Here is a 72,089-nt window from a genome sequence, read left to right as displayed (position 1 = left end):
AAATTATTGGGGTTTAATTGGGTTCTGGGTGTTTTGTCTTATTGCTTTTTTTTAGCACTTAGGTATGCCCCACGTACTTCTCTATAACCCCCTCTTAATCTTTTATAATTATCTTGATGTGGTTTTTCATAATTTCAGTTTTTAGATTTAATCTTAATGCAATAACTTTGAATTGCTGTCATTCAAGTGTATAAAAAGATAGTTCTTAAAATAGACATGGCACAAAAGAATAAATGTACAATTAGGTGCAATTGATTGCTGCTCTTAAGTCCATGATTTGTGATAATGAATCATAATTATAAAAAAAGTTTAAATCCTGAGGTGTGGCTTCTTTCAGTAGTTTTATTTTGCTTTCTCTTTAGACAAGTCTAACTCCCCTGAAAAATCATCCAATCAAAACAAAGAATCATCCAGCAAAGGCGGGGCTTCAAATTCATCAGACAATAAAGGTTTAACTCCAAGACCTCCCTCAAAACCATCATCAGCCAATCAAACGACCAGAAAAAGTTCAGCCACACAGAAGCCACTCCCACCTGTGCCACCTATTGGATCAGGAGAATCAGACAAAGGGAAGTCACCCAAGTCGTCATCTTCTCGACAACCTTCACTGAAATCTCTTGGCACAACTGCAGATTTGGTGGCAAATAGCGGTAAAAGAATGACTGAAAGTAAAGGAAATTCAAAAAACAATGAAAGTAAAGGAAATCCTAAAAGTAAAGCATGTATTATAACTTAATGATTAGTAATTAGGATATGATGAATATTAATGTACTTGTTTTTGAATATTCATGATTTTTTGACCTGCTGAATATTTATTGAGGCAATATGCAATTACAAGTTTTTTGTATAATTATAATATTGATGTAGTAATTTTTTAATATTCAGCATTTTGACATTTACACATTTTATTTCTTGCAACAAAAAATGTTCTATTGTATTGATTTTTACATGATGAAAAATCACAAACCAACACAGTTTATCAAAACATGTTTTGCTTATATTAAATAAGCATTTTAGAAGAAGTATCAGAGAATTTGTAAAACACAGTATAAAGCTGTAATCAGGTTCACACATCACCCAGCTCTTGTGTTTTTAATGACACCAGATCAGATATTGTTTCATTATTGTTTTATGTAATTAATAATATATAGAAGATAGTTTAAAACCATCAAAGCCATATACTTTTCCATTTTTTGGACAAAACAAGGTTGTACATTGTATTATCAAATATGTAAACTTTTTTCAGATAACATTTTTCTCGTAAGAATTGATGAAAGAAAATGTTTATATATGCATTTAAAGATTTTTTTTCTTGTCTTGATCATTTTAAGTTGGGGTAGGCATACATGTACTGTTCTTTGTCCTGTTTGTACATCTGTTGGTTTCTCTGCAGAGAATAATCAGTATTCTTAACTATTGCACGTCTTCATTCTATTACTGAGTCTTAACCTTTACCCATCTTGATGTAACTACATCTACCTATGTGACCAGTGAAAACCAAAATCAGCCAGCACAATTCTTTGCCGTCTGATCATGGTCTGCAAAGCACTGTTTGATACTCAGTCACAGACTCCTCCTATTTTGTTAATATGCAGACAACCTTTCTTAGAAAGGTCAGATAAGAGGTCATATTGGAATGAAATACACATTTGCAAACTCCTCCTACTTTGGTAATACCCCTAATAAATATGCATACAACCTTTTAATACAAAGGTCATATTGGAAAATTCTAAAGAATATAATTTTTTTTGGTATAACTGTTAAATGGAGATTTTTTAATGTTGTACTCCATTGTACCTTGGAAGAACTTTTTTAAGTGAACAGACAGAATTTTAAAAAAAAATGTGTATAATCAAAAATCTTTGTGGTGTGGTCTAGGAAAACCATATTTTGTAATTTACAAGAATGTACATTACATGTATTTTTTAGTGCAAGGCATTAAATACATGTTGTAAAATCATTCCATTTCTGGAGTAACTGAATGATATTTATCATTATGATTTACTGAATGGCATTATTTCTTCTGTTTGATATTACATTCAACTGAAAGAGGGGTATACAGATTTTATTTATTTTTCTATTTCATTTATTTATTATTCTGTTATTATTATATTAATGATATCAAAGTTTATTTTTTTGATGTGAGGCATTAAATCTATTGATAATTTTGTTTTTATCTACCAAAAGTGATAAACCATAACCAATTATTGTTGGGAGCTTATTTTTAGCTCGACTTTTCTATGAAAAGGGGAGCTATCCTACTCGCCCCGGCGTCGGCGTCGGCGTTGGCGTCACACCTTGGTTAAGTTTTTCGTACCACCCCACTTTATTTCAGAAGTATTACAAGTATGGCTTTGAAACTTACCATACTTGTTCACCATCATAACCTCCATCTACAGACAAGAGTACATAACTCTGTCAAGGTTTTTGACAGAATTATGGCCCTTTTTTTACTTAGAAAGTGTATTGAGCTTGGTTAAGTTTTTTGTACCACCTCACTTTATTTCAAAACCATTGGAGGTATTGCTTTGAAACTGACCATACTTGTTTACCATCACGACCTTCATCAACAGACAAGAGGACATAACTCTGTCAAGGTTTTTGACAGAATTATGCCCCTTTTTGACTTAGAAAATACATTGAATATGGGTAAAATCCACTTATTGCCTTAACCCTTTGAGATATTGCTTTGAAACTTTTAATGCTATTTCACATCATTACCCCCATCTGTACGCAAGAGAAGGTAACTCTGTCAAGGATTTGTTTTAAAAATTAAGGCCTTTTATCGACTTAGAATCTTGGTTAAGTTTTTAGTACCAGTCCACTTTTTGACTGAACTGTTTGAGATATAAATTTGAAAGTTGGAATACTTGTTTACAATCATGATTCCCAAACATGTCCAGGAGAAGGTAATTCTGTCAAAGATTTTATTTGAATTATGGCCCTTAACTGTCAATGTTTTGTATTATAGGCAAGCACTAAAAAACTTAAAAAATCTAAAAAAATTCATTCCTATCCACTTGTTCACTTTACCATAAATTATGTCATATAAACATTGCTGTAATATTCAAGGGTATCAAACAACTAGTTCACTTTAAAAATACAGAGATTCTTGTATTGCCTTTTACTGCAAAAACTTTTTTTATTGGCAAGCAATAAAAAAGTCGAGCGCGCTGTCTTACGGACAGCTCTTGTTTGTATTTTGATATTATTTGGAACACAAATAACAAATTCAAAGCAAGGCATATCCATGACACAAAATCATATAGTCAAAGGCTGAGAGATGCGCTGTCCGTTGACGCTGTGTGACGCCATTTTCAAACAGACGCTTGTAACATGACGTCATTTATGGTTTATGACATCATGAGTGATGACGTCATAGTTGTGTAGATAGTACAGTACAATTCAATTTGAAACGATCTGTTTTCACAGCATTTAAAGTTTCAATTTAAACGGACTAGTAGCTTTGACGCTATTGAATTTATTGATGCACCCTTGTACATTAAATTTGCTCTTTTGAGCACAGCTATCCATGTTTTCATATTTTTGATAAAAGCTCAATTTTCTTTACATTTTTTATATTTGTTTATTTTTACATATTTTTTCATTGTTTCTTACAATCTGTAAGGGTATCAAAATTTCTTCTATATTGGTATATTAAAAGATTTTTTTTCTTTTAGCAATAAAAATTCAAAATATTTATATTTTCAACTCACTTATTATAAATGTATTTAATGATTATTACCATTGTTTTTATTTATATATACATGTAGTTACATGACACATGTAATTTATATATACATGTAGAAATAAGGTCAATGTTTATATTAATATAATATTATACATGTAGACATATGATCAATGTTTACTATACATATTACATTGTGTGCTTGTGTCAAGCTTAGTAAGGGTATATTGAATATATTATATATACAAAAAAAAATATTAACCAATGGACAAACTTTGCTATGTAATTTTTGTGATGCAGTAAATTTTTGTGATCAAGTAATTTTTGTGATGCAGTAATTTTTGTGATGCATAATAACCCATTACTTCATGAACATTTTGTGAAATGTGGCTGTTTTCATTGAAAAGTCTCCCGTTACAACTTCAAATTGCTATAAAACTATAAAAACTGCTTCAATACTAATCAAACTTGGCACAAATGTTGAGGTAAAGGGTTAATTTTTGTGATGCAGTAATTTTTGTCATTAAGTTATTTTGTGATCAAGTAATTTTTGTGATCAAGTATTTATTGTGATCAAGTATTTTTGTGATGCAGTAATTTTTGTGATCAAGTATTTTTGTGATGCAGTAATTTTTGTGATGCAGTAATTTTTGTGATGCAGTAATTTTTGTGATGCAGTAATTTTTATAATTAAGAAATTTGTGATCAAGCAATTTTTGTGATCTTGTAATTTGTGATCTAGTAATTTGTGATCGAGTAATTCTTGTGATCAAGTGATTTTTGTGATCAAGTAATTTTTGTGATCAGGTAATTTATGATTGAGTAATTAATCTTTCTATGAAACATTTGCTGTAGTAGGTTTGAATTATGCTATTCACCATACATTCTGTAATAAACACCCCTCCCCTTAAACACGGAAAAAGAAAAATCAGGTGACAAAGACTATAGCAGTTTATTATAATTCCAAGGAAACTAACACATATTTTATGGCATCATTACTTAGTAAATATTAACCAGCAAAAAAGAATACAACACAAACTGTAAACACATTCTTTGTATTTTGATGATTATGATTTAAAAAAAAATCTTAATTTAAGTGCTCACCTTTTGGAAAATATAATGCCCCCAGGCTTGTTTGTAAGAGAATATACAGTAGTTTTGAGTCTTGTGGTACAGCTGTTTGTTTGTTTGTTTGGGTTTTACGTCACACCAACACAGTATAGGTCATTTTGCGACGTTCCAGGTTTACTGGTGGAGGAAGACCTCAGGTGCCCTTCCGTGCATTATTTCAGGCACAAACAGGCACCTGAGTAGAACCACCGATGTTCCGTAAGCTAGCTGGATAGCTTCCTCACATGAAAGAATCCAAAGTCCCTGTTGGGATTCAAACCCACAGCGGTGAGGGGCAAGTGGTTTGAAGTCAACGACCTTAACCACTAGGCCACAGCTGTAACGGTCATCATATGATATAACACTAGCATTTATGTTTGCATATAACTTAGAACTTAATAAAACCCAGACAAAAATTTTATTTCATAATTTTGAAAACTATATATCTAGAAAGACTAGTCAAATGCAAGAAGAAAAGTACATGACGCCCTTTTTCCCTCATGTTGTTTGTCCTTTTTTTTCTTTTTTTTAATCTCAGCTCGCAATATAATCAAGAAATTAAAAGTTGCTCAACCATATTGATATTAATTATATTCAATATATACATGTTTTACCTAATTAAGATATTTACATGTCTGTCTGTTTGTTAACTATTTTTACGCTTTATTTATATTAAAATAAAACAATTTTTCGATATACACATTTCTGATACTCATTTGTGTCAAGATAATTACACAGAAATATAAAGCCATGCAGGTCATCTAATCAGACTTGACCAGGCTTTATACCATCATATGTTGTTACCTTTATGTCTCCAAAATGGTTGGATTTTGACTATATAACCATTGTTTCATGTCAGTTTTTTCATGTGTTTGAATCACTTTGTTATGGAGAACCTCATTTGCAACAACTGGCATATCAACTGTAAACATGTAAATTGTAAACTTTTTTATGCATTTCAATTTAAAATAAAACAAACAAAAAACTGCCTGTTAGCTTGTCTGTTTTAAAGAAAAAGACAAGCTGTAGTTATTATTGTTGTTTTGTGGTTGTTGCTGTGAAAAATCTTTCATGTAGCCCATTTTCATTAAAAAGGTATCATCATGAAACTTGGTATGCTTGCTTGCCATGAAATTGTACAGTTTTAAGGCAACAGGGCATTATTCTTATAGCTTTAGTTTTATTCTAATTGCTATAGTTTTAGAGATATACTCCTTTTTGAATAATAATTCATTTTTTTTTGTTTGGAAAATAATTTTGGATATTTTTTTTTTGAAAATGATCAAAATATTGTACTCATTCTAGGCATATACTTGCCAACAAGGACGTGGCATAAAATTATAAACAAGAGACATAACTGAGTGAACAGTATTTCTAGTTACAGTTCACCAAAGTTTGTCTGCTAATGAAATCACTCTTTTTTGTTTAAATTTTGCCGAAATATTAACCATGCAGTGCTGTAACACAACTGTATGTATTAGCTTTATATGTTGAATGAGCCGATTTAATGGACTCTGCCTATTTACATAATTCGCTCGATTTGAATGGGCCGGGCTAACTGTAAATTGGTTATATATAGTTTTAAAAAACTAATTTTCTCGCTTCACTTAGTTCGCTCGAAAATTAATTTCTTAAAACTCTGTATATAACCTTTAACCTATACTTATACCCTTTTTCACATGGAAAATAATTGAACATTTGTATAAAAATTTGATATCAATATCTTGATATTATAACACCATAGCTCTTGTTTATATATCTATAAGCAGTAAATTAAGTGTAAGCACTATGTAAGACAAAACCTGCACAGTTTTTCTATGTATTTGTATAATAATAATTATATTCTGTAAATTAATTGTGCAAATATATGCTTTTTGTGTAATTGTCTTTTTTAATTAGTTTACAGATCTGACATAAATTTTGTAAGGAACATTAGTATATATGTTACACAAAAACTGTACAGGTTTTCAGATATTGTAAATTAAGTATAATACAAGAAACATTGTGACCTGCACAATTTGTCCATGTTTTATGAATTGTTAGTTATCTGTGATAGATTGGTCCTGTACAACCTTATGCACTCTTTTCAGGCTATAGGTATATCAAAATATGTTACAATCTTTATTTTCTATTAGATTTTACTTATTAAATGAATACATCTGAAGAGATATTTTGTCTTTTTATTCCGTCATCATGCAGTCAATAAAGTATAGTTGCATAAAATAAAATATTATTTTGAGATAAAGAATACTTCCAAAGATTAATATGGCCCATTTAAACCTTGATTTTCATTGGATAATTATGATGTTGGTATATTCTATATACATGTAGTTACCCTGCTACTGTAAATTTATGAATAAGTTTTAATTTTTATTAACAAAATCGACAGGGTGCTGTATCATAAATTCTTGACAGATTATATGGTCATGTATAAACAGATTTGTTATGCATATGTATAACCATTTCCCAGCATCACAGGTCATATAACCTTACATCCGTTTATACGAGCTCGAATTGGACCATTACAAGTACCTTTCAAAAATCATTTTAACTATTAATTCTTCTGTGACATCAATTTATGTACAGTTTAACCAGTGTTTCAGGACCACCTCCGATTCAAGACATTTTACAAAAAAAAAACATTTAAGCCACTTGTTTTTATAATTACATTGTAAATAGACATTTCTGAACGATTGAAAATCTTGTAATCTGATCAAATAAAAGGGATGAATTTTTAAGACTATAGTGGTCCTATCTTTGGCCATCCCCTGATTATCAGCATCATTATTGGTCCCTACCAAATCTTTAAGATTTTGGCAAATATAGGATGGAAGGAAAAAAGTTAACGAGGTTAAAATGATCATTGCTCAAAAAAATTTGTATGACCAAAAAAAATTTGGCGTATATTGTTACGCACCAGCTTGTCTGTCTGTGAGCAGGTTTCGTGTTCGGGCTGTGTCTTTTTAACCTGTGGAAGGTAATTTGCAACTATCTGGCAGAAATGTTAACAGTAATGAGACAATGTGCAGAGCGCAGGTTTGACCTTCCTTTTCTCAGGTCAAGATCACAGTCATTTTGTGAAACTACAATGCTAAAAGCCAAGATATTTACCATGTAGCATTAATTTGTGAACCTCTGCAAAACTGATATCAATCATCATCCCTTGTGATAAAATATTGGCCTGCCCAAGATTCACGTAATTTACTTAGACTTATGTAGGAAAACATATTTAAGTCTTATTGTGTGAAACTACAATAATCAGAGCTTTGAAATGTAGCATCAATTTGTAGATTTCTACAAAAGTTATATCAATCATGACCCTCAGGTCAAAATTGGCCCTACCCTGGGAGACTCTTGCCTCATGCAGACTGAGGTATAGGAAAACACATCTTTTTGTGGATAAATCCTAAGCCCTGCCTCCATATAGCAACTCTCAATAGAGAAATTATAACCACTAGACAACAATATCAATCACTTAATGTAATGTAGAAGTAAAATGTTAATACTCAGGAACCAAATAAATACAATGAGATAGAACTGAGACATTATTCAATAAGCAAAATTGTGAAACATTATTGTAAATGAATATAATCTCTCGGCTTTCAGTGTTAATTTGGTATGTATTTTGTATTGTTTAAGTACAGCAAAACCTCAACAAAGTGACCCTCTGTAGACCAATATCCTCTACAATAACAAAACTAACCAGTATAAGACTTTACAATAAGTTTAACCTCTCTATCTCATCTACTGAGTTACCAAAATGTTGGTCTTCCAAAAGGTGTTGCTATGCAGAGGTGGTATTTTATATTTATGAGTTGGGTATAAATTTTTTAGAAGAGAAAGTTAAACAAATATCAATGGACTTAATATATTAAATTGATTTATTAATTATATAAGTTTATTATTTAAAAAAAACAAACTTATTTTTAAGTAATTCTTTGTAAAATTTCTTGAAATGTTTTCATATACTACAGTCATTGATTCATCTTAATTAACATTAATTTATCTGTAAATATTTTCATACACAAGCATAAAAATATCATTCTACATTTTGTATTATGTTTGAGTGTATATAAAAAACATAAAAATTTACAATTATGTGTGTTGTTATATTTACAGATGTTAATGAAGACAAACCATTATTGAAGGTGAATGATTTAATTGTAGACAAACAAGAGTTACCGGAAGATAAAGATAAGAAAGAAACAAATAAACCAGGTGTGTGTAGTAAAGTTTATTTTCTTGTGTTACCATGACTGATAAATGCTTTTGCTATGAAAATATGGTATAGGATAAAGAATGAGTGTAGGTTCAATACTGAATTTATTGAACAAGTTTAATAAAATTATGCAAGCCTATTATTGTATTCATGAAGTTCAATAAATATAGTAATGAAGCTACACAAATAATATATTCTACTTATTACATACCCAAAAATAAAAACTGTTTACACTAGAAAAAATCATATTTTCATTGAAGCGCCTACAGAATGTGTTACATGTAATAGAAAGAGCATTGAAACACAAGACTATCTGATTTGTACGAGAGGGCGTAGCCCCCGAGTATTATTCAGATTGGCGAGTGTTTTGGTGTTCTTTCTCTTTGTATCATAGTCATGACACAATATGGAACCCAATAAAAATATGAAACCCCGGGAAAAAGTAACCAATGAACGAGCATCTAAATATGATATTTTTGTCGCTTTCCCTTTCTCTTCCTTCACAATAAGTAAACCCCAGCAAAAATGAACCAATCAATGGACATGCTCTGGAGTGCGGGTAACTAATACCTGCACTCCAGTTAATGCACTGTGCATGTATATGTATATGATTTAACTCTTGACACACTTTCAACAGAAAGATCCCCAAATTATGATACAATAACATTTAGCATACTTTTATGCTATGTTTAACACAAATAATGTCACATCAAAATGTATGCACACAGTCCAATACCATTTCTTACGGAGTTGCACAGGTAGAGGATAAGAATGTATATCACATTGTATTGCCATGAGAAGAAGAGTATGCCATTACTTCTTTTCTTGCAGTATTCTCAAATTTTGTTATTCTTGATTTTATGTAGATTTTAACACAATATTTTGGTCATACTTTGGCAGTAGATCGTCCTCAGTCGATCAACCCTGAACTGCCTTTTAGATTTCTAACAGTTATTGCTAAGTGGACATGTAATCAAACATTGCATGAGATTATGCTAGAAAAGGGTATTTTCTTTGAGAGTTAAAGTAAAATCATGAAATTGAAATGATATTGTTTCTTTTCTGCCTTTTAGATTTGAAAACTGAAGAAAAAGACGCAAATGTAGATACAAATAATGTTGACATTACAAAAACAGAAAACCTAATAAAGAATGACGCAAAGTTAGAAAAAGCAAATAATGAAGATATTCCAAAAAAAACGGATGATAATAAAGAGGACGTACAAGAAGAAAATAAGGAAGGCAAGGACAATATAATACCTGAAGAGAAAAGAGAAGATGTTATCCTAACTCAGGAGGATGTCATGAAAATTTCTGGTACCAAAACAAAGCAAAGGAAGAAGTCTAAAGACATAAATGAAGACAGTGCAAAAGACAAAATCAAGAAGATGATCTTGCATTCAGATTCAAAAGCTATGATGAAAGCCATGCGGAAACCTGTTCGCTCGGTTTCTCAGAAAGGATTTGGTATTCAGGTTTCTGACATGAAATCTCTGCAACGGAAACAAAGCTCTAACAATTTTAGTAGCGTTATGAGAGGGAGCAATGTGAAAAGATTGCACTCTGAAGGAAGTCAAAAAGATGAGAGCAGTTCCGCTAACAGCAGAACATCTTCTCAAGGAAGTTCTGTCCAACTTGACTCAATGCTACAGATAAGCACTGTAAATAAAACAAATACTGATGGAAATGAAGCAGAAAACGTTTTAAGTAAATCACAACCTGGTAAAGTTAGTTCAAAATCTAATGATTCCAGTAAAGAAGATGTGTTCCCATTGGACAGAGTTAGACCCAAGAAAATCAAAGTTCAACCAAAACGCTCAATCAGCGAGGGTCACAACCCTCGGCAAAATATGACAGCAACAGGGATAGGTATGGGGACCGTACAGAGTTCGAGTATGCCGCTACCTGAAAGGCAAGGCAGTCAAGCTTGTGTCCTTCAGTAAAGTACATGTTGAACTTGACATATCTACTCAATATTTAATGAGAATCACTTTTTTTCAGCATAAATTTTGTATGATATGGACATGTATTTTAGCAATGATATAACGTAGACCAATGCATGGACCTATGGAACAAATACATTTTTTCCTGGATGAGGATAATCTAAAACTTTTGGTTTATTTCCACACAATGTTTATGCAATATGAATAGAAATTATAATTTTGATATGTATACCTTGTGATATCACCAAATTGTTTACCTTATTCAGATTAAGCACAAATAGTTTAAAATCATTTTATATAACCACATTTTCAATAATATATATATTAATCACATGTTTCTGTTAAAGCTCAGCTTATAGATCACTACATAATATTTAAGATCTGGAACTGGTGAGAGGAGACTGTGACCTTTTGTGCGTTTGGGCCCTCGGCTGACAGTTGCAAAACAAACATATTTTACATTTTTATGAACATGTAGTACTATAGAACATACATGTACACTTTGTATTACTATTTGTATTAAGAAGTGCTAATATATCTCACTCGGTGTTATTAATAACATATAATTCTATTAATATCATTTTATTCTATTATTAGCATATAATTATATTTATAGCACACAGTGCTATTTAAACCATTTATTACATGCTTTTCGGTGGTTTATAGAAATATATCAGTGAAATAAAACTGGTAATTTCACTGTTTGAAACAGTGAAATTATCACTTTGATAATTTCACTGTTTTGAATTTAAGCCCCTTACTTTGTTTCAGTGAAATACCAGCGTGCACAGTACTGGGTACCAACTTAATGATGTGACGTCGTAAATGACGTCGCGTTGTATTATTATTTGGCGCGCTTTTCATTCAGTATTAGGTTTAATGTCTTTTTAAAACGTTTCAATGCATATAATAAAAAGAAAATTTGTTTAGTAGTTTAGTGTAATACCGAAATATATTTCACCTTGTGAACACCAAAAGTTCATATTTCACTCGTGGCTGCGCCACTCGTGAAATATACCTTTTGGTGCTCACTCGGTGAAATATATTCCGATCTTACACTGAACTAAACAAATATCCTCTATATATTTCTTTTACATGTGATGCTATTTATAATGCATCAATTGTTATTTGTTTATTTTTGTTTCTATACAGACAAAAAAGCTCATAATCTAGTGTACTATAGTTGGGTATAAATTGTTGATATATTTATTTACTTAATATTTGTTTTTACTTAACATTATTGGTATATTATTCTGTTATTATATAAACAGGACAGGGTATAATAATATCTGTGATATCTATTTTATTTATTAAGATTATTTTGTTCAAATTTTATTTATTTAGAAATGCATTGAAAACATTGTTATTGATGTTTCTACTTTCTGTGTAAGTCTATGATTCCAATAACACCAACCACACACGTACATTCAATTATTGATTATTCATATCGATTTCGAACTAGTATGTTCTTCGTCAGTGAATAAACAGGAAGTGACGTCACATGACATCAATGTCAAAGATGGCGGGAAATATACATTGTGACGTAACCTTAAATTAAAATTAAATTCTGTAAGTCTATGTAAGAACTGAGTATGTAAAGCTTGGATCACTTTGAAAACACACACTGGATATTCTCAAGAATGAAAACCATGAATTTGAAAAGAGCACTGTTTATTTGTTTTTCATCTAAATACAAGTAAATATTTCATAAGGTTAAAATTTGTTAAATTTTCCCAATTTTCTGTTGGCTGCCATGATAAACTTTCTTTATTTTAAAGGCTTTGGCAGTTGAAAAGAGCACACAAAAAACTTTGTGGATAAGAACAATTTGCAAACAAAACTGTATTGAGATACTTGTTTTATGCTTTAAATCATCTAAAAAAAAAATTTATGCATTAAATGTTCTGATATATGCAATGAATTGAAAAAGTCATATATCTATCAACTAGAGGTTCAATATTTCAAAATAAAAAAATCATTTCCTTTTTGTTTAGAAATTCATGAATTAATAAATACATAATACATGTACATGTATAATTTTTATACACATAAAGTGGTAAAGCTAATGGTATTAAGTTTGCAACTTTTCATAAATATATGCACTCATTATTTTTATGTTTGTTAAAAATTTATTTTCATTTTTAAAAATATATTCTATACATAGTGGTTAAGTTTATTTTTGTAACAATATATTTTTTATAGCACCTTTTTATCTTTGACTTTTGTTCTATATGTCTGACACATGTATTATTTAATTGCATTTAAGTCTGAAATTAAAAAAATACACTACTTTATATCTATGTACATTGTAGATGCCCATATACATGTAATATGTTTATTGTTTGTAAATGTTTTTCAAATAAAAATTAATTTTGTATTTGTATTAGATACTGTTGGAATTGATTTTGATACATTTATTTATTTCTTGAATATTTATACACTTAAATTACATTTCAAATAAACACATTATTAGAATAAAATTTAGAACTTAATAGAACATGAGTTACATTTCTTTCATTTCAGTACTAAATATTTGTCTTGACCCCTGACCTGGCTGAATTTTTATAATGGACTTGTCCTGCTAAGAATTTGGAAAAGTCCATTGTGAAATGTAGGGATTTTGATATTAAAGTGATAAATAAAGCAGAAAACAATATAAACTGGATCAGTACTAGTACCACTTCTTGGGACAGCAATCCAGTACCAGTAGTTGCAAAAGTTTCTGTTATTCAGTTTATTCACCAGTTATTGCAAAATGAGTGCAATACTAGTTAAAGTAGTGCATGTCTAAAGCTGGTACAACTGAACAGACTGGCTTATCTCTATATTCGTGGCATAGTCTGGATATTATCTTTGCCTGTGCTCTATGGATGCAACATTGCCTAAATAGTTCAACACTAAAAGACAAGTAGCATGTTACTGACAGACAAAACATGTACTTTACTAACTATATACACTGTATGTACATCACATAACAGATACTGAATCAAATCCTTGTCAAACATTAAGCCTGGTACAAGTCAATTAGCGACTTTTGGATTCATTCAAGTATATAAGTTATCAAGCTACTTTACAGAAGGTTGGTGGTTCTACTCTGGCTTGTGCCTGGAATTATGCACGAAAGGACACCCGAGGTCTTCCTCCACTAATATACTGCTGTAAAATCGCTACGAATGTATATGACCTTATATCACCACAAATCTCTTAAAATGCATTTCTTTTTCTAGTAGAAAAGTCAGAACTACTGGAGATAGGATTCTACATTTTTTTAAAGATATTCATCAAATATTGAAGAAATGGACAAAAATACAAAACAAATCTTTACAGTAAAACGTTTATTTTCAACAAATCTGAGAGTCCATAATGTTATCTATCAACACTGTTCATAGTTTCATGAATTAATCGCACAACTTGTTTACTGCGGAGAAATGCTCGTTCTATACACAAATCTAGTTGCTGGGGTGATAATGCACTTCCACCTAAAATGATAAATTATATAACATTGTTTTATGTCACAAAATGCAGCCCATCTCATGTGAGCCACAAATGCAGCCAATTTCCTGAAACATGTCACAAAATTCACAGTCCATCTCATGGAATTTAACCATGTCATGAAATTTAAATCATCATATGAATCTTTAAAACTGCATTAATAGCAATGCAATATCAAATTAACATCCTATCAAAGCATATAAATTCAGTAACAAAGCATTGTCATATACCAACAAAAAAACAAATAACAACCTCCAGTTATGTCAAAACTTCTGTCCTATGAAGACATTTAATCATTACACTGCTCAATTTGTATAATGACTTAGCCTTACTTTGTCAAATGTTCTCCATATCAATACATGTATATAGTAATTTGAACAGCCAACACCAAAGAATCTAGACAAAACTACACAGCATGAGAGCCTAGCTTTATACCAAATGAGTAACTCCAGGGATATAATGCAAACCAGAAAATGATTAAAACAAGTTGCAAAAATTTGTTTCACATTTCAGTTAAAAATTGATATATTTAAACTATAAAATGACAAATCAATGTATTCATAATACTTTCATTATCATGGATTTTAAGTCACAAATTCCATGACATGTTGATAACTTTCCTGTTGATGAAAAGATGAAATATTCACATTATTAATTCCTGACATAACAATAACAAGAATCTGCTTATACAATACAGTAACTGACCTGGTTTTCTTATTATACAAAGTTGATCATCATTTGTAGTTACCACAGTTACCTCCCCTGTTGACAGAGCCTCTTCCTCTATAGTTGGGTCTACCAGTAATATGTTCCTGTAACATAAAACAATTCTGTCTCTTGTTAAAGATGTACTATGAAGTCTATGCTCATTTTAGGATAAAATACTATTATTGCAGAAATTTATTGAAATTTATAAAATTCTTACTGAATATATCTAATTTCATTAACAGAATGCACAAACTATGTTCCCTATTACTTGTCAAGTTCATTTAATTATTTCTTTAAAATAACTGAGAGTTTTTATAAATTACACTGTATTCAAACTGTGGTTACCTATATTGTGTACAGTTTAAAACAATAACATATCTTCCCTGTGTGTACTCAAAAGATGTTTATTTTACATTTAAAAAGAGACTGTTTAGCAATTATCAGTATTTTCAAATATCAAATTTAAGCATAAATTTATCTAAATTTCAATACCAAAATATGAAAATTTGTGATGCCAACATTACAGATCCTAGTCAGGCTGCACTTACAGGCTTGCCTGGCACTATTCTAATGACAAAGGTCACAAATTTGATATCCAGTGATTTTTGCCAGTCTAAAGTTAAGCCCCATTCATAAAGTTAGTAATCATTTTATGATCAAATAGTATGCTTAAAAACATTAATACATATGTATATTGGTATTAAACTGTTTACTTGAAAAACTGTTTTTGTTTTCTGTTATTGTAAGTCTTCCTTAACCATGGACATAAATTCAATTAAATATATTCTCTTAACAAATCAACAACTCTTTGCTTAGGGGTCGGCCTCCAACAAAAATATACAATTTTAGGGAGCATAATAAGACAGAAATCTTACTCATCAAATATAGTGAATGTAGATGAGACTGGTAGACATTGTATAGAGAGGGGAGATTTCTTGTTATCATCTGTCTCTAACTTATCTGTATCCTCGTCCATCGTCACTGTTGGTAAACATGCTGAAAAAATACATAAAACCCCACTATTTGACTCTGTTTCTTCAGAAATAGTATATATAGTCAGTTCAATAAAACTCTGCTTTTTCATAATCAGCTCTATAAAAACAAACGCTTTTCTAAGCTTTCTGCATTTTGTCTTCTTCAGGAAAAAATGAGTTTTTTATTTTCAGAGATTGAAAATACATGTATCAAATGTTAAGACTTGGTAGGTGGTATATAGGCACTACTAGTATATATTTCATATTTCCACAGATTACTCCCATTTAGGCAAGTTTTTGTGAAAAACAAGCAGGATATATAAGTCTAGTTATTCCTTCTGTGAAAGTAAACAAATTGTTACTTGCCATAAACCAATATTACAAATTTTTTTGATTCTGGGAATGTGTGCAAGATGTTTTAAAGGAAGCTGTTAACGCTATTGATATCAACACCAATTCAATGCCAGTTGTTTAATAATAATAGGTGAAACGTTGGACCCTGAATTGGGCAACCAGGGTTCGATTCCCAGACAGTGCAGGTCACTTTTGTTGTGATTGATCATGAAATCCAATTCTACAGTCAATCACACTGTACCTCTGCTCTGGCATGTGCAGAAGTTATCAGTTCCTTGCAGAAGTGAAGGCAACTAGCACTGTCAAACTGACTGACAGCATGCCCAGGAACAATGTGGTGGCCGAACTATGCTCTAGTAAATTCAGTGTGGCTTACTACCCTGATCAGGAGAGAAAACTACCAGCATCTCCACATGCCTGCTGTTTTACTTACTTGTTTTAAAAGCTGCCAGTAAAGCTAGTACACAGGCATCTGTGACATAACCATCATAATTCAGACACACTAAATCACAGTACAACACCCATACATACTGAAATAATAAAACATAGATCTCACATGTTTTTATATAATATTTTATCATAATACATGTATGTTTTAATCTCATTTTGGTTTTTATAATGGTAGAAGTATTGTGCGCAGTTCTGTAAATGAAGTGATAATAAGTTGCCAAGGTATTTTAGGGTACATGACCAGTCCCCGCCATTTTTGAAAACTTATTACATGTATATTCATCAGATTATATTCACTTACTTAAAATACAAATTATGGCTTTATTGAATAATGTTATACATGTATTTAACTGTACAAGGAAAAGAAAAGTGTAAAGTTACAGTAGATAAGAAAATTTCTTTAGCATATTGAATTTAATTTCTTTCTTTTCGTAAAATCTTTTTTTAAAGAAACAATAGATATACGAAGAAAGGATTTTTATATACTTTTCATAAAAATCTTTTATAAGAACTTTGGATATAAGAAGAAAGTATTCATTTGTACTTGACATCTTAGATATATAAAGAAAGTAATTTATTCTTACCTTTCCTGGAACAATACAAAGATCTTCAGTGTTAATACAACATGAACTGGAACAGAAAAAAATTATACAAATAATAACCCTCAAGTCATTTGTAACCAATGTCCTAACTTACAAAGGACACTGAAATGTTTTATTTTTTTATTTTTAAGGAGCTCCACTGAAATCCAAAAGCATAAAAATTCTTAACTAGATCAACTGGTGCACTTGGAATGAAAAAATATGCAAAAAAAAACCAAGTGGTATACTTCCAATTAAAGTGAAAATTTAATTTTTGTGAGATTCTAAGCTGATTTGAGTTTAAAGATCTTCAAATTTTGAGTCATTTTGCAAAATAAAATTTATCATTCTGGAAAAGCAAAATGAACCTTGCACACAAAAGTAGCCTACATTAAAATGTGCAAACTTCTCAACAAAATATTTACAGTCCTGCTTGTGGGTCATTGGAGTCCCATTAAGTATATAACTTAAGGTGTTATTTTTTTTCATGTAATCAGTCCCTAATATGAGTATAAGATAAATATTGGTGCATAATTCAACTAAAATGACTTCCTGGAATTCTCCAGTACTTACCATTTCTCAACAAATTTCCAACTTTTCCATATAAATCACTTCTTTTAATCAAATTCTTTAGAAATGTCAAACATGTATTAAATAATAAATTTAACTTTTAAGTCTGTGCACGTTAGATGTTTAACAACTGCAGAAAATTGCGTTGAATGCCTTCCATATAAATACTAATTCACTATAATTATACCAGTTGCCAACAGAGCAAAAGAAGCAGATATATGGAAAATGAGTATTTTTTTGAAACTGTAACAAGATAACAAAAAAAAAAAGTTTTTGAGAAATACAAAATGATAGCATTTCTGAGGCATGATGGGCCTTTAAGATATTATAACTTACTGCTTAACAACTTCATTCATAAAGCTACTAAGATCTTGGGCTTGGTCACCTGGTGGTCCTGGTCGAAACATAGCCGAGCACAGGGGCCCTAACTCTACATTAGGTACTGAAATAAATGATAAATAATAATAACTTGTCACAATAGATTAAATGTTAATGCACATTTCTTTCTTATTAAAGGCACATTCAATCTCAGCAACATAAAGAAACCTTAACAAGAATGCCATGATGGGCCTAGATATCATACCAGAATTTTTTTGCAAGAAATGGTCATAATTCTAGGAAATTGGGTCTTGTTTGGGCATGTCATTTTGACATCAACATCATAATCTATAAAACTTTTAGAGGTCCACTAGGAAATTCAACATGTCAAATGCATAACCTAAGGACTATTCCTGTGAAGTTTGGTCAAAATCTATCATATTAAGTTAGTTGTTGAAAAATTGTTGGCAACAACAGACTAAGGGCAACAAGCATCATGTTATCACAAAAGCTCACCATTGAACACATTGTCTTTCATATAAATTATCCAAAATTTGATTACAAATGGATCTAATTCTTCTTTAAGCTCAGAAACATGTATTTCTTGAATAAAAGAGAACAATCTTTGAACATTACATTATAAATATATGTTTTACAATAACAAGAGTATGTCAGTTTACCTATAAAACCCTTTTTTGGCTGTTCTGTTTTTGGTGCTGCAATTTCCTATAACAAAAAAATACAAACATAGTGTAAAATAGTTTAATTAATTATATGTTTATATAGCACTGTAACTGAGTGAATAAATATGCATTTGGTTTTAAAGCTGGATAAGTCCATTTAAAAGATATAGCAGTTTAGTGATAAAAACTCATGTCATTCATAGCAAAGAATACTTTCACTCCAAATTGTAAGTCTGGTAAATGTTAAACTTGATCTGTAAACATGTACTTTAAATGAGTAGTCTACTTGATGTCTAGAATATATTTTCTTGCATATCAGACTGGCGTTTCCGTTAGTTTTACCCATGCCGGAAATTTCATCTGGCATGGGGGGTTCCAGATGAGTCGCGTGCTATACAATGGCACGATAAAGATGACGTCATTTTACCGTTATGAATGATTTGGTAATTCATACGCTGTTGAATGAAAGTAGTTACTGTTGTAATGATATACATTTTCATTGAAAGATAAAGAATTTAAAATATAATGGAATATGGTAGAATATGCAAGAAAATATATCTGACATATGTTTGCGGTTCGGATCGGAATATCCGTCCCTCGGTCACCCGCCCATGGGCGGTAACTCGGCAAGCCTCGTTACCGCCCAATGGGCGGGTCACCTCGGGACGGATATTTCGATCCGAACCGCAAAATATGACAGATATTATTAGATTAAACAACTAAATATGCGGATTTACTCACAGAATGAAAACTGGTTCACCTAGTATATCTTTCAGACAAAAACAAAGTTGTCTGTCTGATCAAATACCAGCTTTGTATAATAGTGGGTTTGCAAAGCATGTTGATGGCATTTACTACTATAAAATGCAATGTTTGACTACATGGATGGATTACTTAGTACTTACAGCTTTTATTCCACACATAACTGTTGTATTGCCTAGTTTTACCAGAGCAGACCCCTCTGCTGTACCTACACATCCTGAAATAGTTGAAAAATAATTTTAACGGAGGTTAATATGTCACATACAATGACTGTAGTCGCAACAAATGAATGAATTATTGAAAACAATATATATTATATTCTTGCTTAGCCTTAAAATAAAATTATGCATATAATTAGAATATAACGTGAATCAAACGATCAAAAAAATTCAATCAATACTGTTAAACATTAACAAAAATGGATAAAGTAAATCTGTTACACAGAAAATTCACCATTCCAAATAATTGATATTTAATTAGTCACTCTTTAAATATGCAAACAGACAAACAAGTCATGGAGTAATGATTAAAATAATAAGTATGAAATGTTTTCTATTCTGGGTACATGTATACTATAAACAACACAAAAACATGAAGAGTATAACAACCTATATTTAAGATTGTTGGTCTGAATTCCTCTAGATTTCTGTCATCTGGTCGTACATCTTTTTCCTGTAATGAAAATTGTGAATAAATAAACACATTTCTGTACTTAACCTTTAGCCTGCAGACAGCATGCAAGATTAGCCTGCAATCTGTTTGCTATTCAGACAGTTCTTACTTTGAAATTTTAACTCAAAACATTTACAATGAATGGTTTTGTCGAGATGGAAAGATGGACAAGTCCATTTAAGATATTTGGGTGTGGTAAGGAGCCACCAGAACATAGGCGTCTGGTTAGTCAGCATGATATACTGGTGACAGGGCTGTTACTATCATCACTCAAAGTGTTAACCATGCTTTGACTTCAAATAAATCTTTTGCTTGTTGATAATACAATGTACTTTAAAATACAATTTACATCTCTGCACCAGTAGTTATTCTATACTTTGTGATATTTTTATTTCTAAACTATACTTTGTGATATTTTTATTTCTAAACCATAAACTTTAGTAAGTCCATAAATTTTTGGCCACACTAACAGATCAAGGGCATCTAGCACTAAGACATAAAATATTAGGATAATAGTACCTATAATGTAACAAATTTAAACAAATTTCCATTACAAATATGTTAATACAGTTTGACTATGAAAGGTAGCTAAACACTATTATATTATATAAGAATCAAATTTATAAAAAAAAATACTTACAATAAACTTCCTGTAATATTCTAATGGTCTTGCTGTTCTGAAAGTAAAAACAGAACAATTGTTATTATTATGGTCTAAAAATCATGGATTTTTAAAAGTGCACTCTGCATCGATTCTCCCCCCCCCCCCCCCCCCCCAACGGTCTGGCATCAAGTCATCTTAGCCATTAATAAACTTGGCAAGGTTCAATTCAGCCAATATAACCTTATTAAAATAAATAAAATGCATTATTTTCTTTTTAATTATTCAATTTTGAAATAATATTTATTATACATTTAAATGAAAGCAGATTTACCAGATTTATTGATGTGTATTTGTAAATAAAGATCCTATGATATCTCCACCCTGTGAAAAAATTTGACACCGTGAACTAGCATAGTGGCATACTCATAATTTTTGTACTTGGTTCATACCTTGTCCATTACAATATAACAAAAAATCTGTTGTCTTTTTTCTTACTTTTAAATTTTTTAATATATAGATATTATATACCGCATGTTACTTTGTATAACATATTTTAGGTTTTTTGAAATGAATTCATGAATTCGAAAACCTAGCTAACCACAGTTTTCTGGTATTTTCTGTGCGTAGCTCTGGGGAATTCACCTTAATGGAGAGTAGTAATGAACTCTGTGTTTTTTGCCTTTTTTGACTATGACTGTTTTAATTTTTTTTATTTTCAATTCATATTTTGAAAAATTTGCAACAGATATTAAAGGAATATTGATAATTCTCAAACACATCATTCATACATGCCATAATTTTTAGACTCATTTCTGGGACACTTCATTTGGAGGTGGGGCATTGATCAGCAAATGTATTTTTTTAAATTTACATAGTGGCATACAACCTATATTACCGGTATTTACAACTTTCAAATTTAATTACACCATAAACAAAAGACAAAATGTCAATAATTATTAACAGTTTTTCTATCTTTTTAAAGTATTTAGGCTTGGTAAATTCAATCAGTCACATAATAGAATAAAGCTATGTTATGTAAGGACAATCAGCCATGTTGTTAACCTGAAACATTCGCTGAATCTTGTAGATTTCATCACCTCATATTTAGCAGTAATTTTCACAGTGTTTGACCACTAATTACTGCCTGCATGCGGATTAAATTTATACTGGCCAGTTGTTAATTACAGTGTATGACACCTTCGCTCAGGAAGCCACAGGGGGTAGTGACAGTCCCCGTCCGTACATTTTCCATGAATTTCCATGAAAACTTCCGGAATTTTCATGGAAATTGCCAACTCTGGATAATTCGGACTAGTTTTCCGGAGTTGTTCAAAGAAAACTGAAAAAAAAAATCGTGAATTTTCATATACTTTCTCCATGAATTTCCAGAGCTTTTTTCATGAAACTTTTCCGGAGTTTTCCATGAAAATGTTCCAGAGTTTTCAAAGCAACTCTGGAAATTGGTCTGCTAAAATGACATAAAAATGTTCCGGAGTTACTCTGGAAAATGTTCCGGAGTTACTCTGGAAAATGTTCCGGAGCCGCTCTGGAAAAAGTTCCGCAGTTAATAGGATCTCAGGAGTAAAATGACATTTAGCCTTGAAATAATGCTGAAACATTTTGGCATTACTGAAATGATGGTTGCATACTAAAATCAAATGACCCTTTAATTTGCATTTGTGTTTTTATTACCAAATCCAAAAAACACTCTATTTGTCAAGAATTCAAACACTTATAGTAATTTGCACATTTCAAAATTATTTCTATGTCAGAGTGTTTTATTCACTTCACTGTCTTCACATGATGCAACATCTTCTTGACTTGTGGTGTGACCTCTCCGATGGATACTGAAAAATATGAATTAATAGTATATAAATACATGTACTTGTGTTATATGCACAATGTCAATATAATTAGTATTGTTTAAACATGATAATAAATGATAAAAAACATGAAAGGGTGAAAAAAGTTAAGATGGAAAACTTTCAATTAAATAATTTTTGCAGAATATCAGCACAGAGTTATCAAGTAAACACCATGCTTTGATGAAAATAATTTATTTTTGGTCAACATTAACATTATGATAAACTTGTGTCAATTATTTCCCTGCTTTTCCTATATCTATATAATGACAACTGTATGTAATGGCAGTTTAAATTACTTAATCCTTCACAAGTACTTAATTACCACTGAAAGTTTGAGGGTCAGTATAACAATAATATATGCATTAAACATGAAGAACAAAATTTTGTTTAGAGTTTTGAAAATAGCATGCATTTATATGAAAACATGTTACTTCAACTTTTTTTTACAAAACAAACTAAATTATTACCAGGATAGTTCTGTTCAACAGTACATTTATCACTTTTCCCTCATCTGACATCCTTTGAGTTGAAACATCTTATGTGACTCCAAGACTTGAAAGTTTGCAACCTAATATGTTGAAAAAATAAACATATGTACATGAGTAACAAGAAATTACAACTAAGGCATATTATCAATTTTATTAAATGTGAATTTGGAAATTCATTGCTTTATATGGAATCTGTTTCAATCACCAATATTTTGAATGGAAAATAATTATCTCTGATTTAAAATTTCCCGCCATTATTTAAAAATGAAAAAGATTTTCTTAACTTAATCTATCTAATATTGAAAAGTTACATGTATGTAGAAATACAATCACTGAAACAGTGTATACTTGCAAAGAAAGTTTGAAAAAACTAACATAATAAGTGTTAAAAAATAAAAATACATTTGTACTTACTGTAAGAAATGGTTATATACATGTAGTTCCCTCCATTTTAACTGAATCATGAAATACACATGTTTAAAAGTTCATATTTCCAGAAAACTTTTGTAAATTTGTCCAGTTTAAACTCATTTGATCTAATTTCCAATGCTCAAACATAATATTTCAAGTTATAACTTTTAAGCAGTAAATTGAGTTAGGCACTAATAAACATTATCTTTCAATTCTTCTGTTCAAATGACCTGTCTGGAAGGAGTGTTCTGACCTGTGATTTGTTCTGCAAGGGTATTAAGTTACTTGAGAGCTACAGTGTAATATAGTATGTTGTAAACCTGCTTTACCTCTTTTTATTCTCTTATATCAGATAGGTGAGTTTAACCTTGGTAGTTATTAAACCAGTGGGTTCCACTTGAGAGGTCATAAATATTTACATTGTGGCTGATGCTGATTTGAATGTTCCAGAAATTAATCACTATGCATAAGTTACTTCTACACAGGATGAATATATAAATTATATATACTTCAATAGAGATACATAATAAATTTATCATCAATTAATAAAGAAATATAAGTGCATAACAATTACATTTGTTCTTAAATTTAAATTGTTTCTCTTTAATTGTGTATTTATTTTTTCTAACTTAGGGTAATATATAATAATGAACCACTCAGATCAGGCTTGATATGAGATACCTTGAAAATAATGAAAGTTAAATGAAACAATAACTTAATGCATTTTCAATGCCAAAGTGTGGCAATGGGGTTGCATGTTGTTGTTGTTTTTTTGTTTGTTTTTTTTGCAATAAAAAGAAACAGTTAAGCTCTTGATGGGCTTATAACGGTCTCATTTTGTTTAACTATAAGTTTTTGTTTTGACAACTGCTACTTTTAATTACAGTTAGTATACATGTATGACCAATCTCAGTGCTAAGTAATTAAAGTCATTAAAAAATGTTCTTGCTGTTTTTTTAAATATCTGGTCAACAGTTTACAATTGTGTCAATGCCATATTTTAAATTGTCTTTATTTTAATTATGTCTTAAAACCAGAAAACTGTATTATATTAAAAAGATTATTTATGCTTTTAACTTAAGAAAAAATATTAAAGTTTAATGTATTAAATGAAGTGTACATAAATGCAGCAATCAAATGAAAATTTCCTAAGTCCAAAACTTTCTCAAAAATGACTAAGTGTTTTCCAGAGTAAAACTCCTTGAAAATTGTCTAAGTGTTAACTTTCCAGAGTTTCCAGAAGTGTTTCATGGTTATTTCTTTGATGAAAAAGTCAAGTTCCAGAGTTCTCCATGAAAATTGTTCCAGAGTACTCTGTAAATACTGTGGAAAAAAGCTTGTTTTCATGAAAATTCATGGAAAATCGGCTATTTTCCAGAGTTTTTCCAGAAAGACTGTGGAAAATCTACAGATGGTAAACAATTAATCTTTTAATTGATCAAAATTATTGCCGATAATTGTTTGTTAATGGAAGGGGCACATAAATATACCAATCAAACAATTGCAATGCTGTAAGGGGATAATCATTCGTTATTAGCGTTCTAGTCTAGTTTATAAAAACTTGACAATAAAATTATATAAAAAAGTAAAATTTCTTGCTTCAAAGTAGATTATTTAAAAAAAAAATTTTACCGGGACATAAATCATTTTCGGGACACCTCCGGGACAGACACCTTATTTCCGGGACTTTCACGGACATCCACTACGTTATGGCATGTATGCATCATTTTTTCACCTTAAACTTATGATAGAAAATTAGAAATATCATGTAATTATGTTATGCACTTAATTTGGTGTATTTCCCCTGAGCTAAATCCGTAACGACATAAAAAAAAACAGAGTTAAGCTAGGTTTTCGAAAAGGTCAATGCATCTAAAACCTTTGGCCCCACACTTAAATTAACAAAACATGCCAGGAATCAGTACAATCTCAGGAAATTAGGGAAATCGACCCTATGGCCAATAAAAAAACTTGATCTATGTATATGATAAATCATTTAATGCCCCCCACTTCAAAACATCAGCAGCATTCCACAATGTTTTATATATCATACACGTCCAGTATTTTGATACCTAGCCATGAGGTAGTCCAAATTTTTAGACGAAACCGCGGATTTGAAGCTACTTTTTACATGGGTCAAATCCGCTTTAACGTCTAAAGATATCTATTTAAAAGTCCATAGCAAAATGAAAAACAATAAACATGCACAATCATTCAAACTTTCCATGTAAAATATTACAAATAATCATAATCCTACCACAAATGTGTATTTTCCTTCTCAAAAACAACTTATTCAAATTTTAAACAATTTTAAACAAATCCCGTGTAAAAATCGTGTAAACAGCATCCATATTGGTGTCTACTACCCAATGTGGTGATTACTGGAACCATATTTTTTAGTTGAAATGTTTACTGCGAGCACCTGTCAGCGTCTTAAATCACAACAGAATTTTTTTTCGTTCAGACTAATTTCGTACTATTGTTTTATGAGTGACATCACAGCATGACCGGGAATTTCCAATATGGGGGTCAACACAATATGTCTTTCATGTGTCTTCTTAAATATATGGATAAATAATCTACTTATCGTGAGTAATTTTTGCATATTTTTACAGTTTTTGGGAAAATATGCTTCTGTCTTTTATGCAATCAATTCACAGCTTTTTGAGATAAATAGCATTTAAGTTGTGATTTACCGGTAAATTCAAATCGACTCAAGAAGCGTGTCGATTTGTGCTATGGGAAATTAGCCACTTATTGAAAAACTTCGCATTTTCCGATAAACGTCAAACTGTAAAAAAAAGAAAATGTGATGTCTTTCAATGAAGGACCAGCCATGAGGTTGATTTCTGTAGCCGAGTGTGTTAAAATTCGAATGAAATAACTTAATAAGTATACAGACTTTGTCGATACATATTAAAAGTATTATAAATTGAAATTGAATAAAGCCTATTATATACAGATATAGACCTGTAAATATTAAAATACATTATACATGGAGTAAATATGAGTATCCTGGTTGTACTATCTACCGGGAGTGTAAGCCTTATAAGGCCCACCATCATATAATACAGAAAAAATCTAGGATAAAATAGTTATTTTCTGTAGAAAGCACCATTTTTAGATAAAAATAACAATCATCCAAAAGAAATTTTAACTATACATCAAAAAGATAGTTCTGTTAATAACCTCATATGAGCGGGAGCCATCTTTGTTTTAAAGTACTTAATACCAGGAATGACTTTTAAGCAATCAATAAAAAGTTAAAAACATATGTAAATGGTCCATTACTGTTAATGATACTAAAGTTCTATTCAATATTTATCAGTTATCACACAGTAAAAGGGTAACAATTTGATAAGCATTTGCACACACATTCAAATATCATGTTGGGTCCAAATTGTTAGCAATATTACTGGTTTTTAAACGTAAAATACATTTATGTGAATAGGGTTACTAAAACTTTGAATTTTCTTCAAAAAATGCTATATTTTGTATGAATTTAATGTGAAAAACACTTGCATACAAAAGAAATTTTTTATGTCAGTATTGTTTGTAATATCTGGACATTCCCGGTACAAAGTACCTCCCGGTATAAAGTATGGAAGTATCTAGCCGTACGGGCCCGTACGGCTAGCCAAAAGTTCTAGCCGTACGTGAGTCACGTACGACTAGCCAGGACTCGCTGTATTGTCTAGCCGTACGGCACTTTTCAAAATTATATAGAAGTCGACCATGCATATGTTATTTTGTGCCTCATGATTATGATTTGTTGTTTTATTTGAATGAAAGGTGTTTTTTGTTAATTAAGCACATGGATCGAATAAATAATGATCGGAGTGAAAGAAATAAATAAATACATAGAACATTGAAAAAAAAAACGGTGAAAAGCAAAAATAATTGTATAATTTTCAAATACAGTAGATAAATATCGAACATAAAAGCACAAACAATTAATAAGCCTTAAATAAAGCCTACCCAGGGACTGACAATAGAATTTTAAAATGCGTTTCACGGAACATGCAAACTTTCCTTAATGATGGACAAACTTCTATACAGTACCGTCGGTAATTGACGCAAGTATCAGAGCCTAACATTGATTTTTTTTTTCATTTTAAAGGTGTCGAAAATTAAACTTTATGAAACAAAAAAGGATTATTATCAAAATTTTGTAAACTATTTCAATTGATGTTATTTAACTGCGACCTAACGCTATTTTTTCTCGATGTCTTGAAATGATAAAGATCGATATTCGTACTTCTTTTACTGTAGCCAACAAGGCGATTAATCTCTATTTAAAGTAAATATACGAAGACAATTACTATTTCATGGTTAAAATCCTCGCTTAAAGTCATGAAAAAACATATATGTATAATTTCGACTTCTATTTAAATTTGAAAAGTGCCGTACGGCTAGACAATACAGTGTGTCCTGGCTAGTCGTACGTGACTCACGTACGGCTAGAACTTTTGGCTAGCCGTACGGGCCCGTACTGCTAGCCACTTCCATAAAGTATACCTTGAGGATATAGTAATGTGTTTTTGATTTGAACTATTTTCGTCTGGCCGTGTGACCCTAGAAAATTCGTCGAGGACTGAATACAATAGTATAACTTTTATTTCCTTTGATTTATGTTAAATAAATAAATAAATATCAAAATCTACTTAAAAGTAAAAAAAAAACATGCTCACTTGCTGTCGTCGGCCATTTTGAAGAACTAGCCTAGATGAATTTGCATTTGATCAGATGATTAGTCGGAAAAAAACAATTGGCCAATCACATTTTGCTTTACAAACACGCATCAAAGTCTTGGTTGATGAACGCTCAGATTGCCAAATGCAAACGCTTAAAAGACAGAAAGCGGAAATTTCAAAAATACACAAAACAAGAAAGATCATCTGGTATAAAATCTTTATGATTTGTTCAAGTAAAAATTAATACATGATAATTATTGTGTCTTAAGTTTTTATACTGTTTTATAATCCCACACGATCTCTGAAAATTCTGTTAATGATAAGATAATTTAAGTTTATTTTCATGATTTTGGTTCCATACATTTTTTGGATCATGGATGTAGCCTGTAGCCTAGGTATATATGTCACGGTTGAATGGTTCAGAACTGTTCACTATTTAGGGGAGAGGATGTGTAAGTTAGTAGCCGGATAGCTTAGTCGGTAGAACCACGGTAAAGTATTCTGAGGGTCCCGGGTTTGAGTCCAAGTCAGACTGCACATTTTTCTCACTCTGACGTTTTTAAGCCAAATTAAGGCGCCCAACGGGGGACTGTGACTGAATATAGCTCAGAGTTTAATTTACATTGCTCTGTAACTCTGTGAAATTCGAGGACGAATTTCAATATAGCAGGGGAGTATGTCACGGTTCAGAACTGTTCACTATTTAGGGAAGAGGGCGTGTAAGAGGCCGGATGGCTCAGTTGGTAGAGCTGCAGTACGGTGTTCCAAGGGTCCTGGGTTGAAGTCCCGGTCAGGCTGCACATTTTTCTCACTCTGTGGCATATCTCAATATAGAAATAATTTGTAGTTTTGCAAATAAGACTCCGCAGTAAGTTCATGTTTGTCATAACTACTGTCAGTGATCCAGTTTTGTGGTATCCGGACATTTGCGCCCTCATCTTTCAATTCGGGGCAGACATTTGCCCCACAAATTTTTGAAGGGCGAACATTCATCCACATGTTTTAAAAATGTTAAATTGTTACGAAAATTCATCGCAGATTGTCAAAATTCCATTTTGCTTAAATACGCAATAACAATCATGCAAATTTGTGAGAAAAAATAACATCCAAAAATAAAGTAAATATAATGTTTCCATTGTTAAGTATAAAAAAAATGATCTAACAAATGTATTAAGACTGACACTTATTAAATTTAAGATAACTAAACTAACTTATTAAATTAGGTGGGCAAATGTTTTAGGGGGCAAATGTCCGCCCTTTCAAAACATACAAGGGGGCAAATGTCCGCCACTGCAGTAAAAGGGGGCAAAAGTCCAGGGCACAACTGTTTGTGGGGCAAATGTCATAGAATTCAGTTCGGCATAGGACATGTTCGGACTCATTCAATGTTGTTTGTCTTGAAAACCGGCAACTCATTAGAAAATGATCTGCCAACAGATGGTTAGACACACATTGCAGTCATTATCATCAGCAAAAAAAATCAAATGTCAGAAATATTTCAATGAAAACGGCATTGAAGGAACTGGTCCTGTACTAGAACTGGTAACTTGATTGTAGTTACCACACCAGTTAAATTTAAAAGAGAATCCAGAGACAGATTAGTCCTATAAATATGGCATTGCTTTGAGATATTTTCCTTCCTGGCAAAGCTTAAACCATAACAAGCCCATAACCTCTAATTTATTTGATCAAGACAGAATTTTTAATGCATTTCACTATTATGACCATAAATTTATCAAACCCATGGACAGATTTTTACTACACATAATTATTTCTACACACTTCGTTTCTTTTAACTGAACACTTGAATGTAAATTTGATTGGGAACCAAAAACACTATGTTTGACCTTAAGTTTTTCTTTGTTTGATTTAAAAAAAAAAAAATTTATGTATATATATTTTTTACAGGTAAGTGTCAGTCAGTGATAGCTATAAGTGACCATCATGGATCAAGGGTCATTTCAAGAACTTGAACAGAAGTTGCTCAAGCTTCAGTCATCTGACAGTGGATTACCAAAAGAAAAGTTTCTTGACGGCATTATTCTCACTTATGTAACAGAACAATCACCTATAGATTCTGAAAGATTCACTCGTCTTTTAGAAATAACTGGATCAGATTTCCCAGTAGTGTTAGCCTGCAAATCAGATTCCTTTTGGAAAGCAATTGAAAAGCATGATAACAATGATAAAAGTTTTGAACCAATGAGAATTCGTAGGAAGAGTAGTAAAAATTCTTCAAGTGAAGATCAGAACAGCATGTGTGGGTCACCTTTAAAGTTAGACATAATTGCTGATTTATCTTTAATTGATAATGACACTACGTTACCAGTTACCAAGCAAGCTGTTGTGGACTTTGGACTGACATTGTCAAAGTGCAGAAAGTTGATATCACTGTATTCAAACTTGTACAGCTCATACAGAAACGAGGTTTCCACTGAAAAAGTCGAAAATATTCCTTCACTGGTTGTGTTGTGTGATGGTGAAAATATGAAATCTGTGTCAACAATGGTCCTTAAACCACTTCTTGATAAGCAAAACAATTTTCTTGGAGTCAAGGTCACTGAAACTCTCTCAAAACCAGGAGAAGAAAAGTCGAAACATGCGAAACTTCACCCAAAATTTGCTACATCTGATATTTCATGTAAGGCAAAGTATGATATCTTATCAAGTGGCGGGGAACAGATTCAGCCTGATTTGCAGGGTTTTCTGAGACTTGAGCATGAGTGGAGGAAGAATGTTGGCAAATCTCTTGTTCTGTTGCACGATCCACCTTCAGAAGCAAAAGCTGAAGTGAAAATACAGGTGACTTCTGGGAACACTCGAAGTCCGGCATTTTCTGTCTTTCAGGTAATTTGTTGTTTATGAATTATATTTTTTATGCCCCTCTTTCAAGAAGTTGAGGTATATTGCTTTCCACTTCGTTGTTCAGCCTGTAGAGCAGGCCTAGACTTACCAATAACTAGAAAATGCTTCAGTCTACAGTAGTACATAGATTTGGTGGGTAGGTTGGCCACAACTAGTAGGTGACCACTTCTAGATTTTGAGATTAAACCGGTCAAAGGTCAAGGTCACTGGACAAAAGTCTTGTTTGATAGATACATGTAACAAATGAAAACTTTGGCCTACAAAATTATAAATAACATAGTTTATCTCGTTGGAAGGTTGGACATAAGTAGTAGATGACCAATATTGATTTTGATTTCAACATTTATGGTCACCAAGACCTTGATCTCAGGAAGCAATAATTATTATATCCATACAAAATTGATGAGATTTTGATTTTGAATGGATTGAATTAATTTGTGTATATCTATTATTTAAGATTTTTATAAATTCCCAATTTCTTCAATGGTAAAACACCATAATATTATTAGACTATTAGTACACATGTCATAAATGGTGAAGTTCTTTTAATAAATGTAAGGCTTACAGTGTTAGCAGCAATGGTCTATGGCACTAGTGTTGAGCTAGGCCAGTCTGCATATCATGCAGTGTGGCCATAATTATTGTTTTGGTCATTCTATTTTATTTATTAAGTAGGATTTGATGTCGCAAAGCCTCAAAGTTTAGAATTCAAAGGAAGTCATTTCAGCAAGATGGGCCTTGATTCCAATGCTTTGAGTGATTTAACATCTTTTGTTTTAACTTAATGCATGTAATTAACTCCACCAACACCCCTGGTGCTAACAGTACATGTATATAAAATACAACCAAAAGTACAATATACACGTACATTTTAACACAAAAAGTTTACATTGTTGTTTTGTTTTAATGTTTTATAACATTTTTAATGCCAAAGTTGACATTTATCAAACAATTTAAAGTATTTAAATATTATTAGTAAAGGTAAATAAGGTTAAAATTATGAATTTATCGAGAAGAAGAAAAAAATGTAATAGTAATTCTTTGTTTGAGTAAATAAAAAGAAATGTTTTACATTATTCTTTCCAGGAACTTGAAATTCTACGGTCAGTGGTAGAAGGCCTGGCCACAACACAAGTGAATTGGATTGGAACACAAGAACGCCCTCTTGTAGACACTGTCAAGGATCTGGTTGAACAGGTACATATTTGTGTAACAGTTTGTATATGATTATTGATAATTTCATGGCTTTTCATCAGGTTTTAATGAAGTTTACTTGTTGTGCCCCAACTAATGGTGGAATTTAGTTTTGTGCTTACCTGTCCCACTGTCATGCTGTCCATAAGCAGACTGACGAAACAGTGGAATGAGAGAGATTCTGAGTCCTATGGAAGCATTCTTGTTAAATTTAACCTAGATGACATTAATCCGGCGTAAGTAAAATGGATGTATCATTTGTGTCTGGTAAATTGTACGAAGAATAGTGAGCACAAACCTTGAAATCAAGTTGTTAAGATAGGATATTTTAGTCTTCTTGTGTTGAGTTCAACAAGTGGTTCACATATCAAATACATTTGTACAGTAACATTTATTTAGCATTTAATGTAATCATCTTCAAAAACAAAGCTAAAATCTTTAAATTTGTACTTAATACTACACATGTAGACTAGGTGAATTATGTCTTTATATTTCAATTTTGATAATTGTGTTTTTAATTTAAAGTTGAAGCTGGGTCATGATATAGTTGAATACAGACTAGGGGAGACAACTCAGGAGAATGATGACAATGCAGGGCTTGACTCTGAGCTGTTTGAGGAGAGAAAAGATATGGACTTTACAGACCATCTATGGAAGGTATGGTGTTGTTTTTGTTTTTTTCCAGAACTTTTATTCTAACCTGGAAATCTTTAGTCAGTAGAAAAGAACAAGTTTTCCTGTCACATTTTTGCATACAATTTATCTTACAATTTCAAAATGACCACCAAAATAAGTTTGAAAGTGTCAATATTGTGTGATATTGAACTGCAATATTATCCCAACTTCATTTTCAATACATTTTCAATTTATATATTCAAAGCATAGCCAGGGAGAGCAATTGTACTCATCCAGGCATTGGTGTCCCACTTTGGTTAAGTTGTTGCATGCAAGTTGGCATTTTTAAAAGCACTAAAGGGAATGGATCAAAACTCAATACACTTATTATTTGAGACTATTATAGGTCATTTTCCAAGGCTCATAACTCTTACATGGATTTTGACAGAATTAAGGCACTTTTTGAACTTCTACAAAAAATCTACATTATCCGGGCTCTTGTTTTCATATAATACACTGAGAATAGTCAAGCTTGCTGTCCTACCACAACTCTTGTTAACTTGTTTGAAGAATGGGAAGAGCTATTGTACACACCCCAGCTTATATGTCACCTTCACACTATGGTTAAGTTTTTGTGTGTAAGTTGTTGTCCCCAAAAATACTGAAGGGAATGGGTTGAAACTTCATAAACTTGTCCTCTGAGGTTATCTAACTTGATTGGCACAGTCCCATAACTATGAGTTACCTTTTACAGAGTTATGTTCCTTTTTTTAAATGTCAGGCACTGAGAATATTCAAGTGAGCTGTCTTAAGGGCAACTCTTGTTATAACCAGTGGTTTATTGATTATCTTTAAGACAATATGTTTTATTTTAGATCTTACAGAATTGTACATCTTACTCGGAGCTTGTCCAGTCCTTCAACTACATTATATCCGAGGCACGGAAGGGTGAATTACAACCTTTCATCCATACATACAATGCTACCACCATTGGTCAGATGGTCAAGGACTCTTACCGAGGTCAGCTACGAGCACCAAGCATGGCAGGTCTTGGACCTCTACAGTATCTAGCTGAAATGGGCGATCAGAAGTTAACGCAGGACTATGTGCACATTTTCTTATCAAAGAATCTTGTAAGCATGGGAAACCTGGAATATTATGTGAAAGGAAATCTTGAATTGGAAGAGAAGTTAGATAGGTTGAAAAAACTTCAGAACACGCTTGAAACTGTAATCATGTTAAAACAGTGTCTACATTTGCCGCAGGCAACCCTAAGTGAAAGTTGTCGACAAATGTTGAAACATTACGAGAATCATTCTGTGGATCCTTCACAACATTTTACATTCACTGTTCCTACAACGTGCCTGGGAAATGTTGCGGAGAGTTTTCCACCCTCTGAATGGAGGGCCGAGGGCATGAAGATAGTCGAAGGTGTACCTGAAAGATTGGTATATAATTTCACTCTAGAACAGCCATTTGATTGGGTAAAAACCGACGATGCCGAGAAGAAGAATTCAGCTGGAGATTCAGATGAACTGACCTATTTTCTTACTGTTGTTAGAGAAAGTGTTAATGTACTTTGTTAAGTTTCACACTTGGGTTAAGCAATGACAAATACTGTTTAAGCATGTTAAGTTACACCAGTGTTGTTTTTTTGGTGTTGCTTTCTTTAGGGAAAAAAAAGTAAAATCAAATATTTTAATACACAGATGGATCACAGTTTTCCATGTGAAGAATGTGGGTAGATATGGTGTATAATTGAATTCAGTGTTTTTTGTGGAAGGGGTGCATAAAATACCGACTGAATAGAGATTTCTTTCCATTTGATAAAATTGTTAAAATTCCTGTTTTATTTTTGACCTCTAGGTAAATTGTAGAGAAAGGGTTACTCTCAACCAACTCAACAATTTTTTTAAGGCATATATGAATAATGGCTTATTATAAAAAAAAAATCAACATTATATAGAGGCTTTGAATATTATATGGGGAAAAAAATGAATGTGTTAAACAAGTTTGTAAAAATGTCCCAATTTTTTAAAAAAAAATTACTGTAACCCTGCGAAACTTCCCCATTTCAAATGCATGTGCTGTATATATACTATAGAGACACTGCTTATGAAGGATCTATTATTAGTTGTCATTTGTAATATATATATTAAAGAAGTGTGGTGGGGGTTCAAGCTTTATAATACAGCTTGAACATCAGGTACAGTATATGAATGTCACCAATTATAATACTTTCTTTTCACTGGATATTAGAAGAGTCTGAGAAAATTTCAAAATGTGATAAAACGATGACTTAGAACTCTAAAAAAGAAATGTTATTCATTGACTTTATGTAGGGTTTAACTTGTTTAACAGTTGATACAGCTCTTACATTTAATGCCAAACATGTGTAATATACAGAAATATGTAATGGTTATGTTACATTAAAAAACAATTCATGTCATGTGACTAAATAATCATATTACAATATTGATATCACATGGTTTTATATGTGAGGTTTAATTTGCTGATATCAAATTTCATTGTCAGATCATTTTTATATAATTTTGGTTAAACAACTGCATAAGTTTAACTGTTTATGATAACTGTTATGTTTCAATTGCAGTTTAAATTTTCGATGGTTCTACTCAGGTCTACTTGTGTGTGCCTGAAATAATGCACTGAAGGGCACCTGATGTCTTCCTCCATCAGTAAAAGCTGGAACGTCACCATATGACCTATACTGTGTCGGTGTGACGTAAAACCCAATAAAACAAACAAAAATAAACAGTTTAAATTTGTAAGAATGGTTGTATTGAGAAAAACATAGGATTCTCTGTATGAATATAGAATAGTCCGATTTCATTACTATACAATTATAAAGTATTCTGATTTATAACTGGTGCTAGCCTTTTAAATAAAGAATGCCTGGGAAGTGGGAAGTGGCCGAGTTGGTAAGGTCATTGACTTCAAACCACTTGCCCCTCACTGCTGTGACTTTGGATTCTTTCATGTGAAGAAGCTGTCCAGCTAGTTTATCAAACATCAGTGGTTTTACTCAGGTGCCCATTTGTGCCTGAAATAATGCACAGAAGGGCACCTGAGATCTTCCTCCACCAGTAAAGCTGGAAAGATGCCATATGACCTATACTGTGTAGGTGCAGCATAAAATCCAACCAAAAAATAAACAAACAGGAAAACAATGCCTGGGTGAGAATTTAGACCCTCCCACATAATAGTGCAGTATTTCCTGAATTGTAACAATGTATATTTAACAGGTCATGTGTAAAAATGATAAAATATGAACATTTTAAATATTGATAATTTGACAAATGAACAGTAACATTATGATATGTTAGGTGATGTTTACTTTATAAATGCTGATATGATATCTCGTCATGCAGGCAAACTCTTCTTCCTTTTCAATCCTAATTGATATTACTTTTTTTCCACTTCCTGGTTAATGAATCATTTAGAAAGTTGAGAAGTTAAACAGCCATAACTGACGAAATAAGCATTTTTTTCATGTCTGTATAACTTAATTGCCTTATTTATAGGAAAATTAAATATTGCTTCATATGTGCACATATTGATATCAATCCTTACATCATACTGAATGATTATAATGGACTTGTCCTGCTTTGGATTTGGAACAGTCCATTGTTGATATGAGGGATTTTGATATTGACATCTTATAATAGTCAATATAGAGATTGATCCGATTGCACAGATGTGTTGACTGTCCAGACTCTATACTTTTACTTGTTGCATATTTATGCCTAATGGCCTGACTATACTTGTGCTTGTTGCATGAATGTGCATAATGGCCTGACTATACATGTACTTGTTGCATAAATGTGCATAATGGCCTGACTATACATGTACTTGTTGCATAGATATGCACAATGGCCTGCCTCTATACTTGTTTTTGTTGCATATCTGTACATAATGGCCTGACTATACATGTACTTGTTGCATAGATATGCACAATGGCCTGCCTCTATACTTGTTTTTGTTGCATATCTGTACATAATGGCCTGACTATACATGTACTTGTTGCATAGATATGCACAATGGCCTGCCTCTATACTTGTTTTTGTTGCATATCTGTACATAATGGCCTGACTATACTAGTACTTGTTGTATAGATGTACATAATGGCCTGATTCTATACTTGCACTTGTTGCATATCTGTACATAATGGCCTGACTATACTTGTACTTGTTGCATAGATGTACATAAAGGCCTGACTCTATACTTGTACTTGTTGCATAAATGTATATAATGGCCTGACTATACTTGTACTTGCTGCATAGATGTACATAATGGCCTGACTCTATACTTGTACTTGTTGCATAGATGCCCATATTGGCCTGATTTTACTTGTTCTTGTTAAATGAATGTGCATATTGGTCTGACTGTTGAATAGGCTTGTTAATTGAACTGCTTATGTTAAAAGGTTAAATGAATCTCTCATATATTTCTTAAAGTACATATTTATTTGTTACACGCATGTGATTTTTGTTATCAACTTACAAAATAGTAGTAAATTGTGCTTATATCAATTACTCCGCCACTGCAATGTAAGTATAGGTAAAATGGCAGGGGCTTTTACTATCAATAAGTTACAGCTTTTACGTGTAGGGTAGGGGTCTAGGGTAACAACTGACTGATGATACAACAGATCATTACAACCTCTGTTGTTACTTGTACTGTAACTGTATAAAGTTGTAGTACTGGTTATATGGTGTTGAAATTTTAAAACTTTACTTTCTAATTCAGTGTTAATATATTACCTCTATAATAGTTTTGATATGTATAAATATCTCCCATTTGTTAATTTTTTTCTAAATTGAAAACTGAATTTGTGCCTGTTTTACCTATCTTTTCAAACAGATTTATCTTCAGTCAGAATTTTTATACATTAAAGTGCTCTTTCTACATAAAAGATGTGTGTGCTATATTAGGGATTTTCAGACTGAAAAGTTTAAACTTTCACTCATAAAATTACATCATTGTATAATAGATTAAAAGAATATAATGAAGGCAATTAATTTTATGTATGTACTTTGAAGTATAGTCACCTCAAGGCAATATATAATTTACATTCTTCTACAACTATATATTGATTATGAAATATTTTATTTATGATTCAAATGAATTTGTATAGAGTACTTCACTGAACTGATATTGTAAATTAATTGTACATTTTTAAGGTGTATTCACGTTTGTATCATTTGTATGTGAAACTGATTTGTATGTTATAAATAGATATATCTATATTTGAACATTACCTTTAATATTGTTTTGTTGTTAAATTTTCAACTCCCAGTTATAATAGTCACCTGCTTTACAGGGGTGTCTGTGGCTGAGTGGTTAAGATGGTTGACTTCAAACCACTTGCCCTTCATTGCTGTAGGTTTGAGTCCTGTCAGGGACTTCAGATTCTTTTCATGTGAGGGAGTTGTCAGCTAGCTTATGGAATGTTGGTGGTTCTACTCAAGTGCCTGTTCATGCCTGAAATTATGCAAGGACAGGATCATCAGTGGTTCTACTCAGGTGCCAGTTTGTGCCTGAAATAATGCACAGAAGGGCCCATGAAGTCTTCCTCTACCGGTTAACCTGGAAAATCGCTATATGACCTATACTGTATTGGTATGATTTAAAAAGAAAAAGTGCTTTAAAAAAATTGTCTGGTTATGAAATGGTCATTTGTTGATATAAAAGAGGTATATTTTTAGTTGCCATTGGCAACCTATGAAAATGGCTACTGCAGAAAAGTGTTAATCATTTTATGCAGGAGTGAGATCTTGTGTAAATACATTGATTAAATATAAAGAGTATTAGATCATAGTACAAGATCTTCAGAAAATCAATTAAGCAACTAAACCTTGCATTTGTCTTTCTTAAATGTTAATGGTGTAGCACACGGTCTTACACACGTATCTTTGGACTTGTCTTTCAGTGTTGCCATGAGTTATCATCAGATTGCTCCTTAGGTGGTAATTGGCAAAATTAGTCCAGTATATGGTATTAAATGAATTGACAATGCCAATAACCAATGTTCATTACCATGCCAGATTTGCATTAACCAAAGTTGCCTGAAATAAAAAAACAAAAACAAAATAAATAATACTGTTCAAATACTTTAATTAGATTACACTACAAATTTTAGAATGATAAAAAAAGCTTTTAGCATTTTGTAAAGGGACTGTTTTCAAAATTAAATGTGGATGTGCTCAACCAAGTTGACAAATAATTAGTCTTTGGCCTTCTTTGGTTATTGCCAGACTGATTGTAGGAATTTTTCATTAACAATTTGTTGGGTTCTCTGATTTTTTTTCATGTGATACTAATATAATAAGATTAGTGTAAAATATTTCTCAATCTCAATTTCACAGGGTCAAGATTTTACCTACATGCAAACAATGAAATGTTTAATTCTTTTTGTGTTAGATAATATATAAATTGTAGATACTTGATGATACAGATTAAATCAGATAAAGTTACATTATCTCTATAGATATCTGTGTGTATATATATTATTATCTAACCTGCATACCTCCAGATAATTAAAGATTTTTTGAAAATAAAACTCAAAACAAATAATCATTAATAGTTAAAGAAATTACTTTATTTGTAAATATTTTGTACAAAATTCGGAAAGAATTTTTAAAATTAAAAACGCATGGAATTGATTGTTCTTTAATTAATGTTTAATATGTTTGTGAAATATTTTCACCAAAAACTTTTAGCATAGTCTAACTTTTGCTCTTTTTTTAAATGAAATTGCATTCTCTATGCAAATACAATGTGGCCTTAGGTTTGAATATTGAATTACAGTTTATTTTATGCTAACAATAAATTATAGGGAATCAAATCATAAATAATTACTTTTGTTATAAGGATATTAAACATAATATTAGTGACCTTGAATTCCATTTGACCTTAAACTTACAAATTATATTCTATATGTATAATAAAGGTCCATGCCTGACGTTTTTATTTATTCACATTTGCTAGGACTTTTTCAATATTCAGCACATTTGCATTACATTAGATCTAAAAATAATTCAGTTGTTGAAATGGTAATCCATCTTACCTATGTCGTATAATTAATTATCTTACTGAACACCTGATGTTTTAGTAACCGAAGTTTGACGGATAATGCCGATAAGTTGCGATTGATAATATACAGCAGCCCCAACTTCCAGAGACTTCTTGACCAACTGGGTACGACAAAGTTGTTTTTGTGTAGCCCAGAAATTTGAGCCCTGCCTCGGTTGCGCAATAAGACAGGCTCTATACCCCCGAGAACTTAAAGTTATGTCATGGATAAACAGTTTGGGGCTCCACTCCCATAGATGCAATACTAAAATATAGTACAATATATGATAACAATAACGAAAGAGTTTTGTCCTGGTTTTTGGTAAGATTATATATAGAACTCGGATTGCGATGAAATAACAAATCCGGCGAATATTAAATAATATACAATATTGCAGAGAGATCGGACAATCATTTTAAACACATTTAAAGTTTAAATTGATGTATATAAATTTTCAATAACATGTATAAATTGTTATTCCAAGAAAATAGTAATTGAATCTTAATAATGTTTAAGCTAAATTTAAACCTTACGCCGTTACAGGGTTATAAAAATATAGGTTAGATAAAAAAAATCTAGTTTCGGTTTATTAGAACGAAGCGTATGGAATATTTTTAAATGTAAGTATTTACATTTTATTCATTTGAAAACTGATTTTAAGTTTAAAGTTGGTTTACATTAGACCAAAATCATCTAGGCTTTAAAAAATCGTGGGTTATATGCATATCGTATTTTTTAAATTAATTTTTAAAACTGATTTTTATAACGCTATAGCAACTGCGTATTTATTAAACTGCTTTATGTAATGTTGCATACAATTGTGAAATGTGGGGCATAGAACTAACTGTAAACAGTTCAATATTATTCTGTTCATTTGCGAATTATACCATTTACTAAATTATTTTATACTCGTATATACGCCCTAAATGTTTTCACTAGCGGATCAAGAAGATAACGCGGTCGTCACATCTCATCCCCAATATCGTGGGTTTGTTACTGAAAACAATCTTGAATTATAGAAAGAAATGGTGTGACTTTCTAGTTACATTAAACTACAAGTAAATTGATATAATGATGTTAGTGTGACTTTTAATGTGTGTTAACAATGCACGTGATGGAAATTGAGCATCGGTAAAAAAATATATGTGAATTTCCCTGTTTCCACTGATCCTGATGTGCGCTTTAACGAGAAAATAGTCAACCATAGGGTAAGTTTTAAACTTTTTAAACATTTATATAAAATTCAAAGCTTTTTTTGAAGAAAATTTAAATGTGATTCTACCCTCCTGCCATTCCTTTATATTTACACGTGCCCATTTTTTGTTCGGATTTTTATTCCGTCGCAGGTTCTGGTGTGCCCAAAATATGCAATGCGTATAAAGAAAATGTAGCTTAACAGACCCCAAATACAGTTTTCACAAAATCTTACCACCAAACGATGCTTAACACCCAAACAAACCCTTATTAAAACATTTATATTGCGATTGGGCTCAAATTAAATGAATTGCTGCTCAAAATTCCTTGGAATCGAACTTCATATGCTGAAGAGATTCATACTTTCAGATCGCATACATACATGTGCACGTTAATTGTGAAGCCATCGCATGTTCCAAAATATATGGAATTAGGTTTACGTACTGGTTTCCTAGCAGTTCCGTCCCCAATTTGCACTTTTTTTACAAATAAAATAGAAAGTCCGTCTACGGATGATTATATACATGGCTAGAAATGAAACACATTTTCTCGCTTTTATTTAAAATTTTATAGCAGTTTTCCTCGACATTTTTTATTTTGGATATAGATCTTATTTGGGACATGTAAGCAATGTGAAGGTGATTTTATCATAGAAATAGAATTTCTAACCTTCTTAATACCGGATAGACAGACGGATATGTAATGCACACCAAGACGTTTTCAAGTTTATTGTTCAAAAGTAGGCCTGCTGATTTTCCATGGCCTCAATTATGGTGAATGAGCATTTGAACTGGAATTCCGTAGATGTTGCTTAATTTCTCACATGTAGCATGATCTCTAGGGTTACTTTAAACAACTGGCAAATCTTAGAACTACTCCTTTAATTGCCTAGAAAATATTATAAGATGACTTTACTGGACGCAAATTATAAACCAAGCAGGTTCCGGAAACAAGTAGGACTACAATACATCAGAGACTTTTATTATGATGTAAAATTAAGCTGCATGAATACCACGGTAGGGAATCACGTGACTTTTACGGTTACTCGTACAGACAATATGGCGGCCTAAAATCCTCGCTTCACATGTGTTTTTCAGGTAATTCTTTATTATATCCCTTTTACTTGCATACGAGACCTGTTGCAGCCTACGCGGAATAAAGAATTGTTGCCGCCTATACCTTATTTTCCACCCCTGTGCTCATAGCTTTTACAAACACTCAAAAATTCAACAGGAATTTTCAATGTTAACAATTATTTTTCAGGTAACTTTCACGCAATCTTTGTATTTTTTTATTAATTTGATTCAACCACGCCGAGTTAGCAAAGAGAAAATGTTCATAGAATTTCTTTATTTGAAAATGTAAATATTAGGCATGTTAAATGTTGAAAAGTCATTTTCAATTCCAATACACGAGGGAAAAATGATTTGGGTAACGGCCACGCAAACTTTTATTGTTGATAACTCCCACGCAATATTTTATGTGCAAGCAATATCTATGCAGGCTATAGCCTAGATATTGATTTAACAAAATCATGATCGATGTATTTAGCCTTAAACGTTCATAGAATTTTGAATAATGTTTAAAATACCGCCAAAAGGTCCTGGATAGAATTAAGCGCCTATGGGTAGCAGAATACATACTCACGTAAATATATTAAATGAAGTTTCGATATAAAGATATAGATGAATAAATCGCAGAAATTGAAATAAAGGTCTCAAATATAAGAAGGAGGTCGATTTCAGTTTAAGCACAATTACAGTTGTCATTTTTTCATAGTTTGCAGATATGGACGGTTGCAGCTCGGATATTGTTTGTGGATAATGTTGGAAAACATTTCGTTCACGGACAGGTCTTAATGACCATTTAAACTGGCTACTCGGCACAGGACCTTGTAAACGTTGTTGCAAATCGAACTGTCACAGGTATGGCATTTTACTGTTAATATTAAGATTTCAAAGACATTCAAATCATTTTATCACTTAGTCTCTTATGTAACCAATTATTTTTAAAATTAGTGTCTGTATTTAACATAATTATGCTTTTTTTTAATTCTAAAGCAAAAAAAACAAAAACAAAAAACAAAAAAAAAACAAACAACAAGAGGGCCATGATGGCCCTGAGTCGCTCATCAGAAACAACTGCTTTTCAGTGTTGGGTTGTCAATATATTCTAATATTAAATTTGAGCATAGAATATGTTTAAACAATGATTTTAAGAAATGCCATGACCTGGGGCATTTAAGCTTTAGCTTAAACGGGACCAATCAAATTAATATGAGCAAACTTGATAAAAGACTACCAAAGAATGCTACAGACAAAGTTTGGTGATCATCAATCAATTAGTTCTCTACAAATAAACATTTAACGGTATTTCTATTTTTAGCTTTAGTGGCCCCTAAAAGGGGCTAATCAGATTAATATAAAAGAGTACCCAAGAATGCTACAGACAAAGTTTGGTGATCATCCATCAATTGGTTCTGAAGTAGAAGATATTTTTAGCTATCGCGGCCCCTAAAAGGGGCCAATCAAATTAATGTGAGCAAACTTGATAAAAGATTACCCAAAAATGCTACAGACAAAGTTTGGTGATCATCCATTCATTAGTTCTACAGGAGAAGCTGTTAAAAACATATTTCTATTTTTAATTTCAGTGGCCGCTAAAAAAGGCTAATCAAATTCACATGAGCAAACTTGATAAAAGACTACCCAAGAATGCTACCGACAAAGTTTGGTGATCATCCATCAATTATTTCTGTAGAAGAAGATGTTTAAAGGTTTTTCTATTTTTAGCCCTAGAGATGCCTAAAAGGGGCCAATCAAATTAATATGAGGCAAACTTGATAAAATACTTCCCAAGAATGCTACTGACAAAGTTTGGTGATCATCCATCGATTAGTTCTGTACAAGAAGATGTTTTAAAGGTTTTTCTATTTTTTAGAAGACGATTGTTGACGCATGATGACGGACGATCGACGCCGGAAGCATCCCCCTTTGATACTAATAGCTCACCCTGAGCCTTCGGCTTCTGGTGAGCTAATAAAAACAACCCTAAAGCATATTAGAATGGGTCTTTTTACAAACTAGGTAATAAAATCTAGAGGACTTATGTTTTTGATTGTTATTTTAATACTAACAGTAAAACCCGTAACGTTTTCGATTTGCTGAGCTATAAATGTTTACCACAAAAGTTATAAGGTCCTGTGCCGATGTGGTCATTCCGTGCATGAAATGTTTCCTACATTTATCACAGTCAATATCCGAGCTGGACATTTTCATATCTGCAAAATATGAAAAAATGACACCTGTAATTGTACCAAAACAGAAATAATAAACCTCCTTCTAATATTTGAGACTTTTGTACTAAAACGCGACCTATAATTGAATGATTTGGGTTTGGTAGGCCTTAAGCGAAGTTATTGCAATTTGTGATTTTACAGGTCATGCTTTTTTGAAAGTTATTTATCATATTTTTGTAACCTATACGCAGATGAAGTGTTATTCGGCCCATATCAAGAACGTCCCAAGACGATTCGTCAATCTAGCTGTATTTATATCTTAGTGATAGTAAAAATAAGCGTGAATTAGTTTAAAAATCATTATATTCATTGCATTATCGACACAAATATTGATTAAACTGTTCTTTAATGTTAACTTTTAAGCTTAATTGTCGTGAATTTATAGGTAATAATAAATCTATTTTATATTCTAGATCCTGGTCCTGGCTGAAATTGAGAGTATATTTCAGCTGTAGTTTGTATACCATACATTTCACATGAAAAGGACTGTCAGGTTTGTTGAATTTGAAATTCTAATATTAATATATATATATATATATATATATATATATATATATACTTCTTAACAAAGTATTAAAATTGCAACTACTGGACATTTATCTTGTCTTAATAATACATGTATATTATTTTTAGAATACTTGTGTAACATTATTAATATAAAATTTACATATTTGTTGTTTTCAGGATGCTGCATACAATGGTCTTAGCTAGAGCCTAGAATGAATATTTCTTAGGAATATGCTGCAAGTAACTGAAGGGGAGCAGTGTTTCTTACCTATCATAGGTGAGACTTCTAAATAGCTTCTTTTAAAAAAGTTTTTGCTGTTTTATGTACATAATTTGCTGTCAATATGAAACTTCAACTGTATCTTAATTTCTATGCTGTTTTATTATGTAAATCTTAGAGATAATCATTTTAAGATAAAACATATCACTAAGTTGATTAATTATATATATATTTAAGATTGACCAAGTCACTTTTAATAAGTAACTTCTTATTTTATTTGCAGAAGCAGTAAGAGACAGCCAACGAAGTATTCAAACACCATACGAAACACTTAAGACATACCAGGAGAGATCTAGAAGAAGTATAGTAGTAGAGTGGAACAGATTGTAGCTTAATTCTAGCTAAAAGGACTTCTTAAATCGTTAAAAATTAAAGCTGCACTTAAACTGTCTTTTTTTTGTTAAACAGTTATACTCTGTTACTTTGCTTTATATTAAAATTGAAGTATGTTGAAATGACATTGAAACTTTAACGTTGTGCCAACGTTGAATTTCAACGTTGTTTAAACTTTCAAATCCGAACATAAATCCAACGTTATTTCAACGTTAATATCTGACCATAATTCAACGTTGTTCAACGTTTATGTGCCTGCTGGTTTAATTCTATCCAGGACCTATTGGCGGTTTTTAAATATTATTCAAAATTATTTGAAAGTCTGAGGCTAAATGCATCAATCATGATTTTGTTAAATCAATATCTAGGCTAAAAACCTGCATAGATATTGCTTGCACATAAAATATTGCGTGGGAGTTATCAACAATAAAAGTTTGCGTGGCCGTTACCCAAATCATTTTTCTCTTGTGTGTTGGAATAGAAAATGACCAGTCAACATTTACATGCCTAATATTTACATTTTCAAATAAAGAACTTCTATGAACATTTTCTCTTTGCTAACTCTACGTAGTTTAATCAAATTCATAAAAAATACAAAGATTGCGTGAATGTTACCCGAAAAATAATTGTCAACATTGAAAATTCCTGTTGAATTTTTGAGTGTTTGTAAAAGCTATGAGCACAGGGGTGGAAAATAAGGTATAGGCGGCAACAATTCTTTATTCCGCGTAGGCTGCAACAGGTCTCGTATGTAAGTAAAAGGGATATAATAAAGAATTACCTGAAAAACACATGTGAAGCGAGGTTTTTAGGCCGCCATATTGTCTGTACGCGTAACCGTAAAAGTCACGTGATTCCCTACCGTGATACATTGAGCTTCTCTGTAATTTTCGACTAGGCTCTATCCGTAAATTTGTATGATATTTTTAGATCCAGATCTAGCTAGATTTTGCTGTTGTAGCTATTTTGATTTTAAACTCTCTGTAACCGCGCATGTGCACCCTGTCTAGATTAAAGAACCATTTAAGAAGGATGTACTCATTTACAAATATGAAATTGAATACATTTGCAATAAATTCTATCGAGCTTTCGTTCAGTGAAGAAAAAAAAACATGTTCCGTTTAAACATTTCATTTTCCCGCCACTTGGTACTTACGCATGCGCGACTTCGACCTCGTGAGAAAATTCCGACACCAACATCAATGGAGGGAAGTCGTCTGGATCGCACTCCAGTTTTAAGAAATTCTCTTCTCTTATGTTATGATCAAAAAATACGTTTACATTAGGTGATACTTTAACATTCCAGGTATTGTTTTAATTAGTTTTCATAGGATTAACTGTCTGTTAAATGCTATAAATGTATTTTTTCAGAAGGGATACCACGTTAGCACTTGCAGCAGCTTTGTAGAGTTGCAGTTGCATCGCATTTTACGCAGTTGACGTTCGTGTTTGTTTTGTTTATTTACAAATATTTTGTTCTTGACATGGTTATTTGTCTTAGGGCAGTTCGCTGTCAATAGATAAATTTAAATGATCTGCACTCTCGTTCCACTTGAAAATTATGCAATGTTTTAATGATAGAAATTTATTAACCAGATAACTACAGGCTTGCATGTTATTAAAATTTTATTTAGAGTTAAATTTTGTGCACAAACAATTATTTTGATTAACTATTTTTGCTATTTACTTTTAAGGCGGTTTCAATATCTTGTGTCAATTGAATCCAATTTTCGGTTTCAAAATCATTCCCCACCCACTTTTGTAGATTCATTTCTCAGAAATTTTATTTTTTCAGGTCATTTTGTTAATAGTGTTGAGATTCATTAACTGTGTAATGCTATTGTTTATTTTTTTCGTGAACCAAAATTATAATTGAACCAACTTTCCTACAAATCAAATGAAAGGAAATGAAATTAGGTCTTTTCAAGGGAAGTAACTTTTGTCTTCCATAATACTTGTGACTCTACAGTAATAACATAATCCCATAATGAAGACTCCAGGTTCACTGTATTTCCAAATTTTTCTGCTTTCGATTCAAATTGAATAATAAAAAACATCTTGAGCATATTGATTTTTCTGATGCATGCAAGTCTGAAGGTAAATTCTATCTCCCCAGCAGGTGTTTGACTAAATGGAAGAGTCCTAGATAGAAAGTTTAAATTTGAACTAAAATAATACATTTTTGGCAAATAAACTTTCATTGTACTGTAATCGTTATAAGATAATTGTTTCATGCGTTCTGGAATTTTGGGGAATGTTTAGACTGTAGAGGGGTAATGTAGGCTCTGTCACTGGGGAACATTCCCAACGTTTGGTATCTTGTGTAGAATATAATAAAAATCTTTATTATTAAGTTTTCGCAAACTGGCTCTCTATTTCAATATACCTTGTGCGCGCATGCCGAAAGCAAATACAGAACTTTACATTTTGGGGGGTAAAGGCTAAAAGCTTGATGACTGACCTTTTTACCAGACAGGAGGTTTGTCTGCATGAGAAAATTCATCAGACCTGCCTATTTTTTACTAGACAGGTATGATGGTTTTTTGGAATGACTGAGAAATATAGTGATAAATACTGCAAAATCGGTCAATAATGGCATGTAAATTATTACTTAAATCTTTTTACTTAAAATCTTGGCACATTTTTCTCAAGTTTTATTTTCTTGAAATATTTTTGCTCATCTGGAGTGGAGGCATGCAGCTTTAAAGAATATGATTTTAGCTATATACCAGATATAAATATATGAATTTTTTACACTGGCCCAGTGTAAATTAGTTTGGGCCAATGTAAATTAAATTTTTTTTAGTTAAATATATAGTAGATCTAGAATGAATTTAAAACTGGAATTCAGGCCAATGAATTTAAAAACTTAAATTCAATGACTGTCTCTAAAAAAAAAAAATTCTCAGGACTAAGGCTCCCACGTTTACATTTTTTTGTAAACGTTTACACGATTGTTAAGAACCGAAACGATACCCTTTAAACGGTGGTACTTCTATGTACTGTACTACACCATGTATACAAGCCGCCAAATGATGACTCCCTTTATATTTTTGGCCGGGTTGCACTGGTGCAAATCCGGGTTATAGTATGGTGAATGTTGGGCGGCGGGCGTCCGGACGGCGGGCGGGCGGGGAAAAAACTTCCGTAACAGTTTTCTCAGCAACTACTTATCACAGCCTTTTGATATTTGGTATACAGCATCAACACATGGTCCCATACTGTGGGATTCGATTTCAGGTCTGTCGCTCATCTACTTCCTGTTTGCTGACCTACTTAAATTTTCAGCATTAATGGTCAATAGTAGGAAATTTTCGTAACAGTTTTCTCAGCAACTACTTATCACAGCCTTTTGATATTTGGTATACAGCATCAACACATGGTCCCATACTGTGGGATTTCATTTTAGGTCTGTCGCTCATCCACTTCCTGTTTATCCACTAAGTTAAATTAGTTAAATTCTTTGACATTAATGGTCAATGGTAGGATATTTTCGTAACAGTTTTTTCAGCAACTACTTATCACAGCCTCTTGATATTTAGCAAACAGCATAGACACATGGTCCCATACTGTGGGATTCGATTTCAGGTCTGTCGCTCATCCACTTCCTGTTAATCCACTTAGTTGAATTAGTTAGATTTTTCGACATTAATGGTCAATGGTAGGAAATTTTCGTAACAGTTTTCTCAGCAACTACGTATCACAGCCTTTTGATATTTGGCATACAGCATCAACACATGGTCCCATACTGTGGGATTTGATTTCAGGTCTGCAGCTCATCCACTTCCTGTTTATCCACTTAGTTAAATTAGTTAGATTTTTCGTCATTAATGGTCAATGGTAGGAATTTTTCGTAACAGTTTTCTCAGCAACTACTTATCACAGCCTCTTGATATTTGGCATACAGCATTGACACATGGTCCCATACTGTGGGATTTGATTTCAGGTCTGTCGCTCATCCACTTCCTGTTAATCCACTTAGTTGAATTAGTTAGATTTTTCGACATTAATGGTCAATGGTAGGAAATTTTCGTAACAGTTTTCTCAGCAACTACGTATCACAGCCTTTTGATATTTGGTATACAGCATCAACACATGGTCCCATACTGTGGGATTTGATTTCAGGTCTGTCGCTCGTCCACTTTCTGTTTATCCACTTAGTTAAATTAGTTAGATTTTTCGACATTAATGGTCAATGGTAGGAAATTTTCGTAACAGTTTTCTCAGCAACTACTTATCACAGCCTCTTGATATTTGGCATACAGCATTGACACATGGTCCCATACTGTGGGATTTGATTTCAGGTCTGTCGCTCATCCACTTCCTGTTTATCCACTTAGTTAAATTAGTTAGATTTTTCGACATTAATGGTCAATGGTAGGAAATTTTCGTAACAGTTTTCTCAGCAACTACTTATCACAGCCTCTTGATATTTGGCATACAGCATTGACACATGGTCCCATACCGTGGGATTTGATTTCAGGTCTGTCGCTCGTCCACTTTCTGTTAATCCACTTAGTTAAATTAGTTAGATTTTTCGACATTAATGGTCAATGGTAGGAAATTTTCGTAACAGTTTTCTCAGCAACTACTTATCACAGCCTCTTGATATTTGGCATACAGCATTGACACATGGTCCCATACTGTGGGATTTGATTTCAGGTCTGCAGCTCATCCACTTCCTGTTCACATTTATGGTCACTGGTAGGAAATTTTCGTAACATTTTTCTCAGAAACTACTAATCACAGCCTCTTGATATTTGGCATACAGCATTGACACATGGTCCCATACTGTGGGATTCGATTTTAGGTGTGTAGCTCATCCATTTCCTGTATACCCTACTGATTTAAATTTTCGACATTAATGGGTCAATGGAAATTTTTTTTCGTAACATCACAGCCTCATGATATTTGGTGTACAAATGCAACCCGGCCTTTTCTGTCTTTGACCCATTTTTAATACATGTACAAATAAATAATGTTTCACCATTGAGTGGGCACACTTTTTCTGCATTGTATCCCCATTTCGCTCTTTTGAGCAACAAAGGTAAATAAACTTTACCAAAAATGTATTATATCACAAGCAATTATTGCATGGTAATGCTGTCTAGAGGTTTGTAACCACCCATTTTCTGTTTTTTACTTTGGAATAGATCAATTAGTATTAATAGAATTCATGATTACAGGCAATGATTAATATTTTTTGTAAGACAATATGGTCATTTCGATTAAACGGTAAAACATTTCGTAAACGTTTACGAATGAAAATCGAAACGGATCCGTTTAAACGTGTAACCGTTGGGGCCTTACTCAGGACAGTACTGTCCCTTACAAGAAGATGGAAACAGCATTTTGCAGGTATGCAGGTTGGACCATCCCAAACATTCATTAAAAATTGTACTGTAAATGCATGTACCCCTTGTTTGCAATTTCTATTGTGTGCATATAGAATTTATTGTGTGAATGGACTTACCTGATGACTAAGTCTGCTCACCAGGCATGGGGGTAAACAAATGGAATATTCAACCCCTGGATTGAGAGATCCAGTTTGTTTATCTACTGTAGTGTAACCTATTTTAAAAGATCTAGTTTGCTTCTCTGGCAGACATATTACTGTCACCTAGTTTGAGAGACCCAGTTTGATTCCAAGACAGACACTAGTGTCCTTGGTTGAGAAACCCAGTTTGTTTTACAAGCACGGCAGAAATATCATCAATATAAATAAATGCATCTGTATACTTAAATCCATGTTTATGGAAAACCATCTTCAGTCATCGAATTTAGCACTGGCCCGGTGGCCCATGGCCAATGAAAATTAGTTCGGGACAGTGAAAATTCTAAGAAAATTTAGTTAAATATATAGTAGAATAAATTCAAATCTGGAATTCGGGCTAGTAAATTTTAAATTCATTGACTGCATCTTGAGGGCGTTCAATAAAACACTGCTATAGATATGGATATACAAAATACATTTGAAAAGTCTTGTCATTGTACAGTATTTACCTTCTCATATTTAAATAAGTGTGCATGGGCGTAAACTGTCAAACACTTAAAAAAAATCAGATAATGAAAAAGCATATTTTTAAGAGATTATGCATTTTGTAACTATTTGTAGTTTCATTTCAGAATTATACTTGATTGAAAGTTTTGAGATGTTTGCATTTTTTTGTTAACCCAGTATTAATATTTTTGTTATAATTTGAAAAGCTGATATCCTGTTTAAGGGTTGATCATAGTTTATGATTTAATCAGATTTTCCAGACATAAAATTTAAGAATCGTAAGTGAAGGATACATGATTAATGAGCGTATCTCTTTTGAGAAGGGACTTAAAATTGACATTCTCACTGATTTACTGTCTAATGTTTTTTTCTTTATATGAATAATTGAGATATTTTGAAAGAAAATGACATAGCAAGAGTTTAAGATGACTTTTAGACTTTGTTTTAAATAGATATATCATTCCTGAAATTGGCTATCATCTTTGATGTTGTATTTTCAAAAGATTTTCTGTCTTAATATATGTTTAACTCTCATACAATTTGTATGTAGTTTTTCAAGTATATTACCTATATATAGAGAATGATCTTCTGCTAAGAATATAAACCAGAAAATTGGTAAACTGGTTAGCATATGCACAGAAAGTGTACTTGTTTGATTTCTTTTAAAGATAATAGCAAGGTATTGTGGACATTGATTTCCTGTTCTTTTGAAAGCTACTACTTTGTCAATGTTGTTTGTTTGCTTATTGGATATGGTTCAAGTGTTATTTCCTTGCTAGCAAAATTGACAGGAGGATATATTCTTACTTTTGTATTGTGAACAAATTGACACTTAATAAGATCCTTCTATTGAAGTATTGTTGTAACATCCTTTCCTTCTATTTTGTGAAAGAGAAATGCTGAACTTGATATCCATTATGTGAGATTCTTTCTTTGTTTTTGTTTAATGAGATCTTAAAAATTGAATTTCTTGGTGATGCAAGGAAATTTATTTTTAAGTACCTGAGCGATAGATCTCTTGTATGTGCTTGAATTATTTTTGGATTATACTGTTATCATTATGGTGCCTGTCTTTACATTTGTTTGTCTGATTATTTGTTTTAACTGTAGTCATTAAATGAATATAAATTTTGACCGTCAAAATGTAGAAAGATAAATGCCAATTTTGGCCTTACATCAGGACTTATATATGTCACGAGTTGCATGTTTGTTATAAATAGTTTTATTTGTTTCAGTTTGTGTAGTTATATATAGTGCAACAATGTCGTCTGATGAAGAGATGCATGATTCACCGCTGGAGTCTCCGATCAGTTCACCGACCCCAGATGACAGACAAAAATGTAGATCATGTCGGGAAAAGATGAAACTGCCTGTGGTTTTGAGTTGTCTTCATGTGTACTGTTTAAAGTGTTTAGAAAAACAGGTAAGTGCTGTCATATTTGAAATTATTTAAGACTGATATTTATTTATTTATTTATTTATTACATGTCTGAAATATGAAGACATTCTAACATTGGATGGACACAACAGTAGAAATAAACAGAGTTGAAATATTGTCCAGTGAAGACCACTATTACAAAAATATGTCTACAATTAAGAAGTTAAGTTTAGAATTAATGAGAAATGCTTCAGTTTGGATCTTATTATATACTTCTAACATTAAGTAAAAAAAAAAAATGGCAAATGAACATAATCAAAATTAAGGCCAGTCATGGAGGATAAATTGTTATCCAGTGCAATAATTTCTCTTACAACAGGTTGAAGAAAAGTGTCAGGATGATGACTGTAAACAGAGTGTTATTGAGTGTGAGCAGTGTCAACAGGAAACACCTATACCAGCTAAAGGCCTGTCTGACCTCCTTCCTGAGTATGTGTTAACTGACCTGATTGAGATGTCCGATATTGAAGACTCTCAGATAGTCTGTACCAGCTGCAAAGCTAAAGAACATGCAGAAGCAAGATGTCAAGATTGTGCCAATTTCCTGTGTCCGAACTGTATTATAGCTCATCAGTTTATGAGGTGTTTTGAAAACCACAAGGTATGTACTTAAAATGACAATTTAAGAGAGGGGGTAAATATTTAAAAAAAATCTTGTTGCATGTGTTTATTTTGTTGAACATATGATAAGCACTTAAGTCTTCTGGATCATCTGTTTCTATAGTATACGTATTTAACAAATTGTTACCACACAATGACTTTCAGAAAACATTTTGAATGCCATTGTTATTTTTCATTTTGATAATTTTTAATGGCCAATTGTAACCTCTATTATGTGGTAACTAAGTCAATTGTAATAAACACTTAGCAAAATAGTTGAAAAATGAGAAGTTGCAATTAACTGATGTTTTTAATCAGCTGCATGTTTCCTTTGTATAAATTTATCTTGGCTTAATTGTTTAAGAAATTTTTGCTGTCTACTGGTGGATACCGATAGTAAAGCATATAAACTTACTCTGATCTTTTAGGTAATTACATTTGAGGAAATGAAGAAAGGCAACACATCTGCTGTGCACAGACCTATTTTTTGTACTGTGCATCTAACAGAAAATCTGAAGAACTACTGCAAGACTTGTGAGGTAACACATATTTGCCACTACTAAGATTAATTTCAAAAGAAATCAGAATAAATTTTTCTGAAGTACTTCAGACAAGAAACCACCATTAATTTGTGGTTGAAGTATATTGAACCTTGCTCCATAGCAGATAAAAAATGCAACTTACAGGCATCGAAAAATATTTTAAGAGTCACTCGTTCTGCAGACAAGTAGCTTCAAAATCCATTGTGCAGGCAACATTTTTCTACTCGTACTGCATTAAATTATCTTAAATTTTATTCATATTTACGAGAGAGTGAGTGGAATTTTGGATCTCTAAGTGAGTAAAAAAAGTGAGTGTTTCAAATTTTCAATTGACAATTCAAGAGATGACTACATATTACTAAATTTCAGTGTCAGTATATAATGAATGTATATTATAACATATTTTTTAATTTCAGGTACCAATATGTAATGACTGTATTGTATCAGACCACAAACCCCCGGAACATCAGCCGGAGAGAGTTCAAGATTTGGAGGAGAAAGAGAGAGAATATTTGAAGAGTATTATAACAGAGAGTAAGAGTAAGATAGCTTCGTGTGAAGAGGCTACAGGCACATTGATGAGTTCTCTGACAGAGCTTCAGAGTCAGAGGGACAATGCTAAAGACTTGATAAATGAGACATTCCAAAGTTATAAAGCTATCTTGGAAAAAAGAAAGGTAAATTAGTTAAAAATAACTTAATAACTTGATTTTTAACTCCACTTTCTGAAGAAGGAAAATGAAGCTGTTATGATGGTCATGTTTGCATTTGTTAACCTTTTTGAAACTTAGTCTATTTTTAGCTCACCTGTCACAAAGTGACAGGGTGAACTTTTGTGATCGCTTTTCGTCCGTCGTCCGTCCGTCCGTAAACTTTTACTTTAAATGACATCTCCTCATAAAAAACTAAGCCAATTTCATCCAAACTTCACAGGAATGTTCCTTTGGTGGTCACCTTTAAAAATTGTTCAAAGAATTTAATTCCATGCAGAACTCTGGTTGCCATGGCAACAGAAAGAAAAAACTTTAAATATCTTCTTCTAAAAAACCCTAAGAGCTAGAGCTTAGATATTTGGCATGAAACATCTTCTAATGAGTGTCTACCAAGTTTGTTCAAATAAAAGCCCTGGGGTCAAAATTGGCCCCGCCCCAGGGGTCTTTGATTTTCCCTATATGCATATAGTAAAAACTTAAAAACTCCTCTTTTTAAAGAACCCAAAGAGCTAGAGCTAAGATATTTAGCATGAAACATCTTCTAATGAGTGTCTACCAAGTTTGTTCAAATAAAAGCCCTGGGGTCAAAATTGGCCCCGCCCCAGGGGGTCATTAATTTTCCCTATATGCATATAGTAAAAACTTAAAAAATCTTCTTTTAAAGAACTCAAAGAGCTACAGCTAAGATATTTAGCATGAAACATGTTCTAATGGGTGTCTACCAAGTTTGTTCAAATAAAAGCCCTGGGGTCAAAATTGGCCCCGCCCCGGGGGTCATTGATTTTCCTTATATGTGAATAGCAAAAACTTAAAAAATCTTCTTTGAAAAAATCCTAATAGCTAGAGTTTAGATATTAAGCATGAAACATCTTCTAGTGAGTGTCTACCAAGTTTGTTCAAATAAAAGCCCTGGGGTCAAAATTGGCCCCGCCCCAGGGGGTCTTTGATTTCCCTATATGCATATAGTAAAAACTTAAAAAATCTTCTTTTAGAGAACCCAAAGAGCTAGAGCTAAGATATTTAGCATGAAACATTTTCTAATGAGTGTCTACCAAGTTTGTTCAAATAAAAGCCCTGGGGTCAAAATTGGCCCCGCCCCAGGGGGTCATTGATTTTCCCTATATGCATATAGTAAAAACTTAAAAAATCTTCTTTTAAAGAAACACAAAGAGCTAGAGCTAAGATATTTAGCATGAAACATGTTCTAATGGGTGTCTACCAAGTTTGTTCAAATAAAAGCCCTGTGGTCAAAATTGGCCCCGCCCCGGGGGTCATTGATTTTCCTTATATGTGAATAGCAAAAACTTAAAAAATCTTCTTTGAAAAAACCCAAATAGCTAGAGTTTAGATATTAAGCATGAAACATCTTCTAGTGAATGTCTACAAATTTTGTTCAAATAAAAGCCCTGGAGTCAAGATTGGCCCAGCCCCGGGTGTTATTGATTTTCCTTATATGTGTATAGCAAAAACTTTAAAATCTTCTTTGAAAAAAACCGAATGAGCTAGAGCTTAGATGTTTAGCATGAAACATCTTTTTATGGGTGTTGACCAAGTTTGTTCAAATAAAAGCCCTTGGGTTAAAATTGGCCCTGCCGGGGGGAGGGGAGAAGGGGGGAGATAGATTGTTGTTTTTCATTATATGTGTGTAGTAAAAACTTAACATCATGAAACATCTTCTAATGGGTGTCTTCCAAGTTTGTTCAAATAAAAGCCCTGGGGTTTTAACTGGCCACGCTCCGGGTGCCTTTATACAGGTGAGCGACCTCAGGGCCATCATGGCCCTCTTGTCTAGAAAATTTATCAAATGTATTCACAGCAAACTTTGTTAACTTGTTCATTATCAATATGTGATGCCAAAAGGGCAGATAATGTATAAAAAGATAAGTTTTGCCTCTTGTATGACTTGGAATTGTTTGCCCTTATTAACCATTTTGGGAAGGTTTATCAGTGTTCGAAATTAGCAGTCCTATAGCCCCAGACTACTAAATTTCACCTCGGGCTACCAACTTTGCACAGTAAAATGCCCGACCAATCTACTGTATTTTCAGAGGCAATATAAACAACTGTTTTGTGAACAAATGAATTGTGCTAGTGAAATGTCTTTTGGGCTAGTGAATATTCCAATCTGGTAGTCCGACCAGCCTAGTCTATTCAAATCCTAATTTCTTACACTGGTTTATTCTAAAAATCTTATTTATTCTCTTCAAACTTGGGTTTTGTTTAGATTGCATTATCTTATTTTATCAGCTAATCAATTGCTGTACACTTTTGGAGAATAATGCCCTTTTCTGTTTAGGTTTTGTCATATTATTTAGTATTGAGAAAATTGAAGTGTGCTGACAGCAGATTCATCTTGTTTTCTTCAGAACTGAAGTACCTTTCATTCCAATTTAAGAGTGTGTTCATGTTTAAGTTACAAATGTCAGATAAAAAGACTGCATTTTATGATCTAAATAGTTGTAATATGTTTATTGGACAGACTCAAATATTCAGTGTTTATGAAACTGAAGAAATGTATTTTCATTTCATTGAATTAGATAAATTTCAGGTTATACTTCATTTGTTTTCAGGATGATTTACTCTCCGAACTGGACACTTTACAATCCAGTAAGGAACTGTCGTTAATGGAACTATGTCACAGTGTTGAAAAAGCCACAGAGAAGCTAGAAGATGGCTGTAGCTTCACAGAACATGTTCTAAACAATGGTAGTGCTCTACAGTTACTCCTCATGAAGAAAACAATTTCGAGCCAGCTGTTATCCTTGATTAATAACACACCCAATCCTGATGTTAATGTTCATATTGACTTTAAAACAAATAGTTCTGAGTTTGAAGAGGCCGTAAAGAAAACGTTTGGAAGTTTCAAGAAAGAAGAGGACATTAAAACTGGTCCATGTGCAGTAAGTATGCAACATTATTCAGGAACCACTTCTTAAAGGGAGGTCATGTTTCCACTGTTAAATCCACACTTTTTTCATTCACTAATAGCATTAGAATTGAGAAAAAAGTGTTTCCCATGTTGCCCTGATGAAGTATTTATGACATTGAAAGCTTGTGAAAAAAAGAACCCTATTTGTGATATTTTTCACATGAATATCTTGAGGTGTTCTTTCCCATGACGTGTAAAATAAAATATAACATCTAAATCATATGGAATTTCACAGTTTTGAAAAGTCATTAAATAAATACATTGGGAATTCTTCAATTGAGTCAACTGGTAATTTATATTGAGGAAATTGGCCTCAAGTTGCTATCTGACAGACTTGTATCACCGAGTACAAGTACTGTGTTATAAACTGTTTGCACCTGTTAACTTGCATTGTAATATGTGATGTAAGTTGCTAATGATTGATATTGTGATATATTTTGTATTTTAATCATGACTGAATGCATTTGTCTCATTGGAATGTTGATGCTTCTACCTATTAAACTTTAGTTGCAATTAAATATTGAAGAGAAATCTTAAGGTCTTGCCTCACATCATTTGATGAAACACAGAGCCTCATACAAACAAAACTGTGATTGGAATTTAAAACATTGTTGGCAGCTGTATTTGAGTTTAGATTGACTTTCAATTGTGCCTACACATTGTGTCAAAACGTGAAAATCTTTGGAATGGTAATTTCTTGTGGTTATGTCAGAACATAGTGATTACAAGAATTAATCTTTTTCTATTTCAGTTGCCAGAGCGACCATTGTCATCACTGCATTCTTCCTTTGAGAATGAAGGTTTCAATCTGCACTCAGGCATTCTTAGTCCCGATACAACAATTATGCCACCAGTTCATAATGACTTTATGAATATGACACCAAGTATTACACCAGGCACTATCGGAGAATTCAGTTTCCCCCACAGCTTTTCTAACATGCCACCAAGCGCTATACCTATTGGTCGCAGCAGGTCTACTATTGAAAGTCGAAGTCATGACAGCCGGAGTCATTCACGTAATTCACACAGTCCTGCTATGTCAGACAGTGGAATTTCTGTGGATGCCGGTAGCACAAACAGCAACTCAAGTGCTCCGCTGGTGAACATCGCAGCTCTGGCCAAGCTTGGAACAGTTGGTTACAGTGCCCAAGGTATGGGCGGTTGTAGCGGGCTCGCTGATTTAATGCCATCAGCTCCAGAAAACAGTTAGTCAGAATTTCTTGTCCCAATTTCGATGTTGTCACAGCACTAGTTTGCCTTGTCACCCATAAGTTTCTTTTGTTTTGGACTATTTTTGCTCCCCCCAAAAATTCATTCTTTTAATACCTCCTGTTTCCTTCTAACATAGTATTAACATTTCTTAAATCTTGTTTTTAAACTGCACAAGATGTCTTGGGAAAGGTTTTATTTTTTGATTTGCAAAATTCTTCCCTCCAATTTTGATAATCTGTTGAGCTGTTAGCATAGTTTTTAGGGTCCTCTTTGACCCTTTATCTTAGCCTTTAGAAACTAGTTATGCATGTAGTATACTGTTACTGTAAAATCATTTATTATAAGTGAACTAAGACTTTTATAGTTGGCCATTGTGGCAAAGTAGTTAAAGCATGTGACTTTGAAAATAAGACAAATTTGTTTTACATCAATATACTTGATAAAACTATAGAAAAGGTCACTTGTCTATAAATATAGTATTGGTTTCTTTAGAATAAGTAATATCCTAGTTGCCAATGGAATGAAAATACATTTATTTAAAAATGTCTGTTTATGTGAAATGATAAAAACAAATCGAATGTCCTGCATGGAAATAAATGACTTTACAGTGCTGTAGTTATATTTAGTAGTTATAGAACTTGCTTTCATTGTTTTTATTTGAATCCAATAGATAACCTATTTAAGGTATTTCATCCAATATAGCTAATTTAAATGCAGTCGTCTGTCTTATTCAGTGTCACATTACTTGTTACTTTTTGTGATACTATGAATTTATAATGACAGAAAAAAAGTTTGATTTGATAGGTCAAAATGGATGAAGTACTTTAGATATTAAGACTAAGAACAATACAGTCTGAAGCATGTTTCTTAATTTGAGTATAATCAAAGCTTGAAGATTTGTATGTTTATAAACCTGCAAGTTGGTCAGGTAAAAGGGGAAGATAATTGTATATTTACATTCTAATTGCAAGGTTATTAGTATACCAACACGACTTGTGTTACCAGTCACAGAAAATAACTGTTTTAATTAAGAACATTTTACTAATTTTTAGGAGCATGCTTAAAAAAACTGAATTTTTTTTGGTTGTTTTTTTTGGTTGTTTTTTTATCAAACAAGCATATAAAGAATTGTTATCTAAGTATGGATCATTAAAGTTAGATTAATAAGTTATAATTTGTATCTCATTAATCTGCAGTGTCATTGGTTTAATTATTTAAAAAATGTGTTCCTAGTTTATAAAGTTAGTATTTGTTCCAGAGCAACAGATAAGCTTTAAAAGTGAATTGGGTATTACTCCATCATTTCCTTTGGAATTGGGTATTGGCTCCATTTAATTGGGTATTCAAAAACTCGATACCCTATGATTACAAGATCAATTGGGTATTCAATTATGAAGATATGTATTTTATGGTTTCAATATCAATAAAATTAAATTTAGATATCTTAACTGTTTTAAAAAGAAAATAGGATGAACAATTTACTAGAACTTTTCACAATTGTTTTATTTTTATATAAAATGCTCCTGTTATATTTCATAATATTTTTAACAAGTTCGTTATCTGACTGATTTTTGATTATTTGCGACTGTTTTGTTCTTTTGTACGACGCCATATTGCTTTTCAAAGCGTCTATTGTTACAGCTGGGACCTACTTATTGACGGTCTCCGCAAAATCAACGGTCTCTGCCGGTCTGTAAAGACCGTCAACCTGAGTAGACAAATCGACGGTCTCATGCTTAGTCGGTCTTTGGAGACCGGGGACCGTCGAAGACCGGAGACCGTTGATAAGTTGGCATTGATTTGGGAATATTCGGATATCATGCATATCGATATAATTTGTCCAAAACTACGAGTGTACAACAGATTAATTTTGCGGTGATGAAAATGACAATACGCACAGGTTTTTAAGACAATTGCGTATTTTAATTTTTTTAATGGGTTTAGATACGCATTCTTAAAAAATCAATTGCGTATTTTATAAAATTTATTGCGTAAATACGCAAATACGCGCCTTATCTGTTGCTCTGTGTTCTGTTCCTTATAGATGCAGATTAATGAATTTTCAATATATATATTCTTTTTAATGATATTAAATGAATATGCAAACAAAATGATATCATAGTATATGTAGCAAATAACTTTACTAGAATGTTTGTGTATAATTTTCAAGAGGAAAACTTGAAAGACTGTTATTTTTCATTTAAAGCCTGGTACTCCGTTTCTTTAGATTCTTTAAGATTCTTTATTAACTTCTCTAATGATTAGTCAGAACAGTAGATTTACCTATTTTCAGGATGTTTAAGCAATTTTGTGTGGTTATCTTAAATTAAAGTTGGATGATTTTGTATGTATAGGTCAAGTCACCATTAATGGACATGTTGTGCCAGGATTGAACATGAGCAACATTTCTGGTATGCCACCAGTTTCTAGCCGTGGTCCAACCCCTATATCTGAAGTAGGTATGCCATCAAATAACAGACCACAAACACCCAATCTTGAGACATTGGCTGGCCTGTTGAATCGTAATAATTCGAGTGTGTTGGATACTGGAAATATGGAGGCTTTGGGAACTTTTGGACTTGGTGCAAGTGGAGGAAACATAACACCTAATACTGGGACTCTTACACCAACTTGTGAGTACCTTTTACTTCATTTGTCTATTTTACAATTATATTACAATTTTTAACTTGCCAAAATGGAAGTTTCTTGGTCAGGACTTTTTTTCACAAGTTGGGGAAGCAGTCCTGCTCTTAATTTTGGGGAGAAATTTCATGGTATATTTGCAAAAGGGGAAGAAAAACTTGATGTAAGCATAGTTTTTGGGGAAAATTGCATGATTTTAAAGAATTTTTCTTTGAGAAGCAGCCGTACAACGGCCCCTGCTAAAGAAGGAAAAAGAGCCCTGTAATGCCAATCTAGTTAAGGAACAGTAGCATCAACATTTATCAGCCTCTCGTTGTATCAGTCGCATATGATACCATTGTGATTTGTTACATTTTTGTCTGGACCTATAACTACCAGTTTTTGATGGATCATTTGTTTACAATTTGGCATAAATAATAGTCTTCAAGAATTCTAAACAATTACTGAGAAATACTCACCTACAGCTGAGACCCTCAGTCTAAGGGAAAAAAAACTTGATATAAAACCCTAACAAATGACTGTAATATGATGTTAATATATGTGTAATGATGATTTATAAACAGATGATGATATAACTACTGTAGGTGGGCTAAGTGACAGCACAAGTTCAATGAACACGATTGGTTCAAACCAGAGTGGCATGATGAATATGACAACAGGACCACCTGTCAGAAGAGCCAACAAAATGAGTGCTATGCAGATCAGGTAAGTACAGTTAATTGGTATATACTTCAGGATAAAATGATGTTCTAGACTTGTATTTGATATTTATTTGAAAGTGAGACAACAATAGTAAATGAAAAAAGGAAAGGCAGCAGTTTATTTACAAATTTTTGCGGGATTGTCTGAAATTGTAACTTAATTAAATTTTTTTATTGAATAAATTAAACAGTAACAGTTGAAGAAAATAAGTAATTGTGTGTTTTTGGCTGATTTGATTGTCAGTTAGATCTTGTATTTGAAAATACATATATAATATTCTGTGAATGTAACTTCAGGTGTAAATTTGGTCAGCTTGGACCTGGAAAAGGTCAGTTTAACTCGCCTCATGGCTTCTGTCTTGGTAGTGAGGAAGACATCATAGTTGCGGACACAAACAACCACCGTGTGCAGGTGTTTGAAAAGACTGGCGAATTCAAATATCAGTTTGGAATACCAGGTTAGTTAAAATAATGGTCATATAATTTTAATCTGCATGATGGCAGAGTTTTATATCTGAATAGATACATGCTGAATTAATTCAAACCAAACCTGAAATATTGATGATGATAAATTCACAGACCTGTTCTGAATGAACAGTGAGGTAGTGTTTTATATCTGAAATAATTCACAATGAATGAAAACCAGTTTTATGTTAAGTTAATTGACAAGTGTGTCAATATAAATGATGATAAATTCACAGACCTGTTCTGAATGTACAGTGAGGATGTGTTTTATATCTGAAATAATTATGACTCCCAAAAATTTTGCGAGATATTATTTTTGCCGTCGCTGTCTTTATGCATTCAGCTTGTCCAGCTTTCACAGGTCAAACTCTTGTGGGGGCTTTAAACCGAACTTCACAGGAGTGATAAGTACCCTCACTAGTTGTACATATCATCGGCACATTCCGCTGCACTGCCTAAGATGGCCACCACAGCTGTAAATAAAAGAAATCCTGTGCGTTTTTCACCGGTCAAACTACTGGCGAGATTTTGACCTTACTTCACAGGAATGATAAGTACCATATGTAGTTGTGGGAGACATGTTTTTGTGACATAAACCTCTTCTAGTTAAAGATGAATGAAAACCAGTTTAATGTTCCATTAAAAGTGATCCATATTTATGATGATAAATTCACAGACCTGTTCTGAATGAACAGTGAGGTAGTGTTTTATATCTGAAATAATTTATAATGAAAGAAAGTTTTATTTTTATGCCCCCACAATGTGGGAGCATATAGCGTTGCACTTGTCCGTCCATCCGTACGTCCCGAAATCTTGTGAACGCAACTCCTCTTAAACCGGATGGCAGATTTTGCTTAAACTTACAGGGATGAACAACCCTAATGTGTAGATGGTAGTAAAGGAAGGAATTTTCAATTCTGCGACCAAATTTAAGAGAATTATGGCCCTTTGTTGATTTTTTCACTATAAACTATGTAGAAATTTTGTGAACGCAACTCCTCTTAAACCCGATGGCAGATTTTGCTTAAACTTACAGGGATGAAAAACCTTAATGTGTAGATGGTAGTAAAGGGAGGAATTTTTGCTGCGACCAAATTTAACAGAATTATGGCCCTTTGTTGATTTTTGTGCCCCGACGTTAGTGGCGGGCATTTAGATTTACCCTTGTCCGTCCTTCCGTCCGTTCACTTTTGTGTCGCACGTAACTCAAAAAGTATTTGACCTAGAGTCATGAAACTTTACAGGAATGTTGATCAGCATGTGTAGTTGTGCACCTGGGTATTTTCGTGTGGATATTTTTAGTATTTTCAGAGTTATTGCCCTTGACTTAGTAAAATTTTGCAATTTTCAACTTGTGTCGCATGTAACTCAAAAAGTATTTGACCTAGAGTCATGAAACTTTACAGGAATGTTGATCAGCATGTGTAGTTGTGCACCTGGGTATTTTCGTGTGGATATCTTTAGTATTTTCAGAGTTATTGCCCTTGACTTAGTAAAATTTTGCAATTTTCAACTTGTTTCGCATGTAACTCAAAAAGTATTTGACCTAGAGTCATGAAACTTTACAGGAATGTTGATCAGCATGTGTAGTTGTGCACCTGGGTATTTTCATGTGGATATTTTTAGTATTTTCAGAGTTATTGCCCTTGACTTAGTAAAATTTTGCAATTTTCAACTTGTGTCGCACTTAACTCAAAAAGTATTTGACCTAGAGTCATGAAACTTTACAGGAATGTTGATCAGCATGTGTACTTGTGCACCTGGGTATTTTCATCTGGATATTTTTAGTATTTTCAGAGTTATTGCCCTTGACTTAGTAAAATTTTGCAATTTTCAACTTGTGTCGCACGTAACTCGGAAAGTATTTGACCTAGAGTCATGAAACTTTACAGGAATGTTGATCAGCATGTGTAGTTGTGCACCTGGGTATTTTTGTGTGGATATTTTTAGTATTTTCAGAGTTATTGCCCTTGACTTAGTAAAATTTTGCAATTTTCAACTTGTGTCGCACGTAACTCGGAAAGTATTTGACCTAGAGTCATGAAACTTTACAGGAATGTTGATCAGCATGTGTAGTTGTGCACCTGGGTATTTTCGTGTGGATATTTTTTGTATTTTCAGAGTAATTGCTCTTGACCTAGTAAAATTTTGCAATTTTCAACTTGTGTCGCATGTAACTCAAAAAGTATTTGACCTAGAGTCATGTAACTTTACAGGAATATTGATCAGCATGTGTAGTTGTGCACCTGGGTATTTTCGTCTGGATTTATTTAGTATTTTTAGAGTTATTGCCCTTCACTTAGAAAATTTTGCAATTTTCAACTTGTGTCGCAAGTTACTCAAAAAGGATTTGACATAGTCATTAAACCTTATGGGCAGGTTGCTCAGCATATTTAGATTTGCACCTCGGGTTTCACTTGTGGATTTATCCAGTATTTGTAGAGTTATTTCCCTTGACTTAGTAAAAAGATTGACAGAACAGTGGCACGGTGGGGGCACCCGTGTCCTATGGACACATTTCTAGTTTCACTATATAATATGTAGAAATTTTGTGAATGCAACTCGTCTTAAACCGGATGGCAGATTTTGCTTAAACTTACAGGGATTAACAACCTTAATGTGTAGCTGGTAGTAAAGGAAGGAATTTTTGCTGTGACCAAATTTAACAGAATTATGGCCCTTTATTGATTTTTTCACAATATACTATGTGGAAATTTTCTGAACGCAACTCCTCTTTAACCGGATGGCAGATTTTGCTTAAACTTCCAGGGATTAACAACCTTAATGTGTAGATGGTATTAAAGGAAGGAATTTTTGCTGCGACCAAATTTAACAGAATTATGGCCCTTTGTTGATTTTTAGTTTTCAACTTGTGGCACATGTAGTCCAAAAAATGTTTGACCTAGAGTCATAAGATTGACAGAACAGTGGCGTGTGGGGGCATCCGTGTCCTATGGACACATTTCTAGTTTTGTCGTTGTCCATGTTGATGATGATAAAATCACAGACCTGTTCTGACTGAACAGTGAGGTAGTGTTTTATATCTGAAATAATTCATGAGTTATGAAAATTGGTATTATGTTTAATGCCTTTGACAAGTGTGTCAATATAAATGATGATAATTCACAGACCTGTTCTGAATGAACAGTGAGATAGTGTTTTATATCTGAAATAATTCATGATTTATGAAAATGAGTATTATGTTTAATGCCTTTGACAAGTGTGTCAATATAAATGATGATAATTCACAGACCTGTTCTGAATGAACAGTGAGATAGTGTTTTATATCTGAAATAATTCATGATTTATGAAAATGAGTATTATGTTTAATGCCTTTGACAAGTGTGTCAATATAAATGATGATAATTCACAGACCTGTTCTGAATGAACAGTGAGATAGTGTTTTATATCTGAAATAATTCATGATTTATGAAAATGAGTATTATGTTTAATGCCTTTGACAAGTGTGTCAACATTAATGATGATAATTCACAGACCTGTTCTGAATGTACAGTGAGGAAGTGTTTTATATCTGAAACAATTTATAGTGAATGAAAGTCAACTTTATGTTTAGTGTTTTTGACAAGTGTGTCAACATTAATGATGATAATTCACAGACCTGTTCTGAATGTACAGTGAGGTAGTGTTTTATATCTGAAATAATTTATAATGAAAGAAAAATAGATTTATGTTTATTGCCTTTGACAAGAATGTCAATATTAATGATGATAAATTCACAGACCTGTTCTGAATGTACAGTGAGGTAGTGTTTTATATCTGAAATAATTTATAATGAATGAAAGTCAACTTTATGTTTAGTGTTTTTGACAAGTGTGTCAACATTAATGATGATAATTCACAGACCTGTTCTGAATGTACAGTGAGGTAGTGTTTTATATCTGAAACAATTTATAGTGAATGAAAGTCAACTTTATGTTTAGTGTTTTTGACAAGTGTGTCAACATTAATGATGATAATTCACAGACCTGTTCTGAATGAACAGTGAGGTAGTGTTTTATATCTGAAATAATTCATGAGTTATGAAAATTAGTATTATGTTTAATGCCTTTGACAAGTGTGTCAATATAAATGATGATAAATTCACAGACCTGTTCTGAATGAACAGTGAGGTAGTGTTTTATATCTGAAATAATTCATGAGTTATGAAAATTGGTATTGTGTTTAATGCCTTTGACAAGTGTGTCAATATAAATGATGATAATTCACAGACCTGTTCTGAATGAACAGTGAGATAGTGTTTTATATCTGAAATAATTCATGAGTTATGAAAATTAGTATTATGTTTAATGCCTTGGACAAGTGTGTCAATATAAATGATGATAAATTCACAGACCTGTTCTGAATGAACAGTGAGATAGTGTTTTATATCTGAAATAATTCATGAGTTATGAAAATTAGTATTATGTTTAATGCCTTGGACAAGTGTGTCAATATAAATGATGATAAATTCACAGACCTGTTCTGAATGAACAGTGAGGTAGTGTTTTATATCTGAAATAATTCATGAGTTATGAAAATTGGTATTATGTTTAATGCCTTTGACAAGTGTGTCAATATAAATGATGATAATTCACAGACCTGTTCTGAATGAACAGTGAGGTAGTGTTTTATATCTGAAATAATTCATGAGTTATGAAAATTGGTATTATGTTTAATGCCTTTGACAAGTGTGTCAATATAAATGATGATAATTCACAGACCTGTTCTGAATGAACAGTGAGATAGTGTTTTATATCTGAAATAATTCATGATTTATGAAAATGAGTATTATGTTTAATGCCTTTGACAAGTGTGTCAATATAAATGATGATAATTCACAGACCTGTTCTGAATGAACAGTGAGATAGTGTTTTATATCTGAAATAATTCATGATTTATGAAAATGAGTATTATGTTTAATGCCTTTGACAAGTGTGTCAACATTAATGATGATAATTCACAGACCTGTTCTGAATGTACAGTGAGGTAGTGTTTTATATCTGAAACAATTTATAGTGAATGAAAGTCAACTTTATGTTTAGTGTTTTTGACAAGTGTGTCAACATTAATGATGATAATTCACAGACCTGTTCTGAATGTACAGTGAGGTAGTGTTTTATATCTGAAACAATTTATAGTGAATGAAAGTCAACTTTATGTTTAGTGTTTTTGACAAGTGTGTCAACATTAATGATGATAATTCACAGACCTGTTCTGAATTTACAGTGAGGTTGTGTTTATGTCTGAAATAATGTATGATAAATGAAATCCAGGTTTATTTTGAGTGCCTTTTGATCAAGTTTTTCCATATTTATGATGAGTGTGAGTTAGAGCCTAAAATAAAATCATTCTTCTTGACTCAAAATAATTGATAATACAGAGCCCTCAATCTACCAAATCCGGCTGCAGTCACACATCCCACTAACAGAGGTAAAAATTCCCACTCAAAACATGTAAAATGCAATTTAAAAAATAGAAAAGTTTTGCTGTTTTTGACAAGTTTTCTGTTTCATATGGCTTGATATTTGTATGGATGCATGGGAAGACCTGTGTCTAAGGGTGAGGGCCCTTGCATAATAAGGCTCCTAACATAACCGCTAAGTTGTGTGTTCAGTCAAGGCAGATTAAATTTATAATGTAAAGAAGAGGATCCATGACTGTTTTATTCTTCGGTCAAGATAATTATTACAATGATTAACACTGGGAGATGAATTATTCATTATATAGCAAATATTAACCTTTATTGATGATGATAAATTCACAGACCTGTTCCAAATGGACAGTGAGGAAGTGTTTTATATCTGAAACAATTGAAATCCATCAACTACAGGGTTAATAAATGTATGAAATGCTTTTGAGAAGAAAGGAAGTCCAGACTGTGACACACCATTATATAACCCCTGAATATTTCCATCATTCTTGAAAAGACAGATTCCAGAAGAAAAAGAAATAAAAACAAAAAAAGAGACGAAATTAGTGTCACAGTTTAAAGAATTTTTGTTTCTTTATTCATTCATGGCTTTATATTTATCTAAGGTTGTACATGTATATTATTTATATAACCTGGTGAAACTTAACCAAAATGGAGATTTAATAATCATTTCACTTTGTCATTTGGTGAAAAGGACTGTTTGATATTTCAAATTTGAAATGTTTTTAATAATCCTTTTTCGTGAATAGGTCGAGAGGAGGGTCAACTATGGTACCCAAGGAAAGTTGCTGTGATGAGAAACTCTGGAAAATTCATTGTGTGTGACAGAGGCAACGAAAGATCAAGGATGCAGATTTTCACTAAGAACGGACACTTTGTGAAGAAGATTGCAATCCGTTACATTGATATTGTTGCTGGTCTTGCCATCACAAGCCAAGGTATATCAGTTCATAAAAGGCTTTCTTTTTGATTTTAATTAAATGATAGTTATGTTTGAAAGACCATTTCATTTAGCCCATGAGCTTTACTATGGATGAGTGAATTAAAACATTTGCACCATCTATCAAAGTTTGAAAATCATATTTGGTTTATACAGAATTTATTTTAGTTTGATTGTGTAGGACTTTCAAATCCGTTCCTGGAACCAACCAGTACAGAGCAATGAGTGTAAAGTTTCTTGCTCAAGGAAACAACAACATGCTCCTGACTGGGTTTGAACCCATGCGGCTAGAGATCATGCTTGTTCATATTTGTTATGTGAATATGCCATCCAGATTGCTTTTGTAATGTTCATGCTTATGTCAAGGTGCCTTTCAATGACTTGTGTAATAATGAAAAGAAATTTTGGATTCTGTTGTCTTGAAATAAGTCAATTATAATGAAAACTGATGTTTCAGGTAACATTGTGGCTGTTGACAGTGTATCACCCACAGTGTTTGTTATCAGTGAAGGTGGGGAGCTGATCAAATGGTTTGACTGCAGTGACTATATGAGGGAACCGTCAGATATTGCCATTAGTGGCAAAGAGTACTTTGTTTGTGATTTCAAGGTGAGATTTTTTAATTTTAAGTAAAAACAGGTAAAAAAGCATTGAATGATTTTGCATGTGTTTGAGACATCGACCTTTGATTGAAACATCAATATGGGCCATCCATTTATTTCAAAGAGATCATTATAAATTTTGACATTTCACAACTTGAGAACCACTGAGTAGATTCTTAATGACATAAAATAGTGCACATATTCCCAGAAGCAAGATACAGGGAAGTCATTCAGAGATAATTTACTATTACACTGTAGAAGGACCACCGTGTTACTCCACTTGTTGAATATACGAGATGTTTTAGAGCCTGGGCAGTGGTAATGAAACATAATATTTTATGATTGCAGGGCCACTGTGTGGTTGTGTTCAATGAGGAGGGTCACTTTCAGCGTCGTATTGGATGTGAGAACATCACCAACTACCCTAATGGTATCGACATCAGCGATGCAGGAGATGTTTTGGTTGGCGATAGTCATGGTAACCGGTTCCATGTGGCCGTGTTCCAGCGCGATGGTTCCCTTATTGGAGAGTTTGAATGCCCATATGTAAAAGTAAGCCGATGCTGTGGGCTGAAGATAACATCGGAAGGTTATGTTGTCACACTGGCCAAGAATAATCATCATGTGCTGGTATTGAACACCCTTTATATCAGCTAAGCTGAGTTTGAGTCTACATTGAAGAAAGTCTAGGATAGAAAAAGCTTCCTACTTAAAAATATTTCAAGTCAACTTTGATACATACATGTACCCATTTTTATGGTGGCATTTTGTAACAGACATAAGTAACCTTATCAATTTATTTATGTTACATAATTTTAAAGTATAAGCGAATCCTTTGCTGTGATTGGCCACTAACTTGCTAGATAAATCTTGGATTGTTATGATTTTTTTGTTTGTTAAGTTAACAGATGCAAAGATAGGATCTGGCTTCACTGTAGTGGGTTTTGCTGCCGTGATGCTCTATCTTTGTGAGAAAAAAAGACACTAAAATTCTTATATAAGCTAACTTTGTGACATACATATGCAGATATCCGGTTATTTTGTATCCAAAGTTTGAAAAAACAGTATACATATATACATAGTGTTTATTTTACTTAGATTCAATATTCATATAGTTGCTTACATGAGTACAAATCCTTGGGGAATCATAACTTTTTTTTGAGATGGATCAATGGCTGATATGCTTCTGTGTGTGATACATATATCATTACAAATTTCAGTATTCAGTATATGATATATACATTTAATTTACTTAATAAAAAAAAGAAATCAAATTAACAAAAAAAAGTATGTTAACATGAATTTTTTTTGAGTGTAAGCAATGATAACATTTTTTGTTTAATTTGTAATCTCACCCTAAGATGCAATTGTTTACAAATTATATATTATGATAATTTTTTATTATTACTTTATATTATATAAATAGTGCACTTTAACAAATTAGTATGGTTGAAAAATGATTTATATTATTTTGAACTGCTGAAAAACAGTTTAAAAGTGGATTAGGGTAGCAATTGTTTATATACTTGTTGATTTTACAGCTTATGTTTTAATACTTTAGCATTGTGTATTATTAGTATCCAGAGCACAGAAAGGCCTTGAAGTGTTTGACAGTTGATTTGCTCTGTATTGTTTTATATGTGCGCGCAATTAAGGTTTAGGTCTAACATCTATGTTTTATTATGTCCTAATTAATATATGTGAGAGTTTTATCCTACTTTGTAAATGGAAGCGCTGACTGATAATTTAAAGGTTATCAAAATACGATTGTTGAAATAAAGCAATCGATTGTAGTTGGGTCACATTGAATGGAAGAGAAGGTTTGCCTAACATAATATAACCGTAACACTGTTGGAATGACAGTCCTGACACAATGGTGAGAGATGCTCCATAGCTGTCTGTTTAATA

General features: G+C 32.4%; 4 protein-coding genes across 7 annotated transcripts in view; 3 read left to right on the top strand and 1 right to left on the bottom strand.

Annotated features, from left to right (window-relative positions):
- LOC132752129 (uncharacterized) overlaps window positions 1-11,025 on the top strand; it is a gene marked incomplete at its 5' end in the record, with an annotated part of 60,697 nt that extends 49,672 nt beyond the window's left edge. Inside the window, 2 exons of the mRNA XM_060742413.1 lie at window positions 8,918-9,016; window positions 10,091-11,025. Coding sequence (XP_060598396.1) covers window positions 8,918-9,016; window positions 10,091-10,959 — 968 coding nt within the window. The remainder of the gene's footprint in view (window positions 1-8,917; window positions 9,017-10,090) is intronic.
- Window positions 11,026-14,279: 3,254 nt separating this feature from the next.
- On the bottom strand, window positions 14,280-28,709 carry LOC132752127 (exosome complex component RRP43-like). Its single transcript, XM_060742408.1, has 11 exons — window positions 28,583-28,709; window positions 21,164-21,200; window positions 20,460-20,523; window positions 19,995-20,068; window positions 19,087-19,132; window positions 18,425-18,530; window positions 17,522-17,567; window positions 16,921-17,017; window positions 16,035-16,155; window positions 15,157-15,263; window positions 14,280-14,438 (listed from the first exon to the last, which is right to left on the bottom strand). The coding sequence occupies exons 1-11, from the start codon at window positions 28,597-28,599 to the stop codon at window positions 14,326-14,328; spliced, it is 828 nt and encodes a 275-aa protein (XP_060598391.1). The 5' UTR covers window positions 28,600-28,709; the 3' UTR covers window positions 14,280-14,325.
- Window positions 28,679-38,544, top strand: LOC132752126 (protein zwilch homolog). Its single transcript, XM_060742406.1, has 5 exons — window positions 28,679-28,792; window positions 30,494-31,432; window positions 32,537-32,647; window positions 33,170-33,301; window positions 34,135-38,544. The coding sequence occupies exons 2-5, from the start codon at window positions 30,530-30,532 to the stop codon at window positions 34,843-34,845; spliced, it is 1,857 nt and encodes a 618-aa protein (XP_060598389.1). The 5' UTR covers window positions 28,679-28,792; window positions 30,494-30,529; the 3' UTR covers window positions 34,846-38,544.
- A 2,404-nt stretch (window positions 38,545-40,948) lies between these two features.
- Window positions 40,949-71,450, top strand: LOC132752128 (B-box type zinc finger protein ncl-1-like). Of its 4 annotated transcripts, none has more exons than XM_060742410.1 (13): window positions 40,949-40,972; window positions 53,201-53,388; window positions 53,723-54,004; window positions 54,432-54,542; window positions 54,962-55,222; window positions 57,829-58,158; window positions 58,939-59,392; window positions 61,754-62,032; window positions 62,606-62,747; window positions 63,041-63,201; window positions 69,389-69,577; window positions 70,037-70,188; window positions 70,530-71,450. In XM_060742410.1, exons 2-13 carry the CDS (start codon window positions 53,227-53,229, stop codon window positions 70,836-70,838), a joined length of 2,832 nt encoding a protein of 943 aa, XP_060598393.1. In that variant the 5' UTR covers window positions 40,949-40,972; window positions 53,201-53,226; the 3' UTR covers window positions 70,839-71,450. The 4 variants fall into 4 exon arrangements, with proteins under 4 accessions (XP_060598393.1, XP_060598395.1, XP_060598394.1 ...); XM_060742412.1 differs by lacking the exon at window positions 40,949-40,972 and adding an exon at window positions 47,112-47,270 and having other exon boundaries at window positions 58,939-59,338; XM_060742411.1 differs by lacking the exon at window positions 40,949-40,972 and adding an exon at window positions 47,112-47,270 and having other exon boundaries at window positions 62,627-62,747.
- The last annotated feature ends 639 nt before the right edge of the window (window positions 71,451-72,089 follow it).

This window comes from Ruditapes philippinarum, unplaced genomic scaffold (genome assembly GCF_026571515.1).
Source record: "Ruditapes philippinarum isolate M1 unplaced genomic scaffold, ASM2657151v2 ctg585_1_1_1_1, whole genome shotgun sequence".
Taxonomy (NCBI): domain Eukaryota; kingdom Metazoa; phylum Mollusca; class Bivalvia; order Venerida; family Veneridae; genus Ruditapes; species Ruditapes philippinarum.
This window is presented reverse-complemented; position numbering and strand designations above follow the sequence as displayed.

Excerpts from the sequence above, each read along its gene's own strand:
- LOC132752126 (XM_060742406.1), top strand. The coding sequence starts at position 30,530 with ATGGATCAAGGGTCATTTCAAGAACTTGAACAGAAGTTGCTCAAGCTT. Across the intron at positions 31,433-32,536 it reads CGGCATTTTCTGTCTTTCAG|GAACTTGAAATTCTACGGTC; the intron begins GTAATTTGTTGT and ends TATTCTTTCCAG. Across the intron at positions 32,648-33,169 it reads TCAAGGATCTGGTTGAACAG|TTGAAGCTGGGTCATGATAT; the intron begins GTACATATTTGT and ends TTTAATTTAAAG.
- LOC132752127 (XM_060742408.1), bottom strand. Across the intron at positions 20,524-21,163 it reads AATATTACAGGAAGTTTATT|GAAAAAGATGTACGACCAGA; the intron begins GTAAGTATTTTT and ends TTTTCATTACAG. Across the intron at positions 18,531-19,086 it reads GCCAAAAAAGGGTTTTATAG|TACCTAATGTAGAGTTAGGG; the intron begins GTAAACTGACAT and ends CATTTATTTCAG.
- LOC132752128 (XM_060742410.1), top strand. The coding sequence starts at position 53,227 with ATGTCGTCTGATGAAGAGATGCATGATTCACCGCTGGAGTCTCCGATC. Across the intron at positions 54,005-54,431 it reads GGTGTTTTGAAAACCACAAG|GTAATTACATTTGAGGAAAT; the intron begins GTATGTACTTAA and ends CTGATCTTTTAG. Across the intron at positions 69,578-70,036 it reads TCTTGCCATCACAAGCCAAG|GTAACATTGTGGCTGTTGAC; the intron begins GTATATCAGTTC and ends CTGATGTTTCAG.